At 31.8% G+C, this 72089-nt stretch overlaps 3 protein-coding genes and 1 long non-coding RNA gene across 5 annotated transcripts in view; 3 read left to right on the top strand and 1 right to left on the bottom strand.

The window, feature by feature from the left end:
- The window catches only part of LOC111700694 (uncharacterized), a 12750-nt gene extending 2955 nt beyond the window's left edge, over positions 1-9795 (top strand). Inside the window, exons 3-9 of one of the 2 annotated variants that reach the window (XM_023471698.1) lie at positions 4527-4898; positions 5539-5787; positions 6372-6431; positions 6538-6604; positions 7773-7885; positions 8272-8387; positions 8823-9795. In XM_023471698.1, coding sequence (XP_023327466.1) covers positions 4846-4898; positions 5539-5787; positions 6372-6431; positions 6538-6604; positions 7773-7885; positions 8272-8387; positions 8823-8932 — 768 coding nt within the window. In that variant the 5' untranslated portion in view covers positions 4527-4845 and the 3' untranslated portion in view covers positions 8933-9795. The remainder of the gene's footprint in view (positions 1-4526; positions 4899-5538; positions 5788-6371; positions 6432-6537; positions 6605-7772; positions 7886-8271; positions 8388-8822) is intronic. The other variant, XM_023471699.1, reaches the window with a different exon arrangement.
- A 7327-nt stretch (positions 9796-17122) lies between these two features.
- On the top strand, positions 17123-19794 carry LOC111700686 (uncharacterized). Its single transcript, XR_002765030.1, has 3 exons — positions 17123-17190; positions 17634-17816; positions 19735-19794. It is a non-coding gene; the product is annotated as an uncharacterized LOC111700686 (long non-coding RNA).
- An 834-nt stretch (positions 19795-20628) lies between these two features.
- LOC111700690 (reticulocyte-binding protein 2 homolog a) lies at positions 20629-33229 on the top strand. The gene is made up of 14 exons (XM_023471691.1): positions 20629-20696; positions 22087-22159; positions 23017-23433; positions 23966-24265; positions 25041-25132; positions 25454-25777; positions 25856-25927; positions 25994-26057; positions 27493-27572; positions 28061-28320; positions 28615-29025; positions 29539-29648; positions 30598-30658; positions 33083-33229. The coding sequence occupies exons 2-14, from the start codon at positions 22125-22127 to the stop codon at positions 33227-33229; spliced, it is 2373 nt and encodes a 790-aa protein (XP_023327459.1). The 5' UTR covers positions 20629-20696; positions 22087-22124.
- Positions 33230-44537: 11308 nt separating this feature from the next.
- Positions 44538-48063, bottom strand: LOC111700689 (uncharacterized). Its single transcript, XM_023471690.1, has 4 exons — positions 47650-48063; positions 46881-47027; positions 45360-45474; positions 44538-45001 (listed from the first exon to the last, which is right to left on the bottom strand). Exons 1-4 carry the CDS (start codon positions 48061-48063, stop codon positions 44538-44540), a joined length of 1140 nt encoding a protein of 379 aa, XP_023327458.1.
- Between the last annotated feature and the right edge of the window lie 24026 nt (positions 48064-72089).

Genomic DNA, 72089 nt, shown 5'->3' with positions numbered 1-72089 from the left:
AGTTTTATTAAGGCGGACTTATTTCTATTCTGTATTTTGCTGTTAAGGAGGCCTTCCATTTTAAAATTAAATGCCCGGTGCTCAATGATACCCAATAAACCTCTAGGGTCTATCTGAGTAACAATGAGCAATATATTGTTGCTTATCTCTTGAAAAGAGACAAATTTTGTCAATTTTCCTTTCTTGTCTCTGCTGAAAATTGTTCACAACTCCGCAAGTCACTTTTACATAGAATCCTAAAATGAATATTACCAGTTTTTTAACCTTTGGTAACAGGATATATAACTCTTCAGAAATTGCAACAATAGTCTCTTTTAGTTATTTTAGAATATCTATATCTTCTTAGATATATAAATTTGGCTTGTCTGGGTGTTTGTTTGTATCCAATAAACGTCAAAACGGCTGAACCGATCGGGCCCAAATTTTTTGTGGGACATCACGTAACCACAGGGAAGGTTTACGAATGATAAAAATAAAAATAAATGTGTTTTAAAGGTTTTTAATTTTGTAAAAAAAATTTAAATTCTTAAAAATCCGCGAATTTTTTTTTAAAAAATCCGCGAAATTTTTTTCTTCTTTGTTTTAAAATGTAAACAAAAGGAACATGTTCACAATTTAAATAGAAGATGGGCGCGAAGCGCCCTAAAAGCCTAGTATCTATATATAAGTTTAGCTTTTCTGTCTGTCTATTTGTTTATTTCCAATAAACGTCAAAACGGCTAAACCGATCATGCCCAAATTTTGTGTGGGACCTCACGTGGCATTTATAGCCAATCAGACTTTAATTATTTAACTTTGTAAAATTTTGAAAATACGCAAAATAATATTATGAAATCCGCAAATAAAAAAAATGTATACTGTACAAAGAGAAGATGCTCACAGATAAAGCCACAATTAAAAGTTGAAAAAGAAGATGGCTGCGCTTCGCTAAAATCCTAGTTTATATATACTTTGCTTGTCTGGGTGTCTGTTTGTCTGTTTGTATACAATAAACGCTAAAACGGCTGAAACGATCGGCCCCAAATTAGTTGTGGGACCTCACAGGATCCCATTGAAGGTCTACGGATGATCGAACCAGCCACGAACATTTTTTATAAAATCCGCGAACTTTTTTGTTTTTGTTTTNAAAAATCTTTAAAACTTCTTCACGATAAAACTTAAAATTTCTTTACGATAAAACTTTAAAATTTCTTTACGATAAAACTTTAAAATTTCTTTATGATAAAACTTTAAACCTCTTTACGATAAAACTTTAAAATTTCTTTACGATACAACGTTTTTACGAAAAAATTTTAAAACTTCTTCATGATAAAACTTTAAAATTTCTTCAAGATAAAACTTTAAAACTTCTTCACGATAAAACTTTAAAATTTTTTCACAATAAAACTTTAAAATTTCTTTATGATAAAACTTTAAAATTTTTTTATGATAAAACTTTAAAATTTCTTTATGATACAACTTTTTTACGAAAAATCTTTAAAACTTCTTCACGATAAAACTTAAAATTTCTTTACAATAAAACTTTAAAATTTCTTTACGATAAAACTTTAAAATTTCTTTACGATAAAACTTAAAACTTCTTTACGATAAAACTTTTTTACAAAAAATCTTTAAAACTTCTTCACGAAAATAATGTATTGTTAAAATTATATTCAAACTTCTCTGATTTTGTCGGATAAAAACCTTAAAAATACATTTTTTTCATCGATATAGAAAACAGATTAGATCTGGTCTACATCCGTCTGTGTTTAAAGATTAAAAAATAAATCCAGACTGTCAAACACAGAAAACTAAAGAAAAAGTTTTAAACTAAAAATTGAAAAAGTATAAATTCTAAATTCTAACTTTTAAAATTAATAGTATTTTCCAGGTCGTAAAGTTTTAAAATAAAATAAATTAGTAATGCATTTAGTCGAAACACTCAACAATTAATTTTCAGACTTTTTGTCTATACTTACACCGAATTTTGTTTGTTTAATTAAAACCCTACATGGTAAAATAATACTTATAAACCCCTTCATCCACAGTCATAAATCTAAAATTATTCTTATCTAAATTGTATCTTGGAAGAATAGAAAGAAAATATGTTATTAAAGGGACTGTAAAGGAAAAATCTTGTCACTGTAATTTGATATAAAAGTTTATAACACTTTTAATCTAAAGGGAATTTGATCTAAAAGAATCTCACCTACGTTGACTCTGATCTAAAAAAAATTAGATCAAATTCCCACTTTTTTCGGAAAAATGTGAAATTTGATGTATCTAAAACCTATTGTTAATAATAAATATGTTTCCAAAAAGTGCTCAATTAGATCTAAAATGTGTTAAATCATATCTAAAATGTGTTGAATTTGATCTCAAATGTGTTAAATTATATCTCAAATGTGTTGAATTTGATCTCAAATGTGTTAAATTATATCTAAAATGTGTTAAATTATATCTAAAATGTGTTAAATTATATCTAAAATGTGTTAAATTTGATCTCAAATCTAGAATGTGTTAAATTTGATCTAAAATGTGTTAAATTAGATCTAAATGTGTTGAATTTGATCTAAAATGTGTTTATTTAGATCTAAAATGTGAAGAATAAGAGTCTAAAATGAAAAAATAACATCTTTAAACTGTTGTGTTCATGTGGACTATGGAGAAGGTTAGGGCTTAGGTTAGATATAAGTAGGCTTATGTTAGAGTGAAAATCTTTCCAACATGAACCATATTGATCTCTAACCTGAACCCTACTCATCCCTAACCTAAACCATACATAATCATTTCTATCCTGAACCCTACTCATCCTTAACCTGAACTCTATTAATCTCTACCCTAAACCCTATTCATCCCTAACCTGAACCTTACTCACTCTTAACCTGAACTCTATTAATCTCTACCCTGAACCCTGCTCATCCTTAACCTGAGTCCTACTCATCTCCATTGAGGTATGAACCATACACATTTTGTGAACTTCTAAATCTGACAGTTTTACTCAAATTATCAGAATTTAGATCAAAGTCTAAACTTTTTTGAAGAAAATCTACACTTTTAGTCAAATTCTATACTTTTAGAAATAAAGTTTAGAATTTTTTAAGATTTTAAGGCAAAAATTTTATTGAAAAATTTTAGTTTTTGAAAAAGGTTATTTAAGACAAATTTCTACATTTTTTAAATCAAATTCTCTATAGATCATAATACTTTTAGATCGAAAGGTTCATAGGTCAGATTTCTTAACAGCTGGAAAAATTAAGTTTTACCCAAAGCTGCGTAATCTCTTTATTGATTTAAGTTTAAAAAACCTCAAAACCACACAACAAAATAAGAAAAGATGTTAAGCGAATAAAATTCTAATTTTTCAAGGAAAGGAGTTTTTTGCATTTATTGTACGTAATTGTAAACAAGAAAAGAACTATTGTGCCAATTTATATGCATAGGGTTACTATGGATTTTCTGAAAGATGTATGCTAGTATATTTATTGTACTAATAAAGTATACAATTTACATTTTCTTTACAAAACTGAGAATATATTTGATCAAATAAATTTTAACATTTTATATGATTGACGAAAGCTGATACGTTTTATATTATAGAGATTATACATTGTTGAAATTAAACTATACAAAACATTTATAAAGATAAAGCAGGTAAACTTTTCATAGAGAAAGAATGAATTCATATTTTTATAATCACACTTAATCCGTAGGACTTCAAGGAACAATGTCCAATTTACAACGTTACCCTTGAATCCTAAATCTGATTAAAAATGTGGAAGATATTGTCGTTTTTCAAATTTTTTAATTCTGATCATTTCTCCATTGCTTCTTAAAAGTCACTTTCGCAGAGAAACCATAAATGAACATAAAACAATAACATATACAGGGTGAGTCAAAAAAAAAGTGTGATTTGCGGCGCCAGGTGCAAAATTGTACCTTTTTTTGTGCAACTCTCCTGTATGGTGTGTTTTCAATATTTTTTGAAAATTTGTAATTTTTTTTGGTACTCTAATGGCCGTAAAGAAAATCCGTGAATCGTTTTTTTCTCTCAAAATCAAAAGTTCAGAAAAGCAAAAATGTGCATTCATATTATTTCTCTCTAAATCTAAAATTTTATTAAGATTGAATTACAGAATCACAGAAAATTGGCAAAATTGTAATAAGAAAATTCGCAATTTTCAGTTCTGGGCTAATTTTTAAGGAAAAGTTAGTTAAATTCTCTAGTTCCTATCTTCTTAGTATATTCTGAAGTATTAAATATACGCTGTTCAGTTGAAACCTTGAGAACCATTGAAAAAACAATTTTTCCGTAAAAATTATACCAGAACTGAAAATGGAGAATTTTTTTGCAAATTTTCTGAGATTCTGTGAGTCAATATTTTTAAAATTTTAGATTTCGATAGAAACAATTTATTTACACATTTTTGTTTTTCTGAACTTTTGATTTTGAAAGAAAAAAGGTTCGTGGATTTTTTTTGGGCCATTGAAGTAAATGTAATGAGAGTAAATTATGACTATAGTTCCTATATTTATGAATTTTTTAGAAAGATGATTGATTGATTGATGCTAATGGAACAGTACAGCTGACCCTGAAGAAGGATGCTGATGAAACAGTACAGCTGACCCTGTATTCAGTAGGCAAGCTACATCAAGAAATATAATCTGGTTATCTACAGATACAACATTATCTACAGATACAACAAAAGTTATAAAAACATCAACATCTAAAGCTTTAAATGCTACAGTGAAAGACAAGCACATGTAACCTATGTACAGCTGTTAAACAACTTCATGCAGTGAAAACAGCAACAGCAATAAAATCAGCTGCCACAACAGCTTGTAGACTTCAACAACAGCTTGAGAATGACTTTGGTCCCAAGTGAATCCAATAACACAAATATTACTCATGTTCTCAGGTTTAAGCTTGTTTTTTTACAGTTTTGGGGGCTTTTCTACTTTTATATTGCGATAAGGATTTTCAGTTCCAATTTTCTCCATGTTTTTTGTATTAATTGCTATGACTAAAAACTATCTAAACACGTGTTTAAAATGTCGATTTATGATGTTTTTAAATCCACTAATTTGAACAGGAAAGTTCGCCGATTTTTTAGTGAATATAACTGAAAAAATGGTAAATTGAAGATCAGCAGCAATAATGCTAAAGTTTTTATAGACAAGAAAAGGCGCTCTAGATGCCTAGGAATAAAAAAACTGTAAAAAAAACTAAAAATGTTCTTAAATAAAAATCAAATCTTGATATTATCAACTTTAACTGGCCGGACATCAAGGACTCACAACGCTGCAGGTTTTCTAGGAAACTTTAACCTACAGCCATTTATTTTATGATTAAGAGACGAATATGATTAGTTGAAATAGTGTACCATTGTTTTGTTAAAATCCCCTTTTAAGGGACTGTTGAGGAATTCAACCTTCTTTTTGTAAAGCGGCATGTTAAATTCACAATGGATCCCTTAATCCTTTCTTTGATTATCGACTATGGACATAACCAAAATGGCAATTACAGTTCCATTAAGAAATTATAATTTTCTTGTTTAGTCCAATGATTGCCTCCTTCCCTCCTGTTCTAATGGATGAGGACGAGAGGAGGAGGAAGTATGAACTTGAGGAGAATGAGGAGAGGTTGAGGGAGGAGGAGAGGATGAGGGAGAAGAGCGAGGAGAAGGGGAGCACCAAGGAAGGGATGTATGTTCTCTCCAACGATATGTTTGACATGAACGAGGTGGATGTAGAAGATGGAAGGGACAATCCTTTATATATTGTTAGTGATAATATCAATGGAACACGGTAAGTGACAAGTAAGAATTTTGTTAACTTTTCCAAATGAACTTTTCTAAAAAATAATAAAAAAAGAACATTTTCCACAGGTTTTTGGTTCTCACTGTAGAAAAAAATATTGTAAATTACCGAAAAATTGTTGTTATTGCCTATGATCCAAATCATTCTGAATAGTTTGTTGATACTGCTTTTGAAAATAAATTAATAAACGTGACTTTAGTCTGTTGAAAAACTGTTGTAAGCTCAAATTTTTGCTAAATAGGATGTCGGATTTACAACGTTACCCTTGAAACCATTATCTGATCAATAATGTGGAAGATAACGTCGTTTTTATAGGTTTAAAAGAATTAAATTCTGATCATTCCTACATTGTTCTCTTGCAGCAGGATATCAAATTGCGTCTCCAGCTGTAAACTCCGGATCATTTCAAGTACCGGGCTAACTTTTAATCAGCTGGTGCAATCTGCATTATACAAATATATTTTATAAGGCAAAACAAAAAATGAATCAGACCCTTCCAGTAAAATTTATGAGACAGAGGCCTTTTGAATATTTTTTCTACTTTCTCATTTTATTAATTTTGCATAACATAGACACAACCTGATCCGAGCAGAAGAGAAGGAGGTAGATTACGCTGTTCAAGCCAAATACAGGTTTCAATCAATCAATAAATCAAATATTTCAGTAATTTTATAATTATTAATTTATTAATTATTATTCAATTAATGGAATTAATCCCACGTAAAAAAATTTGTTCAGATTAGAACAGGATGAACCTTCTCTTTCTAACTCACCTTTCAACTCTACACAACAATTTATTAGTAAAGTAAGTTAAAAAGCATTTATTTTAATATTCGATGCTTTCTCATTCATGCTTAGTGAACGGTCAGATTCTTAATAGCAGTGATATAGTGCTAAAAAGTAATCATCGTGATATAATGCGAAATTAACTGAATATTATAAAGTTTAATTGGTTCACGGATGCCAAGATTATCTCAAAAAAATAGAAAATAGAAAAAAAACAATTAGAATTGGAATTGAGAGACTTGTTATATTTAAAAATAGCACAATGTATTAAAACAAGTACATAAACATTTCAAAATTGTTAAAACAGATATAGACCAATCTGAACCAAATCTTCAAAATTGTTTATATAACACTGTTATTTGGGACGAAAATCTCAATTTTTTATCACGTTCAGTTTCACCTCTGATAATAATATTGCTTTAGTTATCTTAATTGTATTCTTTTTTGATTAACTAATTGATTTGATAATATTGCTGAGTAAACAGAAATTATAGAATCTAATAAATTGTCCCCCCCCCCTCTCCTCTCCCCTTTCCCCATCTTCCCTCTCGATACTACCCATCCCCTCTTTTTAATTTAGATATTACCCCCTCCAACTATGGTCTTTCATTCCTATCTTTTCTAACTTTATATAAATTTATCTAATTGAATCTAACAAGTCTTCAAAAACTCTTCGTTTTTGTTTACTTAGCGAAATTAGTTCAAATAAATGCTAAGAGTAACAAGAATATTTTACAGTTTTTATAGAATAAAGTTTTTATGCAATCATTGTTTGGGTTTTCTAACCTTTTTCTAATCTTATCTAATTTATCTAATCTTTTCTAATCTTATCTTATATTTTATAATCTTATCTAATCTTTTCTAATCTTATCTAATCTTATCTAATCTTTTCTAATCTTAACTAATCGAAACTAACAATTCCTTAAAATTTCTTACTTTAATTTGCTTTGCGAAATTGGTTAAAATAAACACTACACATATTATGTTATATGTTATGCGTTAAATGTAATAGAAATATGTTTAGATATATAATTTTGTTTGTAGCTTTAGAAAAAATGCTAGTAGTAAAAATGATAAGATCTTAAGAATATCAAGCTATTTGTTTTAAAAGTTTTTTCTAAAAAATGATTCGCTGGTTGGCTTTTTTAGAAAAGTTTTAAACAGCATGAGTATTTTATATTTTTTAGAAGACTGGAAAGAATAAAAATCACGTGACCTGGCCTGAACTCCCAACTCCTCCATCAAAAAATAAGAAAAGGGAGCAGCTTCCCCCAGAACCAAAATGTTTCCCATTTTTCAGGCTAGTTTAGAGGATTGAACTTTTTGAAAAATCGTTTTTAAAAAATTTAAGATTATTTTTACTTAAATGAACAATGACAACCTAAAACTCATGATAACTTTGAGATTATCAACGTTTCACACCGATTAACTCTTTATCTTTATAACTTTGGAGATATCGTCATTTTTTTATATCTGAAATTTACATTTTATAACAGTCCAACAGCCCAAACGAATTAGAAAATGACTGATATTTGTCTAGAATAACGAAGAGTTTTACTCGATAGTTTCTCAGATAAATGTTAAATAGGTGCATCTCTAGATCTCAATATAATTTTTATGAATCACTTATAAATATGTTGAAGGTTTAATTAAATTAAACTGTTCAATGTTTATTTTTATTTTCAGATGGTTCTTGATTTTGATCGGAATGATCATGTTGATTTCAGTTCTGTTTATCATGGGTCAACTTCTTGTAGATTGGGGTCAAGGACGGGCCGGAGGGTTTAGTCATCTAACAACAGGTTGAACATTGAAGAAATAACTCTGATAAGAACTCTGATAAGAATTCTGATAAGAACTCTGATAAGAAATAACTCTGAAAAGAACTCTGATAAGAACTCTGGTAAGAACTCTGATAAGAACTCTGATAAGAACTCTGATAAGAACTCTGATAAGAACTCTGATAAGAACTATAATAAGAACTCTAATAAGAACTCTGATAAGAACTCTGATAAGAACTATAATAAGAACTCTGATAAGAACTTTGATAAGAACTCTGAAAAGAACTCTGATAAGAACTTTGATAAGAACTCTGATGAGATACTCTGATAAGAACTATAATAAGAACTCTGACAAGAAATGTTAATTTCAAACAGATAAGTAATTACTATTGCTCAAAATAAACTAAAGCTGAGCAGATACTTTCAGTTTACAATTTTCAAAATATTTTTTTTCAGCTTCATCTGCAGATTCAGCTACATCTTCCTCACTATCTTCATCAACAACAGCATCCACATCATCAACAGCTGAAATCCAATCAGAAATCCAGAATATTGAACAAAGTTAATTAAAACAGTTGGGAACCATCTTTTTTAAATTGATAATTATATTTTTAAATGTTTGTTCCTTAAGCAACTTGTACAGACACGTTTTCGGGCAAGGCAAGGTACCAGCAAGGCAATGTCCTAACAAGGCAATGCTCCAACAAGGCAAGGTACCAGCACACGTGGGTTTAACGGTTCTGTCAATATTCCAGAAAGCTGTGACTTTCGATCACAATTTGTTCTATGAAACATAATTTGTTAGCCTTTTTTCTTAAATATTTTTTTGCCGGCATATACTTTTTGACTGAAAGGTATGAAACAAACAAATCCGTAAGTTTAAAGATTGTTTCATTATAGACCAAAACGCGTATGATTTTAAACAAAAGAAACCGAATGATTCTAACTTTGGTTAGTCTGGGGTGAGCAAGGCAATGTCCTAACGGCAATGCTCCAACAAGGCAATGTACCAACAAGTCAATATCTAAACAAGGCAAGGTATTAACAAGGCAATGTCCTAGGTGGGGTTTCCGGCGAAAAAGAAAAAACGTTTCGCCGAAAATTGCTCTTTTTCGCATTTGTTCACTTGCGAAAAAATATTGCAAAGATTTTACAAAAATAAACGGACATTTTAGGAAAAAAACTTACGAAAAAATACGGTCCATTTAAAAAGATTCTTTCTTGTAATTGGCTGGCTCATGGCTAGCTGGATTTGAGTGATCATACGTCAGAAATATTAAGTTATGAGCATATTAAACCTTTGAGTACAACTGAACATTATAGGACTTAGACATGACATTTTAACCAGTCTTGCATTTTATATTTTTTTGAGAGGTATTAATGTTTTCACATAAAGAGACTGTAGACTGAAAGCGTAATTTCAAGTGACCCTCCATGCAAAAATGGCAATGCCTGATTCATATCGGTAACCTTAAAACCTTTACACGGTCAATAATGTGGAAGATATTGTCATTTTTCTAAATAAAAATTTTTTAATTCAGATAATTCTAAGATGTTTCCCTGCAAGAGAAATGCGCAAGTCACTTTTAAATTGTGGAGAAAGCACAACTGCAAATGAATAGTTTTCAACATCATAAACATAGAAATCTAATTTCATGCTTCACATAGATTCAGCCTCCTTATAAACAGTCTCATCAATTTTTAAGACAGGGCTGACTTTGAAGTGTCGCAACGCCCTAAGCTTAAATTTTACCGCTCTAACTCACTTATGCTTTTCTGTAGCCCTTTACATGTACATTTTAGCACTGTAAAGCACTTGTTGTTAGATGTGGTTTTTTAGAAGTTATTGGCAAAATTCTCAACGATTTTTGCTTGAGAGCGTGAGACCATTAAATCGCAGTGGCTTGATCAGACAAAGCTTTGAAGGATTTCAATGTGAATCGGGCATTGCCATATTCGCATAGAGGGTCCCATTAAATTACAATAGCAATTTCTTTCAAGTTTATAACTTATTAAATTTCATATTATTTATTAACAAATCTTAAAGAAAAATTTGGTGCATATTTTGTTTTCTTTATTTGCAAAAAAAAATCTTCCCTCTTTCTTTAAATCAGCTGAAAGTGTTTTTGATGGTCAAAAAAAAGCTCCATATACATCCTTTACAAAACAATAGAATAAAAAAATGAAATTAAGCTGTGAACTGAAACATATACACAGAAACATTAAAAAATAAAACAAAATTTAAATCATCTTTTTTCATTTTTGACTGTATCATTGACCTAAGCTTGACACGTGACAATTTAATCCCAAAGCAATCATAAGTTGGGAAATTTTAAAGTTACAAAACAAAATGGAATTTATATGGAATAAAAATGTTGAAATTATATTTAACAGTATTGAGTGTTAAATCTTCATTCTCGCTTCAAATAATTTATTGATTTTTAATGTGTTAAAACAGATTTGATTCAGTTGCAACTTATTTAATCCGCAATTACAATTCCAGTGAAAAAAAATAACAAAGATAATAATCATTCCGCTATTTTCTGGTTTTCAACTGTACAGAAAAAACATGCTCTATCCTATTATTTCCAATTCCTCCTGGATATTTATCTGCCAACAACAGAACTTATAATAAACATCAATGTTGAATAGACCGTTTGATTCCACAATTCATGTTTTTTTTGGTATTTTTTTCTCATCAAGGTAGAAGCACACTTTCGTACATACCAATAATCTCAATGTACATTTTTCTTCTAGCTACAGCAAAAATCATTTAATTTTTACCAATGCATTTTTTGTACAAACAAACAAAGAAAAATCGTTGAAACGATATGTGTATGATGTCACTATTCAAATTTTCAAAACAATATTATTGTATTAAGTGTAGTTGTAACCCTTGTAAAAACAAGTTTTTCAATGATTAAAATCAAATAGACAAAATATGTGATACAAAAGTGATAAAATAATGTATTGGAAAAAAATAAACATGTCTCTGTGCAAAACTAATAAGATTTCTTCATATTTTCCTACATTATAACATTTGTTACAGGGTGTCCCACGAAACATGACAGTATGCAAGAGGACTTGAATGTCGTCTTGATTTTTGATATAATTTGCTGTGTTTATTTGTCAACCTAATTTTAGAAGTAAATTTCTACAGATAATAATCACAAAATTCCCCTAGTCCTGCCATTTCCAAAATGTGGTCTGCCTTTTATGTGCTTTTAATATTGCCCGACATATAAAGAATTTCGTTCAGATTTCGACAATTTTGCTTTTATTTAACAAAATTGAAATCTGAACCAAACTCTTTATATCTCCGGTAATATTGAAAGCACAAAAAACGCAGACCACTTTTTGGAAATGCCAAGGATAGGAGAATTATGTGATAATTGTTTTAAGAATCATACATGTTAAAGTAAATAGAAGACTAAATGTCACAAATAAATTGATATATCAAAGACGACTTTCAAGTCGTCTTGCTATTGTCATGTTTCGTGGGACACCCTGTAGTTCCCAACACACAAAATATTAAAATATTAGATACACTGCGGATTTCTTCATTCAGGTTTATTGTTCTGTTTAGGCGACGAAAAGCTTATTTATAAATATGTTTTGAGAAAAGAATTTGGAAGGAAAGGAATTCAGTCTTTGCCGCAAACTCAAATTTTCTAATACTTTACCTTTGTAACCTGACGGTGTAAATCTTTGATATTTCAAACTCCGATTAGTTGTTCTAACAGTTTGTATTCCGTTAGTCGTTCACCTAGTCAGACTTATTAGTAACCAGCTTTAGTCCTTTCTGTCCTCTAATTTCATCAATCGATGCTTTTCTTCCCTTGATCAACTTCTCTCGTCCAGTCTATCTATAGTCTAATATGTAGGAGCATCTGAACTATGTAAAGTCTGCAAAGGATCTTAGAGCAAGGGAGGGATCCATTTTCTTAATGTTTTCAGTATATACAGTATACACTTTAGTTCTCTTTGCAGTCCATTAAAAATTTTTGGACCTGAGGCCGAATTATAGAATTTGAGCCGCGGCCTAATTTTAATTCGCGGCTCAAATATGGTTGGTTCCTCTTAAAATTGTCTTCAAAGGAATTGAGTCATTACCACAAACTCTGATTTCTTATTCTCCTTATCTCTACAACCGAATGTTGTAGACCTTAGATATTTCAAAATATGAATTCTGATGGATCAAATAATTAAAGTTTGAAATATCAAAGGTTTACGCCATCTGGTTTTAGAGATATAGGTATTAGAAAATTGGGATTTGTGGCAAAGACACAACTCCTTTTCAAGATTTAAGCTGGCGCTCAATTATAACCGGTTTTCGGGGGATTTGAGACGCGACTTACATTTTTAAAATTCGGACACTGATTGTTTAGCTTCAGGAAGATAATAAATGTCGTCCCAAATGGTAGGCTTTTCTAACAGTCAGAATTATTTTGTAAAAACGTGATACATATTAAACCTTTCCGATCAAATATATAGATAAGAATCGATTTAAAAATATATTTTGTTACTGACTTTCAACATGATTTTGATCGTTTTTAAATTCGTGTTAGATAAAAGTTAATTTAATATGATTTTCTAGTCGTTCTCAAGTTTTTCTTAAACATAAAAAGCTTTGTGTAAGAATTTAAAACTAATGTAGAACAAAAGCAACTGCTGTCTGGTTTGGAACTGGTTTGAACGTGCAGGTTTGAAACGAATAACATCTGGAACATAGAGTAATAAAACGAAGAGGTAAAGCTTAGCTCAGATGTACACAACCAGTGGCCGAATTTAAAGAATTTGAGCGGCGGTTTAAATTTAAGCCGCGGTTTAAATATGGTTGGCTCCACTTAAAATTGTATCAAATGTTTCAAGATTTAAGCCGGCGCTTAATTTAAACCGGGATTTGGCGGATTTAAACCGCGGCTCAAATTCTTTAAATTCCATCTCGGGTTCCCTATTAATTAATTAATAGAGTGGTCGGTTGTATACATCACGATATGTTTACGTATCTAACATTGTACACTTGTATATAGAGTGATCGAATTTCTAAGGGTGATTTTATGTAGATATTTGAATATTAGTATTGATAATTAGATAGACACTTAATATGGAATGTAAACACAGGATTGTATACTGCAGTACATTTAAGTTAAGTTGTTTGTTTATTTTAATAAAAGTATGACTAAATGCAAAAACAATTGTTCTTGTAAAAATGTTAGTTTTTTCAAAATACCAAAAAATTGTGCATGGCTAGATCTTTTAAAGTTGGAAGACTCCAGAGTAGATCCCTCAAAATCTAAAAATTGGTCAATTCCATAAAATCCCCCTTAGAAATACGATCACTCTATATACAAGTGGACAGCGTTAGACACGTAAACATATCGTGATGTACACAACCGACCACTCTTTTAATTAATTAAAAGGGTGGTCGGTTGTGTACATCTGAGCATAAGCTTCACCTCTTCGTTTTATTACTCTATGCATGAAAACCAGAAAACAATGGAATAGGAAGACGATCTCATAGCAATAATCAATAAGTGTATTTTATGTTACAGCGCAAATAGATTCATTAATTTAGTGAAATGTGTCTGTTTACACTGCACAATTGATGAGTCTCATGCCCATTGGTTTTTGAAGTTATAACTGGATTTTAAAAGTCGTTTTTTTCTATTTCAGAGTTTTCTGGATATCACTGTTGTTTCCTTTATTTTAACCAAAATATAGTTTTTTAGGTTTAAAATCTATAAATTAAGCGTGGAAAAAAGTGAGTTGTATGAGTATCCGGGTTAAACCCCAACATTGTGAAATTGTTTCCAATAATTGAAAAGATATTAAAAGTTTAATTTACTTTTTTTTACATTCCTCAGAGTCCGTTCCTTGTATGAACAGTGGCCGTCTTAAAGACGTACTTTGGGGGACAATCGTTTAACCAGATGATGTCTCACGTAAGATTACTATCTGTTAGATAGATTATTAGGACAAACACAGTCGGAGACTTCATCTGGTCGACCATATTGTGCTTAGTGTTTGGAAGTAACGTACTCAGAAAAATTACGAGAACTGTAAAAGAAAAATGTCGTCTTCACAATTTAGATTTTTTTCAAAACAGATATAATTATATGATTAACATTAAAAATATTGTTTCTTAAAGGGACAGTAAAGGAAAAATGAAAGGGGGTATAGGCTGAAAGCTAATCACATTAGCTCTTGATCGCGACCCATGAAAGTTTTATCTGATGTTACTATCTCGAGAAATTGATATAAAACTGTGTTAAAATCATACGAAAGTTCATATATGTAAAATTTAGAAATCTTATTGTAAATCAATTTCTCGAGATAGGAACATCAGATAAAACTTTCATGGGTCGCGATCGAGAGCTAAAGTGATTAGCTTTCAGTCTATACCCCCTTTTATTTTTCCTTTACTGTCCCTTTAATATATTAATTCACAAAGTATCTATCAGATTTTGAAGTGTTAACGTTCTAAAATGAAGGTGCCCCTGTCTACATAGACGTTTACCAGAAATAAAGATTTATGTTGAAAATCACCTTAATTCTTTGTTTTCATAATCAATGATCATAAAAATTCTTTGTTTTTTTCTCCTTTTAAAATGTTAGTAAACAATTTTTGGACATCGTAACCAATACTTTTGGACATCGTAACCAATACTTTTGGACATCGTAACCAAAGTTCAAAATGATTTTCTAGAAAAGGACTGAATACTTTAATTGTTAATTAAGTTTGGGCGTTAAAGTGACTCCAAGGTAATTATTCATTTGGTGTACAGTCCCGTTTTGCCTCACACAGTGCGCATGTGTACTCTATAACTTGCCTAAGCTGCTTACAGGTTAGTCCGGTACTTCATAAGAAAATTTACAGTACACTCCACTAAAACCTAATATTCTTTCGGTCAGAGTGCTGCACTGCAGTCGCACCTAAAGCCTTTGTGTTCTGTCAGCTCAAACAATCTAAGTTTGAAAAATCAAAGGTTTACATCATCAAGTCTAACCAGGCGTGTAGATAAATTTGTCAGCAAAGGTTTTACCGAACATAATTTTTAATATCTTTAAAAGCTTTTTTCAAATTTCTTTATTCATGATTAGGTTTTTGCGCAACAGTAAAAATTTGCTAAAAATATGAATTTGCATGAATGCAAAAACTCGGTTCAGAAGAGCCAGAGAGGTTAAAATCATAAAAATATTCTTAGGTTGGCTTTAAAATAAAGGCTTAATTGTTCTACTATTCTTTATTCCTAATCAAAGATGAGATCCTAATAAAAAATATAAAAAATCAAATGTTAAAATGTGTTGAAGTCCCGAGAATAGAAAGCTTTAAAAATTTAAAATTAAATTGAGTGAAACAGCCGATGTCAAACTTAATCCTGGCTTTACATAGTACAAAGAAACAGAATGAAGTTTTTCCCAAATACGATAATCAAGCTTCTGATTACCACTTCCCCCTCCTANTTCTTATATTATTATTCAGTAAACCCTGTTAAAATCTATATATTGGTGCATTCTTATATTATTATTCAGTAAACCCTGTTTAGTTCTATATATTGGTTCATGCTTATATTATAATTCAGTAAACCCTGTTCACTTCTATATATTGGTTCATTCTTATATTATTATTCAGTAAACCCTGTTCATTTTTATATATTGGTTCATTCTTAATTATATCATTATTAAGTAAACCCTGTTATTGGTTCATTCTTAAATTATTATTTAGTAAACTCTGTTCAGTTCTTAACAATGTTTTATTTAGATTTTAATATATTGTAATCTGATCATTTTCCTGTTACAATATCACTAGATTTTTCGTTTATATCCAAAAAAAATGAATTCAACAAGTTTGAATTTTGTTTTCAAATAATAATCACAAAGCTTTTAAGTTTGACTTTTCCCATTTAAAGTGATTTCAATTTAGTTTTTATTTCCGTTCAATTTCATTCAGTATGAACCTCAAATATGGATCGTCTAATCATTAACGAAATATAATAATCTGATTTTTGTACTTTTCGAAATTAAATCCGTAATTCAAAAAGACTGTGTCGCACACCATAGATATTTTAAACTAAAAAGTCGGTAAGATCAAAGGTTTACACCATCAGATGGCAAAGATACAGAGATTATAAAATTTGAGTTTGTGGCAAAAACTCAGTTCCTTTCTGAGATCGAATTTGATCTTCACATCCAATGTGAGCACTTTTAAATTTAAGGATCAATGGTAAATCCCTCAATTGAAGTTAACACGGATAAAATTATCCGGTAGATCTATAAGATAGAGAGAGATCAACACTTGATCTCAAGATAGGGAGAGATCAATACTTGATCTCAAGATACAATACTTGATCTCAAGATAGGGAGAGATCAATACTTGATCTCAAGATAAGGAGAGATCAATACTTGATCTCAAGATAGGGAGAGATCAATACTTGATCTCAAGATAGGGAGAGATCAATACTTGATCTCAAGGTGCCAACACAAAAGTTCTGAATTTCTTTCATAATTATACAAAATGTGTTTTTAAAGGCTCTAAAGGGAATGTTTGCGTGAAAAGAATGAAAAAGATAATTAAGCTTTATGCATTGTTTGAAATAAATTAATTTAAAAAAAATATACAGTAATTTTTTCTCGTTTTAAAAAATAATGATTTGTTAAAAGTAATTTTAAAAACATTATCTTTTTTCCGCTCCAATATGATATTGTCCAAAGGTTATATTTACAGAAAATATGAATAACTGAAATGTAGAAAAAGCGCTCAAACTTCCAAATCTGGTGAAAACGGGAAACTTTAATTTCAAGACTGGGTTAAAAACAAAAGGTAAAATACATATTATTATTTAAACTTTGAGAATAACCATCTCTCTGATATTGTGAACAGTAAACACTGTTCGCTGTTAACTTTAGAATTTAGTAGATTTTATTTTAAGATTGATCTTAGAGTAATAGAGTTGATTTTGATTTTAAGTTTAGAATAATAGATTTTATTTTAAGATTGATTATAGAGTATAAGAAGATCGAGCTGATTTTGATATTAAGTTTTAAAAAATTGATCAAGATTATAGATTTGAATTTAATATTTATTTTAAAGTGATAGTGTTGATTTCGATGTTAAGTTATATAATAGATTTGATTTGAAGATCGATCTTAGAGTAGTAAATTTGATTTCGATTTTAAGAATAAAATAGTAGATTTAATTTTAATATTGATTTTGGAGTAATACAGTTGATTTCAATATCATCATCATTGATGTATTTATATTAGAGGTAAAGGGATTGAACTCAATGTTTCGTCAGAAAAATTCAAGAAACAACTCTGCTGAAAATTTTCTAAGGCGAATAGAAGAGAAGGATAAAGATGAATTCAGGGCGCTTCTTCTCAACAAATCTAAACTTCGTAGAGTTCAGAGAAAGAATATAGAACCTGGTCTGATTAGACAGCACCAAGGTAGGACCAAGCGGAATTACCCCCCCCCGCGCCCACCTCTCCAAAAAAGTTTTCCCCAAATCATGTTTTATTTGATTTTTATTTCTATTTCATCCTCCATATTCATTTAAAGTTTCTGATGGTCACATAAAATGATTACAGTTAAAGTAAAGTCCAACTACAGGGTGTCCCAAAAAACATGGGAATTCAGTGACGAATTCGATATAGTCTTTTTAAATAATTCTTAGATTTAGTATAGTGATACCTACTGAGAAAGCTGTGATCCGTAAAATTTTCGTCTGCTATGTTTATAGTTTGTTTGTTTATGTTTAGACTGCGTACGGTTGTACTTAGTAAATCAAGGAAATTATAATAGTATACAAACAGAGTAAACATGTCCGTATTCACTGTTCATCTTGAGGAGACATTATGGACACATCTTTACAACCATTTACCGTTTTCATTAAATAACTTCTAGCAGACATAATTATATTATCTCTATTGAAATTAGATGTTACAATGCTAATTCATATTATTCATATTATTGGGACACCCTGTACATATTAGGAATGTTTATTGTTTATCTCTTGATTTTCCACATTTTCTCCTCATTTTGTATTTTTTGTTTGTCATTTCACATTTATGTATGTTTGGCTTGTCCGTCACAAACAAAATAAGAAAAATCTTTGAATTCTGCATTGTCGTTTATTTTTAAATTTAAAACTCTTAAGATGACTATGAACGCAAATGCACTCTGAAAGCCTTAATTATGCAATATGCATGCATTATGCCTACAATATGCATAAAGCATATGTGGTGTGGAAAAACCTAAGTTTATTATGTTTAGATGTTTGGAAAGATGAGAAATGAATCCTACATTTGTTATAATTAGATGTACTGGGCTATAATGGCGATTCGCGCCCATCTTTTATTTAAACTTTTAATGGTTGCTCAATCTTTCAGCATTTTCTTTACGATAAAACAGAAATATAATGTTTTGCGCATTTGCAATTTTGTTTTCCTGGAGTTTTAATATTTTAGGAAAATCAAAAACTTTTGAAAACCACTTTTTCTAATTCTGAGGTTTATCCCTTGGGTCATGTGAGGTCCCACACAAAATTTGAGCCCGATCGGTTCAGCCGTTTTGACGTTTATTGGATATAATGTGAAAGTACAAAAGCTGTATTAAGATTATATTGCATTAAAATGGAATTAAAGGGAAACATAAATTACAATTCCACTTAAAGGGGATTGAGGACTGGATATGGGACTCTCAGATTTGAAAACTCTGACTCTTGCTCCTCTTGAATCTGGTCGCTCTCCTGGACTCTGTGACTCTTTACTTCCTCAGACTTCAAACTCTGGCGGCCCCATATTTTTACCCTCCTAACCCCTCCTTCCCGAAGCAGGTCCCTTCTTTCTAAGAGGCTTCCACACAACTCAACTTATTTATTGTTAGGTCTCCTTTTATATCCTGGCACCCCACCTTTCTCACCCCTGTTAAAAGAGAACAAGAATTGGAATATGTTGAAAAAAACAGGATCATAGAAGCCGCCTAAGATGGTCAACTAAACCTGCACCTTGCCAAGCTGCCCTGGCCCATTGTTCCGGCAGCTGACTGACCCCCCTTCCCTCGGAGAGATGACCAGCCACGTTGGATAGGGGAGGATGGGGGGTTTGGTCTACACGAACCCTTACAGTGAGGGAGGGNTAGATGTATGGCGAGAGAAGTGTAGAGTCCTACATTTATTATGTTTAGATGTATGGAAAGAGGAGTGTAGAGTCCTACATTTATTATGTTTAGATGTATGAGGAGTGTAGAATCCTACATTTATTATGTTTAGATGTCATGTATGGAAAGAGAAGTGTAGAATCCTACATTTATTATGTTTAGATGTATGGAAAGAGGAGTGTAGAATCCTACATTTATTATGTTTAGATGTATGGAGAGAGGAATGTAGAATCCTACAGGAAAAATCTCTAACCCTTTCAAGGTATAATTAGTTATAGTTTAGTAAAGATAGTTTGATAAGAAATTTAATAGTACAACGTTTAACTGAGCGTTCATACCCGTTTCCTGAATTTAGCTAGCGCGCTTGAACATTGAATTTAACTAGCACACTTGAACACTTATTTTAGCTAGCACGCTTAAACACTGAATTTAATTACCGCGCTTATACATTAAATTTTCATATCAAAACTAAAGACGATTCTAAAAGTTAGATATTTAAACTGTAAATGATCAAATTTAAACCCTAATAAAAAACAACACCGCCTGAATGGCCTGAGATTCGTTGAAAAGTGCCTAAATTCAGCCAAAACTGGCCATATTTGAATTAAATTAGTCAAGTTTAGAAATGGCGTTAAACTCCATTAAACGGATGAAAAATACGTCTTGTTTCAGTCAAGTTTAGATATGTCTTTAAATCCAATCCATAAGAATAAGACTTTTGGTATAAAGAGTATATATATATAAGCACTGAGGTAAGGTTCGATGCTCCTGGGGCGCGAACTCGCTCAGAGATAAAGGGTGTGGGTTCGCTCCTGTCCTCCTCTCTTGAAGGATGGAGAGTAAGGTCTGCGTGTGGAGCTGGTAGGGGTGACAGCTCTCGGTTGTCAATATCAGTTTAACGGAATGAGGCAACTAATACAAAGGTATCCCGTGTCTCATTTTCTCTGAAACAACACATTGTAAAATGTGTGTTTACCATCATAAGGATTTATAGAGATTGTAGAGATTCTTCCAACAGGGATCACAGGGGTGTTGACATCCTGGAATATAAACCAGATAGATGTAATCATTCCGATCAAATAAATCTTGTTTCAGGAATATAGAAGAGAATTTGTTTAGTTTGTCCAATCTAGTTTTCAGCACAGATTCAAGGAAGAAACAAATAAAAGGTAAATACAATAGAAAACCATTGAAACTTTTTCGTCCAATTTTTAATGTTAGTTAAAATATTTTATTCTAAAAAGTGTTCATGAAAAATGAAATGGATTGTATGTTGAAACGGTACGGTACCCAGATTTTACTTTAAATATAAATTTATCTTAAACCAGGTTGAGGATTAAAGGATATCTCTATAAAACTAACAACCCAATTTACCCAGAGAAAGGATTAATGGACCTACAGAATCAGAGTTACCTTGATTAAAATTATCTTTAATCTCTCTAGGCCTAGTATCAGAGTATACCAGGAGAAAAGATTAAACTTAAACCAGTCTAAACCTAGTATCGGAGTATACCAGGAGTAAAGATTAACCTTTATCTCTCTAGACCTAGTATCAGATTATACCAGGAGTAAAGACTAAACTTTAATCTCTCTAGACCTAGTATCAGAGTATACCAGGAGTAAGGATTATACTTTGATCTCTCTAGACCTAGTATCAGAGTATACCAGGAGTAAAGATTAACCTTTATCTCTCTAGACCTAGTATCAGAGTACACAAGGAGTAAAGATAAAACTTTAATCTCTCTAGACATAGTATCAGAGTATACCAGGAGTAAAGATTAAACTTTAATCTCTCTAGACTTAGTATCAGAGTATACCAGGAGTAAAGATTAACCTTTATCTCTCTAGACCTAGTATCAGAGTATACCAGGAGTAAAGATTAACCTTTATCTCTTTAGACCTAGTATCAGAGTACACAAGGAGTAAAGATTAAACCTAATCTCTCAAGACCTAGTATTAGAGTATACCAAGAGTAAGGATTATACTTTAATCTCTCTAGAACTAGTATCAGAGTATACCAGGAGAAAAGATTAACCTTTAATTTCTCTAGACCTAGTATCAAAGTATACAAGGAGTAAAGATTAAATTTTGATCTCTCTAGACCTAGTATCAGATTATACCAGGAGTAAAGATTAAACTTTAATCTCTCTAGACCTAGTATCAGAATAAACCAGGAGTAAGGATTAAACTTTAATATCTCTAGACCTAGTATCAGAGTACACTAGGAGTAAGGATTAAGCTTTAATCTCTCTAGACATAGTATCAGAGTACACCAGAAGTAAGGATTAAACTTTACCTTTCTAGAACTAGTATCAGAGTACACCAGGAGTAAGGTTTAAACTTTAATATTTCTAGACCTAGTATCAGAGTACACCAGGAGTAAGGATTAAACTTTAACATCTCTAGACCTAATATCAGAATAAACCAGGAGTGAGGATTAAACTTTAATATCTCTAGACCTAGTATCAGAGTACACCAGGAGTAAGGATTGAACTTTAATATCTCTAGACCTAGTATCAGAGTACACCAGGAGTAAGGATTAAACTTTAATATTTCTAGACCTAGTATCAGAGTACACTAGGAGTAAGGACTACAGGATGACCATGGTTGAGGCTCTTGTCTCTACGAACAGGTCTTAAACCTAAATTTTTATATGCTGTTCAATATTATACTGGTAAATTTATAAATTTATCTTTACATGAAAAATCACGTAGGCGTTGAGATGTTTTTGACGAAAAAGGTTTCAAATATATTTTTTATTCTCAAATAAAAATGTTTAAATTTGTAAATTCATTTTTCAATTTACACCTAATCGGGCTAAAAAATAAGTATCACAGAAATACAGGGTGAGTCAAAAAAATTCTAAATTTTTTTCAATATTTTATGGAATTATTTTTTGGAATTTTTTTTTGGTACTCCAATGGCCCAAAAATAAACTTTTTCTCTCTCAAAATCTAAAGTTCAGAAAAGCAAAAATGTGTATGTATCTTATTTCTATCAAATTCTAAAATTTTGAAAATATTGAAGAACAGAATCACAGACAATTTCAGTTCTGGTGAAATTTTTAAAGAAAATTGTTTTTCAATGGCTCCTCAGTTTTCAATTGAACAGCGTATATTTATAGCTTTACAATATAGCATGAAGAAGGGAACTAAAGGATTTAAAAAAACATTTCCTTGAAAATTAGACCAGAACTTGAAATTGCGAATTTTCTTATTGCAATTTTTAAATTCTGTAATTCAATATTAATAAAATTCTAAAAAAAATTTTAAATCCTTTTTGTTTGTTTATTTCCTTGTGGTTTTTAGCAAATTTTTTAAAAAAAAATTTATATCTATTTTGATGGTTATTATCGTTAGAACTGACCAGGGTCAACCCAGACCCAAAATATATTTTCAATAAATGTGGAACTAACATCTACTTTTTTTACTCTACAGAGGTTTGGTCCATCACCATCACTGAATTTGAAATCTAGTTGAATATATCTAGGGTTTCCAAAGCAGTTCTGCATGAACGGGGACGAGTTCGAAGTAAGGCAGAGTTTCAGAGAGCTCTTGAGAAGATCAGATCCCTGAGAACCCTGATCATGGACGGACTCAAGGTGCTCAACATACAGGTGGAGGAGCACATGATCGACTCCAAGTTTAACTCTGACCAAGGAGAGAACACGGTTGATTTAGTTCATCAGATACCTGGAGATGAGGATGGAGCACACCCTGGAGATTATCAGAAACCTGGAGAAGAAGACGGTGGACACTCTGAACTCAATTTTCAACTCCGGGTTAAGGGTTCAGGTCAGGAGGAACATCAAGATCAAGATTGTCCGGAAAAGTCTGATGATAGTTCTGTGTTGAAGGTACAAGATATTCCTGGTTCTCCAGATCTCAGCTCTGACAGCGGGTTCAGGTATGGAGGAGAGAAAAACTCAATTTAAAATTTTTTCTTTGTATCGTTTAAAATCTAAATCCAAGAATTAATAATGATTAACAAGGACAGAACAATAATATTTATTATTTTAATCAAACTAAAATGAATCATTCAAATTAAGATAAATTACAAAGAAACTGAACAGTAAAAAACTTGCCACAAATGACAAAATTAATTGAAATAGAATAAGTATTCTACAAATTTCCAAAGATAAAATTGATTTTAGAAAACCAATGAATAAAATGAAATAAAAAAGGACGAAATTAACAGAAGAAATTACTAAAAATGTAAATAAAGAAACTGCGAACTCGCCACCAACTCTAAGCAACTCTAATTTTCTAATCCGTATATCAACCTAACGAGTGATGGTGTAAACCTTTGATATTTTAAACTTAGACTACTTAATCTAGCCGAAAACATCAAATATCAAAGACCACATCATTAGGTTGCAAAGATAGAAGGATTAGAAAATTAGGGTTTTAGGCGAGTAAACAGTTCAGCTTTGTTTTAGAACAATCCCCGAGGAAGAAAACCCAGGTCTAAACGAGAAGAAAAGAGAAACAGTAAAATCTGAATTAAAAAACAGTGTTGTAAAACAAGATCACGTTAAGAATGGAATTGAAGATGACAGGGGAAAAAACGAGTTCACGAAAGAAGAGGATTTTGAAGATTTTGAGGATTATTACGAGGATTACGAGGATATCTATGAGGATGAGGATGGAGATGATGACTGCGAAAGTAAAATTATTCAGGCTTCAATTAAAAACTCTTCTCTACTAGAACTAGAGCTATATTTTAGCCAACCCAAAAGGTAGAAATTGTTTAACCTTTGACATCAAAAATGCAGAGAACATATTTTACATTAACTACTACTCGCTTTACATGAAGACTTTATAAGTTTTGAAATTTCTTTAAAACAAGATGCAAGATTATTTTTAAATTATAATGTAGAGAACAAATTTTAAAGGGACAGACCGGCTATATAATTAAATAAACTAATTCTGAAAACGTATCCACACAGGATTTACAGATCTTTAAAAAGTTTTATATGTTTCAAGTGAATCCTAAAGAAGCTTTCCACAACACTGCATACTCAGTTCAACTCAGCCGGTCTGTCCCTTTAAAGAACCATTTTTCACGATTGAAATTTAATATTGTTAACTAATTCATTCTCAATTTTTTTTTTTACTGCCACAGGAGTCCCTATTAATATCATTTAATGTTTATAAAAGAATATGAGAGCTTATGAACTTGAACAGAAAAGAATTAAATCAATTGAAAGTTTTATTTTTGATAAAATTAAGCCTCAGATGTAGTCTTAAAACTCTCATGTTTTAATTTCCTTGTCTTATATTTTTGCCAACCGATGTTGCATATCTTTGATATTTCAAACTTTAGAATTCTCTATCAAACCAAATAGTCTAAGTTTGAAATATCAAAGGTTTACACCATCAGTTTGCAAAGATATAGGGACTACTCAATTCCTTTGTTGAAATTAGGAAATTATAGTTTTAATCAAGGTTTATTTCTTCCCACGCATAAAAAAATCATAAAAATGTCAAACTAGAACGGAACTAACTCTGTAGGTGGGAGATATTTGATATAGCTGAGCAGGATGAGACGGAAACAGGTTCTCTCGAATCATCATCTCCTCTTCTTCTAACTCTAGACTCTCCAGGTAGACCTTAAACCATGCTAAGACGAAGAGTGGTTTTGTAAATGTGTTTTTAACGATTAATACTATTTCAACGTATCTTCAGGGTCTCAGATCAAATATCAAATATATTTAGATTTACAAATATATAGAAAATAATCCACAAAAGGAATTTATTTTACGCCTCATAACTAGAAATCTTGGAAAGGATTCCTGAATGCAAATTAGCTGTTTATAATATTAAGCTAAACTTAAATAATAATATCAAAAGATTCCAATGAAGATAAAAATGAAAGTTAAAAGACCATTCAAACCTTTTTTAGGAACCAATATTGTTGTGTTTAGGAAGATTTGAAGACTTGTTAAAAGACACTCAATCCGAGGTGTCCACTGTGCACTCTCAGGTGTCCACTGTTCACTCTCAGGTGTCTGCCATCCGTCCTCAGGTGTCTGATACATGTTCTGAGGTGTCTACTGATGATCAAATTAATAACCTAGAACCTGTGGCAAAACTATTTAGGAAAAAAGTGAACTCAGGATGTAACCTAAACCTTACTCTGAGTACTTATCCCACCATTGATGACGAAATTACTCCAAGTGCCAATATATTCATGAACAAAGATAGATTTGATCCTTTAAAACATATTCCTAAACTTACTACAAACAAATGTGAGTAATTGTATTTAACTTTTCTATTAGAAAATTTTTAAAAAGTTTTTTATAAAACTTTTTAATTAACTGATTTAGTGTTGGATGAGTTTTTTGTTGGATTTAAAGAAGAAACATTAAAAGAGCTGAATCAGACTTTTACATCCTTAGGTACTTTTAACAATAATTATTCCCATTTACCAACGTAATTATATTTTTATTCTAAATCTAAGAGAGTAAAAACCCCGAATAGGAAACTCAGACCAAAGAAGTTAACTGCAGGAAGAGAGCTTATTATAAGGTAATTTGATCAAGTAATCTGTTGCAAAATATGGATATACTCTAGGCTTTCAACAAATCAACAATTTTAGCTTTTTTCTGTTATAAAAGTGGCTATTTTTAAATGTATTTGCAAATATAAAATATGAAATCCGGACACGATTTATCTGTACCAATGCTTTACTATCAATGTCAATCCGGACATGATTTATCTATACCAGTTCCTAATCTATATCTATCTTTCAAGAAGGTGTTTCAGGACGCTTCTTGTTTGCTAACAACCAAGAAGTAATTACTCTCACACCGTAATCATAGCAGAGTCTAATTCCAACTAAATGTTACAAGTTAAAGTTAATCAACGAAATTACAAGTTTTACTTTGATATATACAACGAAATTAAGCTAATCATGTCACGTAGTTATTTACAGCGCAGTTTAAGATAATGGATCATAATGGGTTTTATGTAGCTATTTACAAACTTAGATAATTCATAATGTACAACACAGTTCAGGTTTACAGATATAGTGTTGCAAGACATTCATTACATATCTATATATAAATTTGGATTGTCTGTCTGTTTGTCTGTCTGTTGTTTGTATCCAATAAACGTCAAAACGGCTGAACCGATCGGGCCCAAATTTTTTGTGGGACATCACGTGACCACAGGGAAGGTTTATGGATGAAAAAAAATTTTAAAAATGTGTTTTAAAGGTTTTCAATCTTGTAGAAAAAAATTTAAATTCTTGAAAATCCACGAATTTTTTTTTAAATCCGCAAAAAAATTTTTTTCTTTGTTTTTAAATGTAAACAAAAAGAACATGTTCACAATTTAAATAGAAGATGGGCGCGAAGCGCCCTAAAATCCTAGAATAGTATATTTCCTATGACCCTACATTTCTGAAATGATGGCACGAGTTTTAAAAAGAAAAAGCTCAGCCATTTTCTTGTTCGTCTGGACTTTCTTGAAAAACTTATTTCTAAAAAGTAGTTCTATACTATTTACCAATTGCCTCAATCAATACTTTAAAAAGTTCTAATGTTCAACTATGGCTTCTTTATAAAAAGTGATTTGAGAATTTATGTTGCAGAAAATATTTAAAGAAAATTGTCACAATTCAATAATTTTCTCGACAACAAACGACAATATGTTCTTTTATATTATTTAGACCGAGGGTACATTGTGAATCGGACATGCGACTCTTTTGCGATTAGTTTTTCTTCCGGGTTATTTAATATTTGTAAAAAATGTTTCTTCTGTGGACCAGATCCCTTCTGGTATAATTTTACAAATAAACATCTGTTTTTAATTAGAAAAAACTTCTCATTTTTATCAAATAAATCTAAAAAATGTTCTCTTACATACTGCACTCTCGGTTCAAATATGTTGCCTAACCGGTCTCTCCCTTTAAATAGTAATATTTTGGACGTCTTTTTAAATTTCTAAATATTCTAACTAGAGAAGTAAAGATGGTGTATGCTAGTTCAAAACATACAAACTATTCAACTCTATGGACGGATATGGTTTTTAGGCTTATAGGTACATTCATAACATACATTACACACATTACTTACATTACATACATTACATTCATTACAGACATTACAGACATTACATACTTTACATACATTAGATCCATTACATATATTACATACATTACATACATTACAAACATTACATACATTACAAACATTACATTCATTACAGATATTACATACATTACATACATTACATAACTGCAAAAGCATACATTTCATAACAAAAAGTACATCTAATTTCTATAAATTTCTAGAAATTTATTTGTTACATCATCTTTATTTTTAATTTGTAATAATTTTGGTCATTTTCTGTAGGACTGAAGAGGATATAAAATATATCGAAATTAATTTCCAAACCCGAGTTATTCTACCTGTGAGAGTAAAACCTTTTTTTTTTTGCCAGTTTGGACAATTTACACTAATACATTACATTTTACATACAATGATACATTGGATGAGTTATGATGAAAAATGTGTTCTCCTTTCTAGGTATCCGACCTAGTGAGGTTAATCTACTAAACCTATGGTTGGATGAGGAGGATTGTATCCTGGAGCAGGTTCGAACCTGTCGGAGGGATCTCTCCAGGGAGGAGGTTAGACTCCGGAGGCGGGTAAGTAAGGTGGTGGAGTGGTTGAAGGAGAAGGGGAGGCAGGAGGAGGAGTGGAGGGAGGAGAGAGAAGAGCAGATTATATTGTGTAAAAGACTGAAACAAGAACTTTGTGTACAAAAGGAGTTTAAACATATCAAGGTAAAAAAATAGTTTTTTATTTAAAATACATTTAATGTTTGAAATAAAATGTTATACTGGAGTAGGCGATTATATCAAGACAATGAATACGACTTTCGTTTTCAATTTTGATTTAAATCAAGCTGTCAAAGAGCATGGATACACATTAATGTAGAAGTAAAGAGAATCTGTCAAGTAAAAAGGTTTCTCTTTGATTACCTGTGAACTTGCAATTCGAAGAAAGCTCGTTAACAATCAAAACTTAGATTAAAAAATTAGTATTCATCATATTTATATAATCACCTACCACTGTAGGATATTGAGAATGAAAGATTGGATAAAGTGAAGGCAGAAAGAGAACGGCGGAGACAGATACGCCGTAGAAAAGAACTCCGCCGGATACAAGATGAAAGAAGAGACGCTGTGAGAAGATGGAGACGGAACCGAATTGAGGTTCAGAATCTCGCAAAACTCCAGCTGGAGGACGAGGTAAGAGCCCTCCTCAGGTCCAAGGTGCTCAAGGAGAAGGAGCGAGACGTGCGAATTAAGTTCAGGAGGCAGGAGATGAACAGGAAGGAGGAGGAGAGGAACCAGGAGGTGAGGGAGAAGGAGATGGAGGTGCTGGAGAGAGAAGTCAGGTTGGAGAGATTAAGGCGGATTGCTCGGAGAAGATTAGGAGTTCATATCATGCCAGTCATCAGGGATAGGTTTACTTTCTCAACCAAGGTATTTTGAACCTGGGACTAAATCTAATGGGTAGGGAGAAGTGGTTGAACCAAGTACCCCTAGTTCAACCAGTTCTCTCTGTGTAATGGGTCAAGCTGACAAAAGTGGTTCAATTAAATGTACTTGGTTCAACCTAGCTTCTCCTAACTCTATATTCAATCTGATCCCTAAATAATTTACTACCAATTCTTTACTCTAATAAGAGTTTCTTAGCATTCATCGACAATCCATACGAATAATAACGTTTAATCGTTAACTAGTACTTCTAAACATCATTAGAGAACCCTATGACTTTTCCCAAGCAAAACGTAAAATTTTTAGAAATAAGATTTTATTAATTTCCGCAATAACTAAACCTTTTGGACTGCAATGAATGTGACTTTTTAAATCTTCTATTTTAGCAAAAATCTCTATTTATCAAAATCTATCCCATGAATCCAACATCTATTGACTTTTAATCCAAAATATGAATGATTATGTATAATCCTGGATATTTTTTTTTTTCATTTAAAGTCCTCTGATGCTAAGCTACCCAATGAGAATGAAGAACCAGAAGTTCCTCTCCTTGCTCCCCTATTCCCACAACCAAGCTGGGACGAAGATCAACTAAGACAAGATCTCAGGTACTAGTTATTACCAGTATATAACCAGTATAACCTGTATAACTAAGCTCACCTAAGACAAGATCTCAGGTACTAGTTATTACCAGCTATATAACTAGTATAACCAGTATAATTAAGATCAACTAAGACAAGATCTAAGGTACTAGTAAGTACAAGCTATATAACCAGTATAACCAGTATAATAACTAAGATCAACTAAGACAAGATCTAAGGTAATAGTTATTACAAGCTATATAACCAGTATAACCAGTATAACTAAGACCAACTAAGACAAGATCTAAGGTACTAGTTATTACTAGTTATATAACCAGTATAACCAGTATAACTAAGATCAACTAAAACAAGATCTAAGGTACTAGTTATTACTAGCTATATAACCAGTATAACCAGTATAACTAAAATCAACTAAGACAAGATCTAAGGTACTAGTTATTACCAGCTATATAACCAGTATAACCAGTATAACTAAGACCAACTAAGACAAGATCTAAGGTACTAGTTATTACTAGTTATATAACCAGTATAATCAGTATAACTAAGATCAACTAAGACAAGATCTAAGGAACTAGTTATTACCAGCTATATAACCAGTTTAACCAGTATAACTAAGATCAACTAAGACAAGATCTAAGGTACTAGATATTACCAGTTATATAACCAGTATAACCAGTAAAACTAAGCTCAACAAAGACAAGATCAAAGGTACCGTTTATTACCAGCTGAGTGAAGCTCAGGATCTAGGGCTAAGCAATATGGTTTCCATTTTTTTCGGATAAATTTGGACCCGTAAAGGCCTAGCTAACCTTTCCTGAGGCTGATAAGAAAATAACGTTAATTATTTTTCAACTCCAAATTTTATAAAACAGTTCCGAGAATGGACTTTTCCGAGTGTTCCGAGACTTTTCATCTTGAACCATAATTTCCATCTTATTGCAAGTTTTTATCTCAGGTTAACCTTGGAGTCCGAACTACGGAGTAGAGGTCTCCTCAACAACAAATATGCAGTACAGGTACACGGTACAGTGCACGGTACAGTACAGGTACACTTACAGTGCACGGTACAGTACAGGTACACTTACATTGCACAGGTACGCTTATAGTGCACGGTACATGACTGTACAGGTACACTTACAGTGCACGGTACAGTACAGGTATACTTACAGTGCACGGTACAGTACAGGTACACTTACAGTGCACGTACAGTACTGTACAGGTACAATTATAGTGCACGGTACAGTACAGGTACACTTACGGTGCACGGTACAGTACAGGTACACTTACAGTGCACGGTACAGTACAGGTACACGGCACAGTGCACAGTACAGTACAGGTACACTTACAGTGCACGGTACAGTACTGGTACACTTACAGTGCACGGTACAGTACAGGTACACTTACAGTGCACGGTACAGTACAGGTACACTTACAGTGCACGGTACAGTACAGGTACGCTTACAGTGCACGGTACAGTACTGTACAGGTACACTTACAGTGCACGGTACAGTACAGGTATACTTACAGTGCACGGTACTGTACAGGTACACGGTACAGTGCACGTTACAGTACACGGTACAGAGTACAGTACATGGTACAGTTCAGGTTAAACAGATCATATTCAACAATTATGCAACCAATCTGAAAACGATTATATCCCACAGGAGCCTGAGAATCTCAGGTTTGCTCATTTTATAATTTTTTATTTTGCATTTTGTATTTTTAATAGATATAATTGATAATATTATTACATATAGTCCGTGTCCGTATATTACGTCTTACCACGTGACAACGATACTGCACTGTCATTGGCTGAAGTACTGGTGACGTACTACGGACTATATGGATTAAATGTAATAATATTATCAATTATATCTATAAAAAATGCAAAATAAAAATTAAATAATTATAACAGGAGCAAACCTTCCTGTTATAATTATTTAATTTTTATTATGCATTTTTTATAGATATAATTGATAATATTATTATATGTTCATGTTGCTGTTAGATATAGTCGCTTTCAGATTGGTTGCATAATTGTTGACTATGATCTGTTTAATACTACAACTTTTATACAAAATCTGGCATATGCCCGTTTTGGTATAATTTTGACACAGTTTTATGTCAATTTCTCAAGACAGGAACATAAGATAGATGTCTTATAGGTATTGTTTAAGACTTGAGATTCTCAGGTTTCATCCTACACCCCTTTTCATTTTTCTTTCACAGTCCCTTTAAGGTACACAATGATAAAACAGCTACAGCACAGTATGAGGAGCTATAGTAGAGTATGTTATAGAGCTACCGTACAGAATGTAGAGCTACAGTACAGTATGTAGAGCTACAGTACAGTATTTAGAGCTACAGTACAGTATGTAGAGCTACAGTACAGTATTTAGAGCTACAGTACAGTATGTAGAGCTACAGTAAGTATGTAGAGTTACAGTACAGAATGTAGAGCTACAGTACAGTATGTAGAGCTACAGTACAGTATGTAGAGCTACAGTACAGTATTTAGAGCTACAGTACAGTATGTAGAGCTACAGTAGAGTATGTAGAGCTACAGTACAGTATGAAGAGCTACAGTACAGTATGTAGAGCTACAGAACAGTATTTAGAGCTACAGTACAGTATGTAGAGATACAGTACAGTATGTAGAGCTACAGTACAGTATTTAGAGCTACAGTACAGTATGTAGAGCTACAGTAAGTATGTAGAGCTACAGTACAGTATGTAGAGCTACAGTACAGTATGTAGAGCTACAGTAAAGTATGCAGAGCTACAGTACAGTATGTAGAGATAAAGTACAGTATGTAGAGCTACAGTACAGTATGTAGAGCTACAGTACAGTATGTAGAGCTACAGTAAAGTATGCAGAGCTACAGTACAGTATGTAGAGATAAAGTACAGTATGAAGAGCTTCAGTTCAGTATGTGGAGCTACAGTACAGTATTTAGAGCTACAGTACAGTATGTAGAGCTACATTACACTACATTTTCGTTTACGTTTCAAATTATGTTTTTTACAGTTTATTAAATGGTTTTAAAAAAAAATAAATCTTGTGCGCAAATTATCCAGTCTCGTGATTTTTGAAAAACGAGTTTTCAGTCTTTGTAGCAATTATGAAATACTGAAAATATATTATTAGGCTTTCATGGGGCTTAGTATACACTGTTAAACAAAAACAAAACAAAGTTGGCGGATTTTTAAAAAAATTCCGTGGATTTTTGAAATTTAATGATGATCCGATGTGTTTGAGGCAAATTTTTTATATTTGATCATCCATAAACCTTACCTGGGGCCATGCAAGGTCCCACTCAAAATTTGGGCCCTATCGGTTTAGCCGTTTTGACGTTTATTGGATAAAAACCTAGCCAGTCTACCCCTTTTAGCAAAATGAGCACATCGGTAAATGTTTCTAAACAGCTTTGATATTTTAGAAAATACTGGAGATGCCAGGGCCCGGTCAGGAGCGCAGAGATACAAAGTCGTCTTTTACTATCGGGGGAAATCCAACAAAAGAAGGAGATGTAAATTCTAGATTTAATCAAAAAGTACGGTTTAATGATCAGTACAGAGTAAAATAAATATTATAAACTTTTCTTTCATTAATTCATTAATACAGAATCGATAAATGATTTCGATCATGGCCAGAATAATTAAATGAGAGTTTTTTTATTCATAGGCAGAAGGCTTAATTTAACATCGGAATCATCAACTTTTAAAAGTTTCAGGTCGTCTTAACAGTCTCATTCTTTGTAGGTAACCCTGTATGTAATTATAGAGAAAGAAAAAAAGGATAATTCTGTAGTTTTATTGTGACATAATAAATTGTCTCCTCATAATATACAGGGTTACCCACAAATTATCCGACTATAAAGACGACCCGATTTTTTTAAATATAACGATTCCTGCAAGGTTGAATGAAGTGTACTGTCTCAAGCGTAGTCTTTTAATGTCTTATTTGACGATTTGGCAAAGAAAGAAACAAACTTACAGGGAAACCCGAAACTAAGCCTAAAATCCTTTGTAAGTAACCCTGTAAAAATTAGATAATCTGAAAGCTAAAAATTAAATTACACATTTTCTTTTTATTCCCTTATTCTACACATTTATTAAATATAAATTGTACTAGACAACACAATAAGATTTAATAATAGAATATTGTAATATTCTTTCTTTTATAGTGAGAACCAGAAAACTCTGGAATAGGAATTGTATTGAATGAAAAGGATTTGCCCAATTAATAAAAACATTGATTAGACGTCAAGACAAGCATTACAGGAGTAGTCCTGCAAAAACCCAGTTTAGGGAAGATTGTCTATGGTTGGATGGGATATGAATGTGGTTCAATTCTACCAGGGACTGGAACTAGAAAGATATAGTCCTGTAAAAACCCAGTTTAGGTAAGATTGTCTATGGTTGGATGGTATATGGCTGGGTTCAATTCTACCAGGGACTGGAACTAGAGAGATATAGTCCTGGATAAACCCAGTTTAGGGAAGATTGCCTATGGTTGGTTGGTATATTACTGGGTTCAATTCTACCAGGGACTGGAACTAGAGAGATAAAGTCCTGGATAAACCCAGTTTAGGGAAGATTGTCTATGGTTGGATGGGATATGGCTGGGGTCCAATTCTGCCAGGGACTGGAACTAGAGAGATTTAGTCCTGGATAAACCCAGTTTAGGGAAGATTGTCTATGGTTGGATGGGATATGACTGTGGTCCAACTCTACGAGGAACTGGAACTAGAGAGATATGGTCCTAGATAAACCCAGTTTAGGGAAGATTGTCTATGGTTGGATGGGATATGGCTGGGGTCCAACTCTACCAGGAACTGGAACTAGAGAGATATAGTCCTGGATAAACCCAGTTTAGGAAGGTTGTCTATAGTTGGATGGGATATGGCTGTGGTCCAACTCTACCAGGAACTGGAACTAGAGAGATATAGTCCTGGATAAACCCAGTTTAGGAAAGATTGTCTATGGTTTGGGTCCAACTCTACCAGGAACTGGAACTAGAGAGATACAATCCTGGATAAACCCAGTTTAGGAAAGATTATCTATGGTTGGATAGGATATGGCTGGGGTCCAACTCTACCAGAAACTGGAACTAGATAGATATAATCCTGGATAAACCCAGTTTAGGAAAGATTATTTATGGTTGGATAGGATATGGCTGTGGTCCAACTCTACCAGGAACTGGAACTAGAGAGATATAATCCTGGATAAACCCAGTTTAGGAAAGATTATCTATGGTTGGATAGGATATGGCTGGGGTCCAACTCTACCAGGAACTGGAACTAGAGAGATATGGTCCTGGATAAACCCAGTTTAGGAAAGATTATCTATGGTTGGATAGGATATGGCTGGGGTCCAACTCTACCAGGAACTGGAACTAGAGAGATATAGTCCTGGATAAACCCAGTTTAGGGAAGATTGTCTATGGTTGGATGGAATATGGTTGGGGTCCAACTCTACCAGGAACTGGAACTAGAGAGACCGGGAAATTTGAGACGGGAACGGAGAGGGAAAATCCGAAATTACACTTTTTGAGATAGAAGATGAAATAATCCACAATTCTTTTGTTCTGAGCAACGTATAGATTAATCAATGTAACAAGGAGTGTAGTTATTACAGCTCCGATAGGGAACTCCTGTTCCTTCTGCTGGAAAAATATCATGACTAGCAACATGGCGAAAGCAAAAGCTACAGAGATAAGCATGCCCTTCAGATTAAATACTTTTCTGGACGGATTATTCCTCTCCGCTCTAAAGATATCAGCGCTATGATGTTTGTCTAAGTAGTGACTGATATACATGTTGGAGAGAAACATGATGATGATTGCAAACCCTGAGTGTACAGCTTGAACTATGGTGGAGGGATTAAAGCCAGGAGATACTTCCAGCCCAGTAAGATACGAATTCATTGGTGAAACATAACCTTAATATCAGAGTTAACGAATTATTAGTATTGATCTGAGTTCAGAACTCCACAACACTTCAGCTGGATTTCACCAGCGGAAACATATTATTTTCAATATTGTAGCGGCTAATTGCCTTATTCCGTGAAAGACTTATTTTTGTTGTTTCCAGCATCATTTAAAGTAGCTGAAGTTTTTTTGAAGGAACAACATTTTTGAGAACAAAAGAAATTTTTCTTGGGAAAGGGTGTCGTTTTGAAAAAAAATGACCGATGGACGAACGAAATGGATCGTTCAGAGAAATGAAAAATTATCGTTTTCAAAAGCAACGAAAAAAACGAACGATTTAAAATCGTTTTAGCGAACGTGAAAAAACGATCGTTATTTTAATTAACGAACGAATTTTCCAAACATTTCGAAAAAAATATTGTTTTTTTATTGAACCGCAAACAATTTTTTGGGACAAAATTTTTAAAAAACAATCGTTTTTTTCTGAATGAACGATTCTTTCGAAAAATTTGGAAAAACTATCGATTTTTTTTAATGAACAAACGATTTTACAAAACTAATGATTTTAATGATCGATCGGTTTGTGAGAAAACGAACAATAATTTTGAGAACGAAAAAAATCATTTTTTTAAACAATTGAAAGAAACGAACGAAATGGGTCGTTCACAAACGATTAACGAACGAAACGAAGAAGTCGAGCGTTCCGATATCTATGACAATGCAAATATATCCTTACTCGATTTACAAAGGTACCCTTAAGAACTTTGTCTGATCAAGTATGAATTAAAAAAAAAAAAAAATTTTGTTTATTTTCATTTGCAGAAACAATATTTTGTTTCTCTAAACTGTTTATTTTCATTTGCGGTTTCCCTGTCAAATTGACTTGCGCATTTCTTGCTTTTAAAAACAGGAGAAAAAGAAATAGACACTTTTCGAGTCAGAAAAACAATTTTACCTTCCACATTTTTATCAGAGTAAGGTTTCAAGGGTACCCTTGTAAATCGGGCATTTTCATCTTTGCACTTAAATTTACGCTTACAGTCCCTTTAACTATACAACAGACTTTAAGTTTGAAAATGCATCATTAACCTGAGCTGATGTGTATGTAGAGTAGGGTAAGGGCTGGAGGAGAATACAGTGTACAGTTGAATACAAGAAACCATTTTGCAGTCGACACAGGATCCCAACCCAGAAACCGTCCAAACTAAATAATGAAATTGAGTCTTTATAATCCTTGGATCTTTGCTACCTGTGATATTTCCAACTTATAATATTAAAAATAATATTTTTCAATTATTCATAGTTTAAAATATCTAAGGTCTGCAACATTGGGTTACAAAGTTATAGGGATTATAGAATCAGAGCTTGTAGCAAATCCTCAATCCCTTTCTTTCTGCTGAAAAAAAATATAGTTGCATTCCTACCAACCATAAAATTCTTTGAATATGGCCAACAAAACTTAATTGGCCCTCCGATTAAAGAATTTAGTCATGTACTGATGATAGAAATATACTTTCTTTTTAAACTAGTTTTTAGAAAGTAATGATGTTAAACTAAGAAGGGCAAATTATGAAACACGGTGAATTTAGCTTTTGCCACAAACTCAGATTTTATAATCCCTATATCTTTGCAGCAGAATTTCCTGGTCTATATAATTCAAATTATGAATTATGTTAGATCTATTAATCTAAGTTTTAAATTTCCAAGGTTTGCACCATCAGTTTGGAAAGATAAGTAATTAGAAAATTTAGAAAAATTTAGTAAATGGGGTAAATTTAAAAAACTATGTTTTAACGTTGTAAGTTGTCATAACATTTTCAAAAATATTAAAATCTAATGGGGTGTCCCTAAACTTACCTTAACCACAGCAAGGACCTTCAGAATTGCCATTTCTACTGCTAGTCCAATACAGATGAAGGCAATTGCGTCTACCACGAAGGTCACCAACATCGCGAGAAACATTGGAATATGGAAGATAATGGAGCAGTACATCATTAATCCTCCCTTAATTAAATAGAAAATATAATTTGAAGAGATTGTTTACCTATTTAAAGGGAGTGTTTGCGAAAAAAGAAAGGGGTACAGGCTGATATTGTTATTGATTTTCTATATTGATCGCAACTAATATCACTTCTATCTGTTACGTCTATAAGGTTGAAAACGTCTTGTACCAAGAGCGTAGCATACTTATAAATTTACAGAGTTCCACTCAAATCATAAATAATTCAATTGGTTTAAAGCAAAATATTGTAAATATTATAATGAATAACTGTCAAATTCAATTAGATGCATTCCTATAGTAGATATTTCATAATATTTTGCATATGATCCTAGAATTATTTTTAAAAATATGTATTCTTGAAATTTCGAGGTTTTCTGATAACGAAGATGACTTTTCATATATTCTGCAGGAATATTCGAATATCCAGCACCAGCTGTAAAAACTAGTTTTCAAAGAAATATAAATTTTTAAAAAAATTTTAAAATTATGAAAAATCAACTATATGCGAATGCATCGAATTGAATTCGACGTGTATTGATTTTAATATCTACATGATTAGTTTTATAATTAATTGAATTATTTACAATATGAGTGGAAATGAGGATCACGACTTCTACTTGAAGGTTCTCCGTTATTTAAAGCCTGAATGTCCAAGACTATCTGTTAAATGACTTCTGCTTGAAGGTTCTCCGTTATTTAAAGCCTGAATGTCCAAGACTATCCGTTAAATGACTTCTACTTGAAGGTTCTCCGTTATTTAAAGCCTGAATGTCCAAGACTATCCGTAAAATGACTTCTACTTGAAGGTTCTCCGTTATTTAAAGCCTGAATGTCCAAGACTATCCGTTAAATGACTTCTACTTGAAGGTTCTCCGTTATTTAAAGCCTGAATGTCCAAGACTATCCGTTAAATGACTTCTACTTGAAGGTTCTCCGTTATTTAAAGCCTGAATGTCCAAGACTATCCGTTAAATGACTTCTACTTGAAGGTGTTCCGTTATTTAAAGCCTGAATGTCCAAGACTATCCCTTAAATGACTTCTACTTGAAGGTTCTCCGTTATTTAAAGCCTGAATGTCCAAGACTATCCGTTAAATGTTTGTTCAGAAAAAAACACAATAAAGGAATTCAGTCTTCGCCACAATCTCAAATTTTCTCCTATTTAACGTCTACGACATTTGGTTACAAAGATTTAAGGATCAGAAAATCAATTCCTTTTGCGGATTTTTTCGCTACTTTCTCTCATAGGCCGTATAAGAAAATATTTCTTATTTAATTTCTAAAATCTAACAAATAAGTACACTGGTAAATTTGAAAAACAAAATTAAATACCTTTAAGAATATAAATCTACTAACCACCTGAAACATGATGATTATGTTGCCAAGTTCCACGATGTAGTGACTGATTACGATGATAATGTTGAGCTTAACATGAGGAACAGAGTTCTTGTAAGTTCTAATCATGTGAGTGCAGAGGTTGCTCATCAGAACCATGATCAACTCCAAAATGAAAACTACATAAGAGGGGGTATATTTTTCTTTGTTCTCGGTATTCTCTTTAGATTTTTGTTTTCTGCGTTGTCGGATTTTCTGTTCTGGTTTCAGATCAGCGGCTTGTAAGGTTTTCTGTTCTGGTTTCATATCAGCGGCTAGTAAGGTTTTCTGTTCTGGTTTTAGATCAGCGGCTTGTAAGGTTTCTTCTTCTGGTTTTAGATCAGCTGCTAGTAAGGTATTATGTTCTACCTTTATTTCTTTGTTCTTTAGGTTCCGGTGTCTGTTAACACCAATTAACCTTGTCATTAAAGATTTGTTCAGATGAGACACATTTTCGTTTAAACTTCCATTTTCTGGTCGAAAACTTCGGTTGACATCCTGACGTTCTTGTCGATCATTGGAATCCGCTAACTTGGAGCTGCCCGGCACAGGTTCAAGGTAGCAGCGTGGAGCAGCTAATACAAGAATCAGTAGTACAGAAAGTACTGTAATATTTAGCATTGTATAACTGATGCTACTGGTTCAATATGACTGAACGTTTACATCGAAAAATCTCTCTCTTAGCTCTGAGAGAAGCTTTAACAAAAATACTGTTCCAGAGAATCTCTTATTTATAAAAGGTTTTTATTCATACGAAAAAATTTATTTTAAACTTTTAAAATGTCATGATATTGATACATATTTTTGTTTTGAAACCAATTTTTTTAGATACTGAACAGTGTGAAAAATTTCTCTGACATGATAACCCCCCCCCCCCCCATGTATTTGTAAATTTTTTTCAACAAAATCAAATGTGTGAGTTGTGCCACCTGCGATTAAGAGATATTTAGGGGCTGTAGACGAAAGTTCATGTCACTCTCGATTATTAAGTGGCATGTCCAATTCACAACGATACCCTTTAAAACTTGTTCTGTTAAAGAAGAAGGCATTAGATTTCCATCATCTTCTCTTAAAAAATTGATTATTTTCGATTGCGGAACTTGCGCATTTCAACTTCAAAAACAATTGAGAAAATTTGAATTATCTATCTACACACACCTATAATAACCTAGATCTGCTAGTACACTCTAAATTAAAAAGTCGTAATTAAGCGATAAAAAGTCGCCTAATCGGGTGAAAATGTTGGATGGCACCCGCTTAACATAAATCGCTTATTTAAAAAAATCTCTTTGTTTCAACAAAAAAATCGCTTATATTGCAGAAGAAGTTTGCAAAATAATCGACACAAAATCGTTTATTTTCAACAAAAAAAAAATCGCACTAAAAAACGGTTATTTTTAACGAAATCACTTTTTTAAAAAAAAAAACGTTTTAATTCAATCAAAAGATCTCTTATATTAAAAAAAACTCGTTTATTTTCAACAAAAAAATCGTTTTAATTTAACCAAAAAATCTCTTATATTAAACAAAACTCGCTTATTTTCAACAAAAAAATCATTTTAATTTAACCAAAAAATCTCTTATATTCAACAGAATAATCGCTTATTTTCAACAAAAAAATTGTTTATAAAATAAAATTAGTTATTTAAACGAAATGTTATTTTTTTCCCGTGTTATACACTTTACAGTACATAAAGAATTGTTGCAGTATGTTGTTTAATTTCTCAATTTTTAGTTTAAAAGTTATTGAAAAATTTGAAAAGTTATATAATAAAGCCAACACTTGCAATTTTTTAGTTTAGTAAATACATATTGCATTAATTAGCTCAACCTCATCTGAGTAAAGAATGATGTGAATCCAGTCCTAAAGCATAACAAGTCATTTTTTTAGTTATATTGATGCGGATATCTTTGTTACACTCTTTAAACGTTCTTAGCACAAATTATCTAAACCCTATATCATTGCAAGCTAAGGATGAAACCTTTGACATCTCAGACTTAGAATTATTGATCTAACAGAATTCATTGTCCGAAATATCTAAAGTCTACGACATGGGATTGCAAAAATACAGGGTTTAGAAAATTTAGAAGTTTGTGATAGAACCTCGGTTCCATTTGTCAGGATAAAAGGAAAAATAAATCCTGGGGCTTTTATTACAAATGGTATCATCAGTGCTGAGGATCCGGATCTGTTGGATCAGCAAGATTTTAGTCTCCTGGATCTGGATCCAGATCCGTAAAAATATGTGGATCCATGGATCTGGATCCAAGGGGTAAAATATCAACCAAAATCTGCAAAAAAAATCTTGTTTAAGCTCCCAAAACCCAAATCTGAACTATTGAAAAAAGAGATTGTAAAAATTTTCTGATTTCTTAATGGGTCATCAAGTATAAAATAAGTGAAAAAAAATAAGACAAAAACTTAGAAATTCTGCCTTAGTAAAAAAGAAATGACTTGGATCCGGATCCATTTTTTCTAGTGTGGATCCAGGATCCGGATTCGGATCGCAATGAAAATTAAATGGATCCTAAACACTGCCTGAAATCCTACTAAAACAAATATGATATGATAACCAGTGCTTAGGATCCATTTAATTTAGATGCGGATCTGGATCGTGGATCTGCACTGGAAAAAAATCCGGATTCAGTTTATTTCTTTAAGATTTACTGAACTTATTTAACAAAAAATAATTTTCAAATTTTTGTTTTATTTTTTTTTCGCTTATTTTTATCCTAAAACTAGCCTGTCCTAGCCGTAGTGCTCGGCCCAGAAATTGTCTTAACCTAACCTAAATCAAATCAAATCAATCCTAACCTAATAATAATTTTGCTGAAATCATGTACAAAATATCACATATCGGCAACAATGCTTTTGTTTCCGAAATGCTTAACAAAGCTTGANAACCCCCCCACCCTCAGGAAAAAATTTCCCCGATCCTGAGCTTCTCAATCGTTTCGTTGTAATATGTTGTTTGATGTTTGATTTGAAGATTTGTTTTTATGAACTATTTAGCAAACTATTTGGAACTTTTAATAAATAATTTGAAAAGTAGAACAAATCTGTAAACTTTAAATCTTGATATCCCTCTGATGACTCTGATTTCTACGACGGAGACAGTAAATGCCTCAATGTATATAGTACAACTACAACGGTAAAATCCTTGAATCGGGTTGGATCATGCAGCGGTTGGAGCTAAGGGAACCCCCTTTAAGTAGCTTAAGACATAGAAGCAAATATTAGACACCATTGTTAATGTAAGAGGTTATTTTTTATATCAAATTAGTAATTTTTCGCAGTTAAATGGCTGCTCTAACAATTTAACTTCTAATCAAACGATGATTCGCAGGCAAAAATAACGATCTGGGGTCAGAATGTTTGAAAAGGGAGAATATGTAGAACAAGGTGGTGTTAGTTAAACTTCTTTTTCTAAACTGATCCCAGGGGTAAATCCAGGGGGATCATTGGAGCATTGTTTCTCCTTCAAGAGACTGTATTCGTAATTTCAAGCAAGGGCGTAAACAGGGGGTGGCAAGTGGGGCAGTGCCTCCTCCTAGACCTGTGAAGGGGGGGGGGGGCTCAGAGCCTTTAAATCTTAAATTAAAGTTTGAAGAACCTAAAAAAATTAATTGCTGTTCTGAATTGGGGGCTTAAACCACAAAAAAAAATATATTATTGGAGTGCTGTTTCCTGTAACCCGATTTTCCTTTTTAACTTCACAGAGTACACAGAGTTGAGATGAGTTCACAGAATTTCATTTTCAAAATGTCTTTTACTATCTCTAGTATTAATACTAACAGAACAAAAAATGAAATCTAGATTTTTTTAAAACGTTTTTTTCTGCTAGTTTTGTTTGAAATAGAGATAATGTAGTATTTGAATATTTGCACCCCCCCCCCCCCACCGGTTTATTTCTGTATACGCCATTGAATATATAAAAGTGGTCTTGCATTTAAAGATAAGCATTCCTTTAAAACTTCGACTGATCAAGGCTGTCGGATATATCCAGATTAATAAACTTTTAATTATTTAACACAATTGGTTTGCAAGCTGTTTATTTGAGAAATAATATAAGATACTTTTTAAAAATTGCAGAAAATAATAGATTTCTTGCGAAAAATATTCAATATTTTTTTATGGACGCAAGCAACAGATCAGCTGTGTTGAGTTTATAGTATATGCAGCCAACACTGGTATTTTAGATTTACACACCTTTCTGAATTCTCACTTGAAAATCTTCAGCGTTTCGAGTGAACAATTTATTCACCCCTGGAAAATAGATAAAAAATCTTCTCAAATAAAGTTTTAAAATATATCTCGAGTTCTTGGGGGGAATATGGGAATAATTTCAACGCGTTGTGCGCACCTATTTAGCTGTTGCATCCCTGATAGGTTTTAAGGTAAGTTTTAAAAAAATTATTTATAATTCCTACCCTCCTACACAGATAATGGAATAAGCTTTATTTTTTTATTTTACAATACTATTTGCCAAAACTATCATTAATATTCATAATATAAAAAGAAGAAATTACAGGGTGTCCCACATCATATTAGATACTAGATAGTCAATCGGTATAAATTACGATTTTCGGGACTAATCAGAAAATTTAAGAAGAATGAATCATTTTCAAAATTAGAATAAGGCTAATATAAGAATTTTTTGCGGAAAATACTAGTTTTTTTAGTATCATGGTTTTATTTTGGCATTAAAGCTTGGAGATAATTTAATATGACATGGGACGCTCTGTACATTCTATGAGCAACTGAACTAGATTGAACTTTGAAATGATTTTAATCATAAAAAAAGATTGTATGTGCGAAATCAAGATTTGCCCTTGTTAAATTAGTTTTTAAAAACCTTAATATATAATTTTAAAAGCACGTAAGTTGAACACTTGCCTCGAACTTGAAATTTCTTGTCCTGATGATGTAAACCTTTGATATTTTAAACTTTAAACATTTGATTTCTGATAGTATTCGACCTTGCAATATTAAAAATCTACAAAATCAGGTTTCAAATTAAAATTAGAGTACAGTGATAACCAAAAACTCTGAAATAGGAAGACGACTTTAAGAATCAAGTTATAGCTTTAAAAAGTCCAATAAACATAAGATACAGCAATTGTGCAGTGTAAACTAAATAAGTCACCATCAACTTAGCTTTTGGTGTGACTTCTAATGATTTGACGTACACTGATGGAAGAAATAGTGGGTTACAGCGGAGAGTGCAGTGATTAGTGAATTAGTAAAACTATTTGCTTTGTAACAACATCAAACAAACTTAAGTATTGCTATATTGTCGTCTTCCTATTCCCTTGTTTTCTAGTTATCATTGTATAAGGAGAGATTCGGGTTTTTATTGTTTTATGAGATACCTTTTTTGCATTGAATTTTCTAATTGAATCTTTGCGACCTAATGGTGTAAACCTTTGATATTTCAAACTTAGTTGACTCAAACAGAGTTGATAGTTTTCAATATATAATATTTAACGACATTAGGGTGCGAAGATATGAAGATTAGAAAATCAAAGTTTGTTTTAAAAACTCAGTTTCGTTATTACTGTAAAGAGCAGATCTTACTTAATCTTGTTTAGGTTGGAATCTCATAAGGTGCAGGAGTAACCCTGGCTGAGATAGCCCAAGGAAGATTAATCCTATTCCTCTGAAGATTGAACATAAAATGATCGTAAATGTACTTTTTCCGAGCAAAGTAGAAGTTTGTTGCAGTGAGAAAGAAACTTGTTATGACCGCCCCGACGGGAAATGTTTGCTCCTTGTTTTGGAAAAAGATGATTACAATGACTGATGCAAATACAATCACAACTGAAATGATCAAGGCTTTAAGATTAAACACTTTCTTTGAAGGTACGTTCTTCTCTGCTCGGGTGAGTTCAACGCTGTGGTTTTTGGCCAAGTACTTGTTGATGTATAGGTTTGCTGCGACCATGATGATGATTGCAGATCCAGAATGAATAGCATGCACGACAGAGGAGCTATTAATTGCTAGAGAAGCCTTTACTCCAGTTAGATAGCTACTCATCGGGGATACATATCCTTAATATAAGAAATCAAGCTGTGATGATGAAAGAGACTGTCGATTCACGGCGGTACCGTTTACATCTTTGTCCAATTTTTCATTTAAGGTTCTCTACAAAAGTGGCTTGCGGATACCAAAAAGGAAAATTGACAGTTCTTTAACACTTTTCCAGATAAAGATCCTTGTTGCTCATTTACGGACATAAAGGGTACCGTTGTGAATCGGCAAGCATCTCTTCAGATTAACCAAATTCCTTTAAAAAACTTGTCTTGGGAAAAATCTACTCTAGGTTAATATCTGAAATCCAAACATTAACTCAATAACGACGACCTCCTAATGAAAACCAAAATATATATGTTTTGCATCTAAATATACCTGAGGTGATCTGCTGGTATTGGAGAATAATGACAGGGAGAAGATACAGAATAAGGTTGAAGATCAGAAACCATCTTGATGTTGACACTGGATCAAAGCCAAGAAAACGTCCAAACTAAAATAAAAAAACATTTGGTTGCATTATTATGAGTTTTAACATAAGTGCAGCTCTAAATTATCTTTGACGGAATGTTCAGCTATTAAAAAAAAAAAAAAAAATGTTCCTAGGAGCCAGAGTTCTCTGTCCTATGTGCATTTAGAAAAAAAAGGTTTAAAGGTTATCTTTTTCGCGGATTTTTCCACAAAACATTTAACCAACAAAGAAGAATATATTTACTTTTTAATGATTTAAATATTTTTTATTCAATCAAAAGTTAAATGCTTGTACGCATTATTGATTAAGATTTGTAAAAATACGTTTACATATTATGTTTTTTTTTTTCAAACATTTTCTCTATTTTTATCAATTTAAAACTATTCCGTACATTTTCAATTTTTTTTCTGATCGGATTATGATATTTTGACAACACTTTATTGAACTATTTATAGAGCTGTATAACATACATAGTAGTTTTTCAGTTGTTCTAACTGGACTTATGTTTCCGCAATATGCAAAAACTGGGTTTGTCTATATTATTTTGTACAGAAAAGAGGGTGAGGGGGTTTAGGACCCAGTGGGTTATGCTCTACTTATGCGTGTTAGTGATACTGGTAATTGTATAGTTTTAATGAAAGATAAGTGCGCAGTTTTCTAAATGGACAATTAGAAAATATTTAGAAAAAAAGATATTTATACAGAATGACGCGGCAAGATGAGCAACTTCCGGCCACGTCACCAGCTATTTGATATATATTTTTACGTTTTGATAAATTTAGTTTCTTAAATTTAGTAATAAAGTATTTATTTAAACCGGTCGTTTATCAAACTGAGCGTAGCTAAATGACTTAGTTTACAGAAAGGAACTTAGTTTTTCCAAAATCTCAAATTTTCTAATCCCTATATCATTGCAACCATGATGGTTTAAACCTTTGATGTTTCAAACTCAGATTTCTATATCTAACAGAATTTATAGTATGAAATATCAAAAGTTGTGTTGCAAAGATATAACGATAAGAAAATCAGAGTTTGTGGCAAAAACTCAGTTGTTCCGAGAATTTTTTCTGAATTTTCCCCGAAATTCTTAGAATTTCTTGGTAATACTTATCCGGAAATTCCTGATAAATTAAACCATAATTCAATTAAACTTAAAACTGATAATTCAGATTTTACAATTAATAAATTCTGGATGTTAGGAAGAAAATTGCTCTTGGCTGTTATGATTATTTTTTCCCATAAATAGATTTGAGGAGAACTATCTATTAGAGATCAGGGTGTAATTTTATCTTATACAAAATATTTTACATTTTTTAGAATAACTGATTTTAAAATAATTTTCTAATGTACATCAGTTTTACAGATATGAGTTTTACATGAATAACTTTGCATTTATTTTCTTTTAACATTCTAGATTAGAAACTAACCTTAACTACAGCCAGCACCTTCAGGATTGCCATCTCCACACAGAGCCCGACACAGAGGAATGCAACATAGTCCACCAAGAAACTTAAGAAGAACGCCAGGATCATCGGCATGTGGGAGATCAGAGAAGAGTAGATCATGAAACCACCCTTGGTAAAAAAAAAAGTATTTATTATGAAAGAAATTGAGTCTTTGACACAAACTCAAATGTTTTAATCCATATATCTTTGCAAGCGGATGGTGTAAACTTTTGATATTTAAAACTTAGATTATTTGATATTACGGAAATCGCAGTTTGAAATTTCTGAGGTCTACAACCTTGTGTTGCAAAGATAGAAATTCTGAGTTTGTGGCAAAGACTCAATTCCTTTCCATAGCTTTATGTACAAATGTACAGATATATTGTACTGCAGTTTTTAGAGGAACGTAAACAAACGCTGCAGCTGCTTCCAGAAACTGCAATACGCTTTACACATGGCATGTTCCAGATATATATTGCCTTGGGTAAAAGAAACAACAAAGTAAATCTGCGTAATTTTGTGCCTTTCAACTTTAAGTTCTAGCAGATAGAACTGATCTTTTTTCAAACTTTAATCTTCTAATCCTTATATCTTTACAACCTGATATAGGCTTATTATATTTTGAAATTCTATATATTTGATCCAGCAGAATTCACAGTTTGCACAAATATAGAAATTAGATCGTTAGAGTTTGAGACATGTAATCAGATTATTTATGAACTAACTATTTAACTTTGTTGTTAAACCATACCTGGACAATTAAGAGAAGGTTGCCAAGTTCCACGATGTAGTGACTGATAACGATGATAATGTTGAGCTTAACATGAGGAACAGAGTTCTTGTAAATTATAATCATGTGAGTGCAGAGGTTGCTCATCAGAACCATGATCAACTCCAATATGAAGACTGTAAACGACGTCGAAAATTCGGATTTTTCTCCTGATGACCTTTTGCTCCTTTGACGCTCTTGTTGAAGTCTGATGAGAAGTGATGTGAAATTTCTCAAATTTGGCAAAATATCTTCATTTCTTTTGGTTTTGGTCTTCTCACTAGAAAAAGCTTCGAAAACGAGGTCGATATCATTTCCTTCGATATCATCTAGAGTAACTCTTTCATTGATATTACCAGATGCAGGTTGTTGAAGGTAGAAGGTGGTTGCCAACATGATTAGTATTATGTGCGGGCGGAACCAAGATACCAGCATCCTACCTTTAGAGTAGAGGGTCTTATGAATACTGTGATATTTCTGCTCTCATGCACAATTATTTCTTAAATATTGTATATTTTAAAGAGAAATAAATGGATCGAATACACATTTTTTTAGCGTTTGTGGAACCAGAGTGATATTTAAAATAATCACTTTTTGTAACAACAATCAAAATTCTAGTTCTTGATTGAATATGAAAATGAAAAAAATTTCAAAAGAAAAACTTCTCAAGTTCCAATCCCCAAATGTTTGGTGTAAACCATTTATATTTTAAACTTGGACTATTTGATTATTATATTATATTATTATAGTTTGAGATGTGAAATATCTCAGACATAAGGTTTCAAAGATATAAACAAGGATGAAGAAAATTAAATAAATGAATTTATTAAATTTTCTACTGAGCAATAGTTCTGAATTTATTTATATTTTTCATTATGATACAATTAATTTCGGTTTACTGGGACCTCATGGTATCATTAATTTGTTCTCCAAGAACGGATAAAATTACGTATTCAATCCCTTATAAACAATATTTATTGTTCCTTCATCATTCTTTTCAGAATATTTGGAGCATTATTATATTGAAACATATTCCTGTACAGTGTACATATAGCAAATATACCAAATATTTTACGGTCAAAATATCATTCATCTTTCGTTTCACGCATAAGGACTTTATACAAAATATAACATGTTTGTTTTCAATATATTTAATATAAAAATATAGCATGTTTGTTTTCAATATATTTAATATAAGAATATAACATGTTTGTTTTCAATATATTTAATATAAATATATAACATGTTTGTTTTTAATATATTTAATATAGAAATATAACATGTTTGTTTTCAATATATTTAATATAAATATATAACATGTTTGTTTTCAATATATTTAATATAGAAATATAACATGTTTGTTTTCAATATATTTAATATAGAAATATAACATGTTTTTCAATATATGTAATATAAAAATATAACATGTTTGTTTTTAATATACTTAATATAAAATATAACATGTTTGTTTTCAATATATTTAATATAGAAATATAACATGTGTGTTTTCAATATATTAAATATAAAAATATAACGTGTTTGTTCTCAATATATTTAATATAAAAATATAACATGTTTGTTTTCAATATGTTTAATATAGAAATATAACATGTTTGTTTTCAATATATTTAATATAAAAATATAACATGTCTGTTTTCAATATATTTAATATAAAAATATAACATGTTTGTTCTCAATATATTTAATATAAATTTATAACATGTTTGTTTTCAATATATTTAATATAAAAATATAACATGTTTGTTTTCAATATATTTAATATAAATATATAACATGTTTGTTTTCAATATATTTAATTTAAATATATATCATGTTTGTTTTCAATATATTTAATAAAAAAGTAAAAGAATGTTAAAAAGGTTTAAGGTGTTCAAGGGACTCTCAATTTAAAGTGTTGCATGCCCGATGCATTTCTCGAAAAGTGTTTTATTCTGACAAATTCCTGCATTGTTTCTGTACCATAAATCTTTTATTAAGAGAAAACGAGGAAATAACTTGGGAATCTCAATTTAGGGACAATTTTAACGAATCATGAATTCAGTTATATTTTATTTTGAGCTAAGAACATCCTAAGAGAATTTAATCAACGCAAACTTAAATTTTCTAATCCCTATATCTTTATACCCAGATGATGTAAACAATTGATATTTCAAACTTAGATTTTTGATCTTTCACAATTCAAAGTTGTAAATATCTAAAGTCTAGACATTAAGTTTCAAAGATATAGGGATTAGAAAATCTAATTTTTTGGCAAACAGGAACCTCTACTTAAAAATATAAAAATTAAGATATGTAAAATGCAAATCGATGCTTTTGATTAAAATTTTTCATTTAAATTTGAATTTTATTTCTATATGTGCTGAGTAAGATGCATTTTATTTTCTCGTAAACTCTTGAAATCACTATAACTTGACAAATCTATTTGTGATATCCTTGTATTTTATTAATCTGAATAAAGTTTTGATAACTTAAACGTTGACTATTTTTTCTACCATATTTCTATGACATCGGTTAGGAAAGGTATTATGATAAGAAAATCAGAGCTTATAGCCAGTGATCGATCCTAGATCATCATTTGAAAGCATTGCCTTCTCTTTCAGTGTGCATGGAAATAAAATCAGTTTCATCCTTTGTAGATAACCCTTCAGGTAGGGTTTACATTTTTGAGAAAGAAAGCGCAAATTTTTGCTTTCGTTGTGCTACATTTTTGCACGAAAAAATAATACTTTCTGCAATCATTCGCAAACTAAATTTCGCTATTCCGCTTTTGCGTTATTCTGCAATTTTGCAGAACAAATTCTCAGTAAAAGGTTGAAGAAAGGTGTATCAGATTGCACTTTTTTGCATATTATTGTAATTTTCAAAAAGGAACTGATTACTTGCCTAAAAATCTTTTTTTTGCAACCTGATGCATGTGGCACACTGCATATCAAGATGTGCACGATCTCACACAAAAGTCGAGCAGTGTTTTGCCAAATACTCATTTTAAGCTTAATTAAGATATAGAAACAGACGCGTTGTATTTTTAAAATGTATATGTCTAGGCCTACACGAAAAGTATGAGTGAGTTGGTGAGGTAAAACCAAAGGCCAGGACGTTGCGACACTTCAAAGTCGAGGCTGTAAAAAATTTGATGACTAGGTTTCAGTGTTTGTCTTTGATATTTTAATCATGTGTATTCGACTAGAAGTAGTCAATATTTGAATCAATTTCTTTTCTATTAATTTTTGTCCTTTAATTTGTAGAGTTTGTAACTAAAGGTAACCAATTGAGGGCAGCATAATCATAATTTATTTGTATGTAAAGGAATTGAGTTTCTGCCACAAACTTTTATTTTCTAATCCCTATATCTTTGCATTTTAATGTTGTAGACCTCTGATATTTTAAACTATAAATTCTGTTGGATGAAATAATCTGAGTTTGAAATATAAAAGGTTTACACCCAGTGGCGTAAATAAGGGGGTTTATTGGGTAATATCTTTAAAATTTACACGAAAATAATTTAAATGTGCAGATACTTCAGATATTTCAGATTTTAAGTCAACATATTCTAAATGATTCTAATTTCTAAAGTAATAGTCAATGGCATTACAATTAGATGTTTCTTTTGATAGAAAAAAAGGGTATGGGCAAGAAGAATACATTATTACTTCTAAATAATGTAATTTCCATATTAGATTTATTTAAGATCTTAACATATACTACATTGACGACAAGACAATTTTATAAATTAGAAATTACTATTAGAATATTAACAAAGACAATATTTTTTCAAAGTTTTGCAGAGTAGCTTTTCTAATGATTTAAAAAATTAACATCTTTTTACTCTAAGAGTAAAACTATATTTTATGTTACTTAAAATAAATTCAGTTTTTTTACAGATCTTTCTAGTTAATGTAAAATGAATGACTATAATGAAGGATATAAAACAAGGTGAAAGCTGAAAGATAGGAAATGAAGCCTTTATTTGATAGAGTTTGTAAATGCCAAAAATGAGTGGAAAATGCAAATCAAACCCAACTTTAACCAATAGTTTGATATACATCATGATATTTTTCTAGGGGGGGGGGGGTAAAAAAAACTCTACATAATCCTTATTTACGCCCCTGTTTACACCATCAATATTGGAAAGTTGCAAAGATACAGGGATTAGAAAATTTGTGCTTGTGGCAATATAACCTTTAGTTGTTTGATTCTGTACTGTAACTGTCAATTTTTGTCAATTTGCAATAGCATGGTTTGCGTAAAAATGTACATTTTGCGTAATACTTCCGGTTTTGCGCAAATTACGCAAAAAATATTTGCGCGAAAATTACTCAAACTTTGCGCAAAAATTATAGTCAATTCGTGGAAACCATACCTGCAGGCTCCACAACTCCAAACGTGGGCAAATATTTTTCAAAAACAATCTTTATCTTTTGTTTTTGAATTAAATTTTGTTGTCAAATGATATTTCTACTTATCTGACAAGAAATAAATTGAGTAGAGTTTAGTAGGTTCAGGTTTAAAGTGCCAGAGAAACAATTAACAAATTNGGTTATAGAAAAGGGGGGGTTAAGGGGCATTAAGCATTGAAGCACTCAACTTCCTATTTAATCATTAATCATTATATTTTTGAGTATCAAGTAGTAAATTCGGAATTTTTCCGGAAACAATATCGTAAAACGGTAACCGCAGTGATCACCTCCTGAGGCAGCGTTGTTAATTCCACCGCTCGGTCCAGAAACTAATTAAAGTAAATCCGCCCAGAAATATATAATAAATACTGCAACCTGGTGGTTGTGCACCTTCGATAATTCAAACTTAGATTCTTTAATTTCGAAGAAATTTATAGTTTGAAATATCCCGTTCAATCATAACTTGCCTCTAATTTTCATACTTGTGTGTAAAATCAAAGAGGAGATACAAGGTCACAAATTTGTACCAGTAATGTCGCATAAATATGACCTTCTCTTTCTGTCCAATTGAGCGTAAAACCAGTTAATATTTCAGTCGATTTAAAATTAGAAATAATATTTCAATTAGAAAATCTTTATAAATTTTGTATTTCTGGTTTCAATGCTGAATCCAGGGGCGTACGAAGGGGGGGGCGACCCCCCCCCCCCACCACGCATGCCCCCTTGAACATATCCCATTTTGAAACAATTACCGGATTTCAGCTCATGTCGCGTTTTCGGAACAAATCCTGGTTTTGAGACAATTACCGGATTTTAGCTCATGTCGCGTTTTCGGAACATATCCTGGTTTTGAGACAATTACCGGATTTCACCTCATGTCGCGTTTTCGAAACGTATCCTGGTTTTGATTTGAGACAATTACGGGAATTCATATCAATGTCAATTTTCAAGTATTTAAGCACTTATGAAACAAAACAAGATTATTTGATAAGGTAAAATATAAACAAAATAGAAAATAAAAACAAACTGTTCTTTTATAATTTAAAAATCATTACAGCATTGAGAAACAAAATATTGATATCATTTGTTCTGACAATATAGATTTAACTAGAAATGCGGGAAACTGCTTGTTTAAAATGCTTGAAAATAAATCATCAATATTTTCTAATTTAACACTTAAAATGTTGAAACTTAGATTCGCAAAATAATAAAGAAGTTAATTTAGTCTTTACAAGATAATTTTTGTTTTCAGTGATTTATTTTGTAAGTTATGAAAGTGAGTTTTGGTTTGATTTGTAGGGTATACTCAAAAACGGGAAAGTGGGTTTTGTCTCGAAAACGCAACAATGTTTAAAATTCAGGATATGTTCGAAAATGGGAAACTTAACATTGTCTTGAAAACGGTCGAGAGCTTTACTCTAAAAAGAACTCCTATTATAATTTTGATTTTTAAAAAGTTTAAAATTGGGGAGTTGTTGTCCTCGTCATGTTTAATAAAATGTTGGTTATAGTTTTTATAAACGACTTTTACTCTGGATATATATGGACCGGGATTCCAAAAACCCAGTCTTTCAATTTCTACCCATTTCTACCACTCAGTGTTAGAAATGGGCCAAGTGTTAGTTTTGGAACTAATGCCCTCTGTAACACGTGCTCATCAGCAACCTATGGAAATATTAATATGTAATAATAGTGTTCTATTTTATAGTTTCAGTGACCAATAAAAGATAAAAGATTTTAGCCAGGGGGGTCAAGATTTCTGGCCCCCACTGGCTGTTTTTATGTATAAAAATGGTTCAAATGGATATAAAAATAGCTCAAATGGGCAAAATAATAGTTCAAATGAGCATTTAGTAAACTCGTTTGAATAATTGTTCATTTCAACTACTCACGTGGTACCACGTGCAGTAGTTCAAACGAGCAATAGTTCAAATTTACAATAGTTCAAACGGGATAGCATCCTTTATCTATGTTATTTTACATCGTTTATACGCAATATTCCTCCTAATGAACTTCTGACCTATTATCTTTCCGACCTACTGCAATAAAACCACATGCTACTAGGTCGTGTAGTATAGCGGATTCAGCGTAGGTCAGAAGTGGAATTTAGCGGATTTGCGTAGGTCGAAAGATACACCATTGTTTGCAACAATTGATGCAACAATTCATGGCAGGCTGAAAATATGTGGAATATGTGGAATATGTGGAATATGTGGAATATGTGGAATATGTGGAATATGTGGAATATGTGGAATATGTGGAATATGTGGAATATGTGGAATATGTGGAATATGTGGAATATGTGGAATATGTGGAATATGTGGAATATGTGGAATATGTGGAATACAAAGTTAAATTTCCGATTTTTAAATTTGTTGCTGGTGGGTGGTGATAACAATAAGGGGTAGGGGTAGGGTAGTAAATATCTACACGAATTTAATTATTGTTTTAAAGTGTCAATCTATCACTCGTACTGAATTATCAAATTGTGTGGTCCAATAAACACCGTCCTCCATTCTTTGACTCCCCCGCCACTTTGACCCAATCCCCTCCCCCCCTGTCATCGTTGTTTAACCCTAAGTCCAAGTAAAAGTAAGATATTATCGATCCTTCTTCTAATTATCTATTGGATATCCTCAATTATGTAAATTCTTCATTTTTTCTTGTAAAACTTTATAATAATTTTTTTGTACTCCAATGGTCCAAAATAATATCCGCGAATCTATTTTTTGCTCAAAATTAAACGTTTAGGAATGTGTATATATATATTATTTCTATCAAGTTCTTAAATTTTATAAAGATTGAATTACAGAAACACAGAAAATACACAAAATTTTAATAAATAAAGTTACTATTTTCAATTCTGGTCTAATTCTTAAGGAAAGGTTATTTAAATACTCCAGTTTCTTTCTTCTTAGTATATTCTAAAGTTAAAATATACAGTGTTCAGTTGAAAACATTTTTTCCTTAAAAATTAGACCAGAACTGATAATTGCGAAGTTTCTGTGATCCTGTGATTCAATATTTATAAAATTTTAGAAATTAATAGAAATAGTATATATTCACATGCTTGTTTTTCTGAACTTTGAATTTTAAGAGAAAAAAAGGTTTCGCGGATTTTTTTAAGGCCATTAGAGTGCAAAAAAAATTCCAAAAAATATTGAAAAAATACTATACAGGAGAATTGCACATAAAAAATACATTTTTGCACCAGACGCCACTAATCAAACATTTTTTTGACCCTGTAACGAATGCCTTCTTTTTAAGCGCAAATTTTATGTACAAATTTATAATTTGAGAGCTAGATTTTGTACAATTTTTTAGACTTTTTAGAGTATAAAATGCTTTTTTTTCGAAATTAGAAAATGTAAATACATTAAAACTAAAGGCTTTGAGGGCCTTAGAATTAAAATTTCAATTTTCAAGTTGTATATTTTGATCATGGTATTGGCGGTAGTGAAATTTGAAAATCCAAAATGAGAATAAAAATTTTAACTTTTTTTTCAAACTGTGGTATTGGCGGTATTGAAATTTGAAAATCCAAATAGAGAATATAAAATTAAAACTTTTATTTACAAACTGTGGTATTGGCGGTATTGAAATTTGAAAATCCAAATAGAGAATATAAAATTAAAACTTTTATTTACAAACTGTGGTTTTGGCGGTAGTGAGATTTGAAAATCCAAAATTTTATCAAAGAGTTAAAGTTTAAAATTTCAAAAGTTTTACCATCAGGCTTCAAATGGGCGTAGAAATTAGAGTTTGTGGCGAGTAGGGTTTCCACTTTCCAGCGAAAGAAATGTTTCTCGAAAAAATGCGAAAATTTTCGTTAGTACTTCGCAAACGTTTTCGCAAAATTTCACATGTTTTTGCGAAAATGAATGAAGCGAAAAATGCGAACAAAATGTAAAAAATGCGAAATTTTCGCGAAACGATTTTACATTTTCGCAGGAAACCCTAGGGGAGAGTGTTCATGTTCTTAAACAAATCAAAATGTAAGATTTCTAATTGAAAAATATTTCTTAATGAAAAATATTTAGGTAAAAAGACGTTTGACCTTGTTGCCAACAATAGAATGTAGAAGGTAAGAAATATCTATTTATTTCATTGTAATGGGTATTATTATTCTAGTTTGTTTTTGATCAAAATACTTTCATTTTGATCTTAAACAAACTAGAAAAAAAATAAAAATCCCGGCAAAAACTTTTTCGCACGCATGATACCCATTTCAATAACATATATAGTTTTATTCGGTTTTACTCAAATGATTTAAAAGCAGTTCGATAAAGTTACTTAATCACCCTGTTGTAGGGTGATTAAGTAACTTTATCACCCTACAATGAGACAAATTAGGTATGAAATTTGGAATTTAAAGTTACTTTTTCGCCCTGTTAAAAAATTTTAGATATCTATATTTGATATTTTCTTTACATTTTTATTTTTATTTAATTTTCCATATAATCACAGTACATTTAACATGATTGTCAGGGATTTTTCTTTATGTTGGCCTAATATTTGGTTTTCGGCCTCAGATATTTGTAAAATGCAAAATGATATAGTGACAACAAGATGTCTGTATGTCAATTTTTCTAGTTTAAAAAGAAATTAACTTCATTTTTAAAGATTTTTTAAAGATGGGGCTTAGCTGCAAAAGCATGAATTCGAAAAAGGCTGTCTCACGATTAGTGCTTTCTGAATGGATTCAAAATTTCCAGCCTCTCTTCTCGCAACACGTGGATACTTTTTATTCTAGAATGAATCTAAATCAGAATTCCATTTTAATTAATGCTTTATTCTGCATAAACCTTTTAATTAATTTATACCTTCTACATATATGCTTTAATATTTTCATATTAATTTCACTAACGTAGTTCTCTCATGTTTCAGAATAAACGTCATATACTTAAATGAAATTATTTCCAGAGACCAAATGAATAACTGATTACTCTGATCAATTTTCATATTTTCTTGACCCCCAGCGTTACAAGTGTAAATTTTGGATATTTTTGACTTTGACTATTTCACCGAACAGAATGTCTATATCCCCAGGGTGAAAGGTTGTAATAATTTGAAAATTTGAGTTGGAGGAGAGTAACCAGTTCATTAATATTGTTCTCCAACAAATTTTGAAATTAACATAATTCGATAAGTTTATCCCGCAGTAATCTATGATAACTTTGCCAATCTTAAAAACTAAAGATAAATAAGTTTCAAAATGAACATTTCTAGGCTTACAACAAAGTATAAGTGAGTTAGCGAGGAAAAATCTAAGGCCAAGGTGTTGCAACACTTTAAAGTAGGCCCAGTCTTAAAAATTGCTGTAGTTTTCATCGCAGTCTTGATCTATGTGATTAGTTCGGTTGATTTACTCATCCTGAAAAGAACTGATTGAAAAAAGTGATCTCGCTTCCAGGACTTTCTTAAATGCTTGTTAAAAGAAAAAATAATTGTACTTTAGGATCTCTTTATTTATATATTTATATATATATATTTTTTTATTTATATGTATATATATCTATTTATTAGTATATCTATTTCAGTTTTTAAACTTCACATTTTATTAAAAAAAAATTATACTAAACAGTATGTTTCACGCCTTATGACGATCCTCAGTAGTCAAAATTTATATATCTATATTGAACTGTATTGTACTTTACTGAATTTTACTGTACTTTATTGTACTGTACTGTATTGTACTGTACTGTATTGTACTGTACTGTACTGTACTGTATTGTACTGTACTGTATTGTACTGTACTTTATTGTACTGTAAGGTATTGTTCTGTAAGGTATTGTACTATACTGTATTGTACTGTACAGTTGTACTGTACTGTACAGTTTTACTGTACTGTATTGTACTGTACTGTATTGTGCTGTATTTTACTGTACTGTATTGTACGTATTGCACTGTATTGTACTGTATTGCACTGTATTGTACATAGAGAATAGAATATATAGAGAGGAATTAAAAGAATCTCTCGGTATGAATTTTTTCAGTCCCTTTCAGCCTGAAAGGTAGTTCAAAGTGTACAAATCATGTAAATGTTCACAAATTATATGCAGTAGAGTACATTAATACAGTATGTTTCCTAGACTATCCATTTCAATTTCAAATTTTTTAAACTGTTAAATAAACTTTATAATGAATTAGGTGAATAAAAACATCATTTGATTTATAGTTTGTAAAGTGGAAGGCATAGAGTCTATGTGAAATGATCATTGGTCAATCATGAAACCAGCCTATTTCATAATTTGGTTTTCTTTTAACAATAATATAAAATGATATTCCAGGGCCCAACAGGTTATATAGAATAAATATGTGAAGTACACCTGCAGTATGGAAACAGTACAACAAAATGGCCGTTTTACACCTTTTTCTAGTAAATTCCTCTCTATATTTTCTATTCTCTATGGTATTGTATTGTACTGTACTGTATTGTACTGTACTGTATTGTACTGTACTGTACTATATTGAACTGTACTGTATTGTACTGTAATGTATTGTAGTGTACTGTATTGTACTAAATTGTAAGAGCTTGTGTCTGTATTGACATTTAGAGCCAATAAGATTGTGTACATTGGTTTAATTGATTAATAGCTTGTATCCGTTTTGACTTGATGAGATTGTGCCCATTGGTATGCATAGCATTGATCCCTTGATAGCTTGTGTCCGTGTTGACATTTAGAGCCGATGAGATCGTGCCCATTGTTTTAGCATTGATGGTTTAAGAGTTCGTGTCCGTTTTGACATTGTTAGCTGACAAATTGTACCTGGATTGATACAGTTCTGGACAAAGTTTTACAAGTACGGCAGTTACTGCATGCAAAGTAGAAAATAGAATCTGTAGAGAACACTGCAAACCAAAATGTGCAGTGTGCACTCAATGATCCTTTAAGAGTAAATTTTAAGAAATAAATAATTGTTTCAAAATCCTTGGCAAAACTTCATAATATAAAGGAAGAAAGAAGACGACAATAATTCCACTGTACTCTTGTTAAGTTGTTACCACTATATATAATTATTATTTATTCATATGTATACAACAAATTGTTGAGAATTTTTTTTCAAATTATTCAAATATTAAAGACGACATTTGTCGATGTCGCTGTTATTTTGCGTTTAGATCAATCATTCCTTAAATTGCCAAGCTTACTTTTACATACTTTTTTAAAAACTTTTAAAATCAAAAGTTAAAAGCGAAACATACTTGTTGATGAGTGGAGAGGGGGTTATCATTTTTCAAGAAAAGGATGAGACTTGAGAGACGACAGCAGTCCATGATTTATTCCATATTTTCTTACATTTTGGAAATGATCTCCTAAACTTCTTTCTTCCATTGCAAAATCATTTAACACACCAGTAAAAGACTATATATATTAAGATTCATAAAACTGTGGAACATAAGAAGACAAAATTTAATTAATCTTTTCAATATTTCATATTGTTATAAAGTAAATAGTTTTACCAGTATATTTACAGTAACTTGATTATCAACTTATTAAATTAAATGGATCTGTGTCTATGTACAAATGCTGTGTTTATGTACAAATGCTGTGATTATGTACAAATGCTGGGTTTATGTACAAGTTCTGTGTTTATGTACAAATGCTGTGTTTATGTACAAATGCTGTGATTATGTACAAATGCTGTGTTTATGTACAAATGCTGTGATTATGTACAAACAGCTGTGATTATGTACAAATGCTGTGTTTATGTACAAATGTTGTGTTTATGTACAAATGCTGTGTTTATGTACAAATGCTGTGTTTATGTACAAATGCTGGGTTAATGTACAAATTCTGTGTTTATGTACAAATGCTGTATTTATGTACAAATGCTGTGATTATGCACAAATGCTGTGTTTATGTACAAATGTTGTGTTTATGTACAAATGCTGTGTTTATGTACAAATGTTGTGTTTATGTACAAATGCTGTGTTTATGTACAAATGCTGTGATTATGTACAAATGCTGTGTTTATGTACAAATGTTGTGTTTATGTACAAATGCTGTGTTTATGTACACATGCTGGGTTTATGTACAAATGCTGTGTTTATGTACAAATGTTGTGTTTATGTACAAATGCTGTGCTTATGTACAAATGCTGTGTTTATGTACAAATGTTGTGTTTATGTTCAAATGTTGTGTTTATGTACAAATGCTGTGTTTATGTACAAATGCTGGGTTTATGTACAAATGCTGTTTTTATATATAAATGCTGTGTTTCATGTTCTACAAAAATCTCAGAAGTTTCACAAATTTTAAAATTGTTTATTCTAAACAATTTCTTAAAAATATGCCAAATTTTAAAATTGAATGAAAATATTTGCAAAACCAAACCAAAACGATCGTTCCTTATATCTTCTCTTAGGATAAAAATATTGCAAAGGAATTGAGTTTTTGTCATAAACTAAAATATTCTGATTCTAATATCTTTGCAATCTTATGGTGCGAACCTTTTATTTTTCAAACTTAGATAATTTAATCTATAAGTATTAATAGTTTGAAATATCTAAGGTCTACAAAATTGGGTTACAAAGATATAGAGATTATAAAATTAGAGTTTGTGGCAAAAACTCAACTCCTTTAATTGCAAACGAACCAAGCTATTTGAAGTAAGTTCTACTTCTAGGTCTTCATTAAAGTCTCCTCCTGTGCAGTGATTAATCCTTTATATATATGCTCTCTGAGACTGACATTTCTGATTTTAGTTTTTTAATGAAATTGAGTCTTTGCCACAAATTCTGATTTTCTTATCCCTATATCTTTACAACCTGATGGTGTAAACATTTAATATCTTATACTTAGATATAAAAGAATTCATAGTTTAAAATATCTGAGGTCTTCCATATTTGGTCTTAAAGATATCGGATTTAGAAAACCAGAGTTTGTGGCAAAAAACTCAATTCCTTTTTATTTAATCTTAAAACAGACCCAAACAAATTGATAAATTATGTGAGTCTGAAGGAGTCATATTTTTATTCCATATCTTTATTATTTAGTCAATTTAAGTCTTAAAAAAAATACAAAAATGTATGAAAAATGTTCTAAAAGTTGATGATAAACTTTTTGAATCGGCAAACAGAATTTGCCTGATTTCTCTATGTATATATATCCTATGAGTCTGAGACTGTACAGAGCGTCCCATATCATATTAGATTATCTCCAATCTTTAACGCCAAAATACGCACATATTACTCTAAAAATCTAGCATTATCTGCAAACTAAATTTTCTATTAACCTTATGAAATTTTTCAAAATGATTCATGTTTCTTAAATTTTCTAATTTGTCCTCCAAATCGTAATTTAGACCCATTAATTGACGCGGTCTAATTTGATGTGGGACACCCTGTAACTTATAATATTCATCATAATGATTGATAATATCATTTCCTTTTCGCTAAATTTAGTTCCTGCAAGAGAGAGGGGGAAGCAGGGCCGGGGGGGAGCTTCATAAGGGAGGGGGCTAATATTCCAGGTGGGGGGAAGGGAGGAGTCATTTTTCAAATAAAACATTAATCCTTGTTGTTCAACCGTCATGTCTTTATTGTTTTTGTTTTTTTGTACACTCTATCTGAGAGAATGGTAAAGTGTTTAAGTTATTATTATAAGATAATACAACATTTTTTCTTCACTGTTGTTAGAAGAAATTCAAATATAATGTGTTTTTTTAAATTTGAGCGGAATGTTAAAAATATCTTACACATTTGTATGCTAACATTTTGCTTGTTATCTCGAACTAAATGTTATTAAACTTATTTTTAAAATATGTAGGACTCTTTCTTACATTCATAAATTAGTGTCCACATTAGTGTCCACAAAAAATTTCAGCCCAATCGGTCCAGCCGTTTGGACGGCTATACGCAACATATATGAATGTCTTGTTTTATCATATATGTTTCGACTAATGATGACAATTTTTTAAAATCTATATATAAATTTGGCTTGTCTGTTTGTTTGTATCCAATAAACGTCAAAACGGCTGAACCGATTGGGCCCAAATTTTTTGTGGGACATCACGTGACCACAGGGAAGGTTTATGAATGATAAAAAAATTTTAAAAAATGTGTTTTTAAGGTTTTTAATTTTGTAAAAAAAAAAATTCTTGAAACTTCGCGAATTTTTGTTTTAAAAATCCGCAAAAGTTTTTTCTTCTTTGTTTTAAAATGTAAACAAAAAGAAAATGTTCACAATTTAAATGGAAGATGGGCGCGAAGCGCCCTAAAAGCCTGGAAAGAAGGGCACGAAGCGCCTTGAATTTCTAGTTATTATAAATTCATATACTATTCGTTAATCATGGCCCATCTAGCCATTCTTTACATGTTTCAAAAAAGATTTCCTCAGTGTACCTTTAAATATATATTAAAAGATTTTATTTCTTTGGTGTTAACATCCCCTTTGTTCCATAGTCGAGGAATCATGGCTGATGGAAAATTTTCGACATTTATATTTACAGCGCTTTCTAGCTTATAAGATCTTGTCTGGTTTGGATCCATTAATGGCGTACACAATGGTTTCGAATGAAGTAGGAAGTCTATTATTATAGTATTTGTGCATAAATATGAGAATGTTTAAATTATAAATATCATCAATTTTTAAAATCTTAAAGTGAGAGAAAATAGGATCACTATGTGTCTTATGATTAACCGCTCCAACTGCTTTTTTATTGTGAGATTTTGATTTTATGTAACAAAAAACTTTTGGCAGATCCCCAGGTTAATACTCCATGAGATCTTACAATGGAATTTGGAAGCATCAAAAAATAATCCTTTTCAAGAATTCGGAAAGTAAAAATCCTGTTTTGATCTCCGCCCCCCCCCCCTTTAACCTTTACTAAATGCATAGTATTTCATGTCTTGAAATAAAAAAGTGTATTCCCCTCATGAAATGTCAAGATTTGAAGGAGAAGCCAATTTTAAGGATTTAAAATATCGAAATTTTCTAGATTTCAACCTGGAAAACTTATAGTTCTTGCATTACAATAAAATAACTTCATATTCGAGGCACCTTGTCCAGACGGAGCCACAAATATTTTAAATACAACGATGAATCAATTGTGAATTTTTTCGTAATTACAAAATAGATTTCATTTAAATTACATTCAGGGAAAAATATCTTAATCTAGATTTGTATCATGTATGATCATGATGCAAAATATGTGATGAGGTATAAAATGGTGAAGGTTCTAGATAGATGCTCATTAAATTACGTTGTACATTGTCCTTGTGGCTAGGAGATAGGATGGAAATAGGATGGAGATAGGATGGAGATAGGATGGAGTTAGGATGGAGATAGGATGGATAGGATGGAGATATGATGGAGTTAGGATTGATAGGATGGATAGGAAGGATAGGATGAAGATAGGATGGATAGGATGGAGATAGGATGGATAGGATGGATAGGATGGATAGGATGGATAGGATGGATAGGATGGATAGGATGGATAGGATGGATAGGATGGATAGGATGGATAGGATGGATATGAGCTGTCGATGACTAACTACAAGCATCTGTAATTATCATATTAATTACTAGTAGCAGAGATACTAGTGTATATAATTACATATTTATGTATTAACACAAATTACTAATTAATAAGGAATAACACGAAGATACGTCATTATTGCAGACATATAGATAGCTAGAGAGATGAAATAAACAATATTTATAATAAATTGAGAAATAATTTTATTTATTGTTCACTTTGCTTTTCATTTTTTATCCAGTGGACTATATGGTGCTAGAAGCAGTTTTGACAAAGTATTTATATCATTATTCTTTTTTATGGAAAATACAGAAAATAAATAGTTTTAATCAATATTGGGCGGAACCAATAGATTAATTTTGGAACTCTGTTTTCTCAATGTTAAAGATTGTATCTCATCTAGACTGATATGTTACAAAAAAGAACGCACAATGATCCAAAGGTTGCAAGCTAGCTCTCAGGCAGAACCGATGAGAGTTTTCCCAATTATTTCCTCCTTAAACTTAATATAATTAATATAGTTCAAAAACGTACAAAGCCCAATAAAGTGTAAGTGATTTAGTGCATGAGGTAAAATCGTTTAAACACTTCTAAGTCGACCCAGTCGACGACCCAGCTATGTGCTTACAGTATAAAGTTTGTAAACGACACAATATCATCTTTGTCAAATTTATTTTGAAATTTAATTAAAGCATCATAATCTTACTCTGCTTAGTTTTCTTGTAGTCTATATATATATACTTTGTTTGTATGGGTGTCTGGGTGGGTGTCTGTTTGTTTGTATCCAATAAACGCCCAAACGGCTGAACACCGATCGAGCCAACATTTTGTGTGGGACCTCCCATGACCCCAGGGTAGGTATATGAATGACCAAAATTTCTAAAATTAAACACCAATAAAATTCGATTATCATTAAATTTTGAAAATCTACCAATTTTTTTTAATAAAATCTGCGAATTTTTTGTTTTCTTTAAAATGTAGACAGTTAAAGAGAAAATGTTAACAATTCAAATAGAAGATAGGCGCAAAGCGCCCTGTAAGCCTGGTCTTTTAAACTTCTTCAAGGCTCTAAGAGAAGTTTAAAGTTTGAAAAGTTTTCTGAAGTTAAAACTTTGGTTTTGTGAATCTCGAGATAAAGCATTGATCTCCATCCTATCATTGACTTGGTACTCATACTATGCACGGATGACTTTAATCAAGCTCGCATTGATCCCTAGGAATCAATGCGAGCTTGGATATTGCATGGATATCGAGATCAAGCGTTCAAGCGATACATTTCGACTTCAGAACTAATATAAAAACGACATCTCAACTCATTATACAATTGTTGATTTAAAGCATTGTGCCAAAAGTACAATTCTTTTTTTAAAAAAATGGATGTCATATTTTTTTAATATCGACCTTTAACATTTTTTTTAGCAAAATTAGTAAAGTAACATTGCAATATAAAAACTGTAAAAGAAAAAGTTTTGAAAAATTAAGATTTTGTAAATATTCGTCTGAAATTGACTCACTGTGGATTAACATATTTGTGTCCTGGACTGGCTCACTGTGTAGAATGGTTTGGAGCGTTATGAGCATGGGTTGATATCATTAAGAAGCTGGAATGTATATTGCCGAAGGAAAATGATTTGAAAATATCTGGCAATGGTGTCACAAAAGAACTAAAATCACTTTTTAAAAATTCGGTCTGCCAACCGCAAACTACTTTAAAGAATTTGGGAAGTTGTTAAGCTGCTGTTTTTTTTTTCAAAAACTGCCAACCGTTTAATCTGGGACATTCTAAAAATATCAATCTATCTATCTTTCTTTTATCCGCACATATTTTATTATTAGAACGGTCATTTATGTAAACAATAATTCATTTTATAACAATAAAAAGCTATTTCAAATAGGTATCAACCTTCATTTGTTTCTTTCATAGAAAACGAAGATTACTTCGCCACTTTATCAAGAAAGGGGGAGGGGGTGGTTTAAGAAAGGGATTGGGGGAGAGAAAGGAATAGAGGGTGCAGGGAAATGAATATTAGGGAGGGAAGAGGAATAGGGGGGATTAGACAAGTTAATATTTGTTATTTTTTTAAATATGCACACTGAACACTGTACAGTTTAAAGAAGCACAGCTGGAAACCAACCCGAACTTATTTCAAAATGTTTAGTGAAAATCAAGGACATCGAAATTTTTTTTTATTTTTTATTTTTACAGGGGAGGGAGAATTTAGTTTTTTTCCCCTGGTTTTTATTTAACCCTGCTTCAAGGATGATTTAAATATGAATAGAATTGAATTCATGAACTGCTAGGTGATGACTTAACATGGCATTTCACAAGACAGGAAGACATTTCTTACAGGGTGTAGCGTAGAAAATGTGTCACTGATTAATCGATTGTTTTGACCTAAACTCAACATAAGAATACATTTTTAAAAATGCATATTTTAACTAAAGCACGATCTTAGGATTTTTATCAGAGTAGTTTCATATTTCGTTGATAGTAAACTCTATTTGTCTCTATTTAGCATCTTTGATCGAAATATTTCTGAAATAAAATATTTTTAGATTTAATTCCTAAACTCATGATGAAAGGTTCATGCGCATATTCTTCTTCTTGAAAAATTTATTTAAATTATATTCTAAACATTATACAATTCACATCAACTTGTTCCTTCGTAAACGAATTGATTGATAGAGATATTCATCAACTCAGCAATTCGACGATTCGTCTATTCTATTCATTGATGCCTCCGTTCTATTCACTGATTCCTCCGTTCTATTCCTTGATTCCTCTGTTATATTAATTGATTCCTCCGTTCTATTCACTGATTCCTCTGTTATATTTATTGATTCCTCCGTTCTATTCACTGATTCCTCCGTTCTATTCCCTGATTCCTTCGTTCTATTCCTTGAGTCCTCCGTTCTATTCACTGATTCCTCCGTTATATTCCTTGATTCCTCTGTTATATTAATTGATTCCTCCGTTCTATTCACTGATTCCTCCGTTCTATTTATTGATTCCTCCGTTCTATTCATTTATTCCTCCGTTCTATTCCCTGATTCCTCCGTTCTATTCCTTGATTCCTCCGTTCTATTCCTTGATTCCTCCGTTCTATTCCTTGATTCCTCCGTTCTGTTCCCTGATTCCTCCGTTCTATTCCTTGATTCCTCCGTTCTATTCCCTGATTCCTCCGTTATATTCATTGATTCCTCCGTTATATTCATTGATTCCTCCGTTCTATTTATTGATTCCTCCGTTCTATTCATTGATTCCTGCGTTCTATCCATTGATTCTATTAATTAAATCCACCTAATTCCATTCATTGCTTCTTTTCTTTTATTAATCAGCTCTTCCATTATGTTTATTTGTCCTTGTTTTGCTCATTTGTTAGTTCTATTCTTGAATTTCTCCATTTTATTTATTTTTCCGTATTTTCTTTCCTGAGTTTTTTAAGGGGGTTTCGATTTATATTTTATGAACGTTTATTTTAGTCCTTTAGTCCAATCTGAATCATGATATCATGTTAAATTTACTGCATGGCACTCATAGCTCTGCTGTGCGGAAAATCGTGCGATGAATTCTTAATAAAATGTTTTTATCAGAAACGGAATAAAGTTTTTGTTTCCACTAAATAGTTATCACTGTATTATATCAATTTCCAGGAATTAGAAGAAATAAAACCCTGACTGCGCTATTATACAAGTTGAAATTAAGAGTTCGGTAAAAAATGAAATTAAACACTAAAATTCTTATTATCTCACCAAAGGGGGGAAGATTTAAAAATTGTTAAATTTTTGAGATTTATTTTTACCTTTAATTATATAGTTTAAAATTTTTTTTAGCTAAATAGATTTTTTAAGTAGCGTTAAAGTTTTCGTTATATCATGCAGAAAACGTAGCGGAAATGAAAGTACGTGACGGCAAGTGTGAATTCTGGGGTGATAAAATATAATAAAATAAAACGGGGTGGTTAAATTTTAAAATGTGTACCCCCCCCCCCCCTTCCTGATTTCGGAGTAATTAAGGTTTCTCTCTAAATGTGCTTGGCTCGATGAATTCTAAAACTAAAAACTAGTCACCTACTAAACCCTTAACATTAGATCCGACAACTGTCAAACTGAGAATAAAATCGAAATTGACCCCCCCCCCACCCCACCCCCACCAAATTAAAAAATTAAAGATATTTGAGGCAATATTCATGAACGTTTTTATTGCAGATCATGTGATAAATAAAAATAAATGAAAATCTAGAAAATGGTTGTAAAGTATATTATTTTACAAAAATAGAAAATTCAGTAAATAAATCACCTCTTTCAAATATTCAATTCTTTTCTTGGCTAAAATACTTTTAATGATGAGATAAAGATTTTTAGATTTTCTATAAAACGTAAGGATTGTCATATTCTTGTCTTACTTGAAGTTTATAGTGTAAACTGTATAGTGTATATTATAGTGTAAACTGTATAGTGTATATTATAGTGTATCTTTAGTAGAAAAAAAAGAATTTTTAGCAGACTTGTAATAAAGGATACAATAATTCTAACAAGGACATGAGAAAAAAATATTTATCCAAGAGAAACTTTGCAGTTTGAATTCACAGTTTTCTTTAAATCAAGAATCAAACCATTTTTAGAATTATTTATTTATGTTTTTAAAAAAATATACATTCCGTTTGTTTATAATTGACAAAAATTTATTTTCTGTTTCCAAAATCCCCCCCCCCCCCTCCCAAGGCTTTGACACTAAGGAATCTGAAGACCCCCTCCTCTCTCTTTTTTGAAATTGCATTTTATTTGAAATACTTCTAGTTTTAAATTTCTGAAAAATGCCAGGTTAACAAATATTTTGCTGACTTACAAATATTTACACTGGAAAAGCTAACGGACGATAAATTGACCAGAACGCTATGATTGGTCGGATAAGATACAGAACTCGCCTCTCATTGGTCGGATGGTCTGGAAAACATCTGTGATTGGTCGCTAGATTGAAATGCTGCAACCAATGAGCACATAGTAGCGGTGACCACGGGGGGCAGGCAGTTTTCAGGTGGTATATAATTGTTAATTTCAGTTATATGCCAGTTATGCTAATGTAGACAATGTGCCAAATTACAAGGTGTCCAGGAAAAAAAACCATTTATCAATTTAAATTATTTAAAAAAGTATTTAATTACATAAAGTCCAAAAAAGCCTTTCCAAGTAAATCCGTTCAAAAAAACTGTTTTTGCCGGGGTTAGAATATTTCGATGTTAAATGAAATTATCAGGCCAGAAGACATATTATCAACAACAGAATCATGCGTCAAATAAAATTCGTTCTTTAGCTGGTTTCGGTAAAAGAAAGAACGGCTAAAGTTGTACCGAACGTAATAGTGTAAAGTTTACCTCGTGAAGATACATAAAATGCCAGGAACAGAAAGCAATATAAATTCCCCACTTCTTGTATGGCGAGTCCATGAGCGCCTGATCCAATCAGGGTTCAGTCATGTGTTTGGTGTCTATTCTGAACCAATAGAAATTACATGGCGGTAACATCTATCTTTCTATCTAGCTCATTATCCAATTAGAGATAAATCCTCATATTGGTCACTCTAGTATGCCGAGTTCATTAGCGCCTGATCCAATTAGGGCTCAGTCATGTGTTTGTTGTCTATTCTGAACCAATAGAAATTGCATGGCATGGTAACATCTATCTTTCTATCTAGCTCATTATCCAATTAGAGATAAATCCTTATATCGGTGCTATCAGTAAAAGGAAATATTTACTTCTATATGAAACTAGAGTGTTCCGGAAAACGGAAAGTAGTGCATGAGAATCAGTGCATGCTACATACAGTGCACCGGAAAAGGCGGAAAGTAGTGCAGAAAAATAGTGGATAGTAGTATATGGAAAAGGATGGTGGAAATTAGATCATTAGAGAAGGCGGAAAGTAGTGCAAGAAAAGGCGGATAGTCCTTCATGGAAAAGACGGATGTTAGTGCACAAAAAGGCAGATTGTCGTGCACAATAAAGGCAGATAAATAGCAACGTCTGGGCGGAGATTTTAAGGCATCCGCGCTTGTTTTTAGATTCTCAACTGTGCGCGTTCCTTTAATGCGCGCGTTAACATTTCCAGATAAATATTTTCATCTTCTTGTCTGTCAAACTATCCAACATTTTACACAGACATGCACTCATAGAGAACAGGCATTTATAGACACAAGCATTGCCACTCATGCACACAGGTCTGCCTGGTAAAGGAACTATAAACTGAACACTCTAATTATCTCATCTCTACTTGGCGTAAACCATTAATATTTCAACCTTTAATCTAGATCTAGTAAGAATTCATAGTTTAAAATATCAAAGATCTACGACATCATCAGAATGCACATTGCATATATATAAGATTAAGAAATTTGAGTTTGCGCCAAGTTCTTCTAAAACGATTCTGCGACCTGTACTGTACTGCATGAGCCCAAAACTTAAGAAAAGGTATCGTTATGAAAGATCAGAAACTGGGTTTCACGAATGGGGTACTTTAATTTGGTAGATTTCAATGTATTTTTTAAGGACTATTATTTCATTTGGATAGTTTTGTTTATATTTCTTGATGTAAATCTGCACAAATATACAGACCCCAAAAAGGAAACTTTCGTTCAGCGATACTATTTTAAATCTCCGGGTCAGGGTTCTTTATTTTAGTTCAGATGCTGATTAGCGCTAAATCGCTTTACAGAAAAAGTTCCACCGTAGATATCTCACACAAAAGTTCCAACCCTAGATTTCATAAACTTTAAATAATATATGTAGTCTCGATAAATTATCATTTTGTGCCCCCCCCCCCCCCCCCCCCCCCCCCCCCGGCCGGTCTCCTTCTATCTGTTTAATTATTTGCCTGCTATAACTATTTACTGCTCAGCTTCTCAAATTCTTTTTCTTGTTTAAAAACAAAGCTTGATATTGTTTGTAAACAATGCCTAGTATACAGTGTATACAGTGTATTCAGGCTAAATAGCCCAGTTTCCGATCATTCATTTATTTCACCTCGCCGGGCATAGATTTAGGTCGTTTAAGGCAGTTTAAGGCAGTTAAATATTGGCAGAAATTGAAAATTCCAAACTGTTATTTTGAAATATAATTGAACCGTCCCACTTCTATTTAGTTAAGTATTAGAAGGTCGATTTTAGCAGAAAATAAACGTTGAAAAATACACTGAAAATATCAGAAACATGCAAAAATAGAAAAAATGCTATGCATAATTTACAAAAAAGAATGTTTTAATGATAGAGAAATTACGACAAAAAATCCAGGAATGCTGAAGCATGGAGTTTTGTTTGATGGGTTTGATGTTGATTACATAGTGTGATAATTAGACAGTGTAGGCTTGATACATCCTCTTAATGTGACATTTTATTTAACATTCCCCCCCCCCCCCATCCTTCTCCTCATATCCAGGAGCACCTGGGATATTATTAATATTCAGGTTTGAATGAGACGGTTTCCTATCTCCGGGTCTACTTGGAGTCCTGCGGGGACAGGGACGGAATCCTGACAATATAATTTATCCTGGTATACTCTGGAGTAAGGCTGGGCATCGTTTGCGAATTTATTAAAGGAACTGGAAGCGTAATCTCAAGTGACCCTCTATGCAAATATGGCAATGCCCGAATCACACTTATAATTAAACGGATAATTTTCAACTGTGGGTTCTCTACAAACGTGACTTGCGCATTTCTATTGCAGTAAAACATATACACACCTTTAAACCTAGAAAATTTACAATGTCTTCCACATTTTTATCAGATAAAGGTTTTAAATGGTACCGTTGTAAATCGGACCAATTTTAATCTTTAAATGAAGGGTCACTTGAAATTACGCTGACGGTCCCTTAAACAAGTGTTTTTTAACGAACTGATAGTTTCCCGAACGAGTCTATTCACAAAATCTTAATTGCTCACTAAAAGCTTGCATCGATCACGAAAGGAAAAAATTGACAAAACGCAGCTGTTACGAACTAATAAAGAACGCCGTTCTTTCACATTTTAAAATAATTGTAGATAATAGGAAAGTTTTCAATAAAGATTTATATCGATGTTTGTAATTATGTCGTCGGAAAAGGACATTTCATAGAAAGTCATTTTATAGAAAGAAATTTTATAGGAAGAAATTTTATAGAAAGAAATTTCATAGAAAGAAATTTTATAGAAATAAATTTTATAGGAAGAAATTTTATAGAAAGAAATTTTATGGATAGAAATTTTATAGAAAGAAATTTTATAGATAGGACATTTCATAGATAGGACAATTCATAGATAGGACAATTCGTAGATAGGACATAGATAGAAAACATGAAAACATTTCATAGGGCCACTGTTAAGTCCGGTTCATTTCAAGAACCGCGCCGTCGACATCTAACCAGCTAGAGCGAGCTGTTGTGTACACAAACAGATTATACCAGGCAAAACGGGATAGTACACCAAATGAACCAGCCCCTTCTAGGGAAATTATCGTGGGGCAGAATATTTCATAGACAGAGAAAAATGTTGA

Source organism: Eurytemora carolleeae, unplaced genomic scaffold (genome assembly GCF_000591075.1).
Source record: "Eurytemora carolleeae unplaced genomic scaffold, Eaff_2.0 scaffold413, whole genome shotgun sequence".
Lineage (NCBI taxonomy): Eukaryota > Metazoa > Arthropoda > Copepoda > Calanoida > Temoridae > Eurytemora > Eurytemora carolleeae.
Note: the sequence above shows the minus strand (reverse complement) of the source record. Positions and strands in the feature narration are given on the sequence as shown.

Bases quoted from the DNA above. Each gene is read 5' to 3' on its own strand.
- LOC111700689 (XM_023471690.1), bottom strand. From the start codon at position 48,063: ATGTTGGCAACCACCTTCTACCTTCAACAACCTGCATCTGGTAATATC. The intron at 47,028-47,649 runs GTATGGTTTAAC...TTTTTTACCAAG, and splicing joins ACCTTCTCTTAATTGTCCAG to GGTGGTTTCATGATCTACTC. The intron at 45,002-45,359 runs GTATATTTAGAT...TCTTATATTAAG, and splicing joins ATACCAGCAGATCACCTCAG to GATATGTATCCCCGATGAGT.
- LOC111700690 (XM_023471691.1), top strand. From the start codon at position 22,125: ATGACCATGGTTGAGGCTCTTGTCTCTACGAACAG. The intron at 25,928-25,993 runs GTACTTTTAACA...AATCTAAGAGAG, and splicing joins TCAGACTTTTACATCCTTAG to TAAAAACCCCGAATAGGAAA. The intron at 29,026-29,538 runs GTATTTTGAACC...TTTCATTTAAAG, and splicing joins GGTTTACTTTCTCAACCAAG to TCCTCTGATGCTAAGCTACC.